The 72,089-nt window shown below is 36.0% G+C and overlaps 5 protein-coding genes across 7 annotated transcripts; 4 read left to right on the top strand and 1 right to left on the bottom strand.

The window, feature by feature from the left end:
* The first annotated feature begins 15,239 nt into the window (after positions 1-15,239).
* Positions 15,240-17,250, top strand: LOC137722458 (UDP-glucuronate 4-epimerase 6). The gene has a single exon (XM_068461463.1). It carries the CDS (start codon positions 15,467-15,469, stop codon positions 16,862-16,864), a length of 1,398 nt encoding a protein of 465 aa, XP_068317564.1. The 5' UTR covers positions 15,240-15,466; the 3' UTR covers positions 16,865-17,250.
* Positions 17,251-28,031: 10,781 nt separating this feature from the next.
* LOC137722452 (glycine-rich RNA-binding protein 4, mitochondrial-like) lies at positions 28,032-30,762 on the bottom strand. The gene is made up of 5 exons (XM_068461456.1): positions 30,625-30,762; positions 29,497-29,652; positions 29,337-29,405; positions 28,584-28,690; positions 28,032-28,418 (listed from the first exon to the last, which is right to left on the bottom strand). The coding sequence occupies exons 2-5, from the start codon at positions 29,615-29,617 to the stop codon at positions 28,314-28,316; spliced, it is 402 nt and encodes a 133-aa protein (XP_068317557.1). The 5' UTR covers positions 29,618-29,652; positions 30,625-30,762; the 3' UTR covers positions 28,032-28,313.
* A 13,974-nt stretch (positions 30,763-44,736) lies between these two features.
* On the top strand, positions 44,737-52,425 carry LOC137721865 (uncharacterized). 3 transcript variants are annotated; one of them, XM_068460892.1, is made up of 5 exons: positions 44,737-45,042; positions 45,293-45,900; positions 45,993-46,224; positions 49,879-50,950; positions 51,248-52,425. In XM_068460892.1, the coding sequence occupies exons 3-5, from the start codon at positions 46,147-46,149 to the stop codon at positions 51,733-51,735; spliced, it is 1,638 nt and encodes a 545-aa protein (XP_068316993.1). In that variant the 5' UTR covers positions 44,737-45,042; positions 45,293-45,900; positions 45,993-46,146; the 3' UTR covers positions 51,736-52,425. The 3 variants fall into 3 exon arrangements, with proteins under 3 accessions (XP_068316993.1, XP_068316994.1, XP_068316992.1); XM_068460893.1 differs by lacking the exon at positions 45,293-45,900; XM_068460891.1 differs by having other exon boundaries at positions 45,293-46,224.
* A 3,141-nt stretch (positions 52,426-55,566) lies between these two features.
* LOC137721864 (uncharacterized) lies at positions 55,567-61,914 on the top strand. The gene is made up of 3 exons (XM_068460890.1): positions 55,567-56,880; positions 59,539-60,577; positions 60,872-61,914. Exons 1-3 carry the CDS (start codon positions 56,803-56,805, stop codon positions 61,366-61,368), a joined length of 1,614 nt encoding a protein of 537 aa, XP_068316991.1. The 5' UTR covers positions 55,567-56,802; the 3' UTR covers positions 61,369-61,914.
* Positions 61,915-67,399: 5,485 nt separating this feature from the next.
* Positions 67,400-70,120, top strand: LOC137721655 (protein ECERIFERUM 26-like). The gene is made up of 2 exons (XM_068460676.1): positions 67,400-67,880; positions 68,976-70,120. Exons 1-2 carry the CDS (start codon positions 67,455-67,457, stop codon positions 69,864-69,866), a joined length of 1,317 nt encoding a protein of 438 aa, XP_068316777.1. The 5' UTR covers positions 67,400-67,454; the 3' UTR covers positions 69,867-70,120.
* The last annotated feature ends 1,969 nt before the right edge of the window (positions 70,121-72,089 follow it).

Below are 72,089 nucleotides of genomic sequence, written 5' to 3'. Positions count from 1 at the left end.
ATGCACTGAAACATGTATAGTAGATGAATTATTTTGCATGTTATGTGGGTCTGGTGGCCCCAGACTTTACCGTGTGAAGACCACTTTCCCATTTGAAAGGGACAGAAAGATGCAAGTGACAAGTCCACCGCAATGACTGCATGTGCGTAGGGCCTCTCGCGCTGAACAAATAATGGCCATGCATGCATGCCATGTGCTACCAACAGTAACATGTACTGAGTCGTAAAATGCAATGCACAATGACATCAAGAAAGCCCCAAAAGGGGGAGGGAAATATCAGACAAAATTTCTGCGTGTTATTCATACCGATAAAACAAGTCGTGTTGTTGTTTTCGTATCATATCTATTATCTTAAAGGATCATGTCACGTCAAATTCGTATAACGAATTCTTAACAAGTAATCCGATAACGACATAATTCGTTAATGGGTCGTGCCGTTTTGTATCGAGTTAACAAGTTATGCTGACATGTCTAATGTTTAGATCTGACAAATGATATCTTATTGGATTCTTAACGCGTGACTCGAGAACGACCCAACACGTAACAGATGACCTGATAACAACTTGACTTGTTAACAAATTGACCCGAAACCTGTTAATTTTATATAATTTCATATCAGGTTAAAGGATCGTGTAAGAAATCATGTTGGTTAATCAATCGATCAATCCTTTGATCTATATAAACATGGTACTACAATAGTTCTGAGGTTTTCTCAAATGAAGCTTTTCGTTTTTCTTGTTGCGAACCCATAAGGGATGACGATTGGTGATTATCCTGGTGATTAAGGTCTTATTCTCAAAATTTATTGCGCCTTGAGTTTAAACCCTCGCGCTCTGAGTTTAAACCTTCATTTCTATTAGAGTAATTAGTGTAGAATATCGCTTGTATTAAAGAAAAAATGACAACTCTTTTTCTAGGGTTTTATGTAGAAAAAAGCAGTGTATATATATATGAAATCTTTAGGGGAAAGGATCTTTATTTTTTATTTTTTTATATACAAATGGGGATTAGTTGTGGGGTTCACACAAATCAAACTTTAACGATCCAAACCGTCTATTTTTCAAGTTGCATCTCATAGATCATCCTTGCAAAATATTAGCTAAATCGGAAATGTTTAAGACATCTAATTAGGTTCAAAGAAATTAACGAATACTTTGTTATATAAGAAACGATGAAATTTTAAGTCAATATTATTCAAGGCATCTCATGATTTGTGTCGTTTATTGTTAGGTTCTCACAAAAAGAGAAGTCTGATCAAGTGATCTTGCATAGGAACCCTAGGGCATGGATAGAATCCTCATAAAAATACCACTAGGTCCTTGCAATGCTCTAACGCCCACATCGGATAAGGATTGAACGAATACTAGCTAAATTGGAACTGTTTAAGACATCTAATTAGGTTCAAAGAAATTAACGAATACTTTGTTATATAACAATGAAATTTTATCTTGATAATTAATAGGCAAAAGAGTTCGGATTGAATTGAATTTTTACAATGATGATTTATGAATCGAGACTTACAAAATAGACTGTTCAGATCTTTAAAATTCGATGTGAAGTGGACCCCACACCTAATCCCATTTTTTTCAAATAAGGGGATCCGTTGCATATATATATATATATATATATATATATATATGTATATATATATATATATGTATGTATGTATGTATACACACACACACATATATAAAGCTTACAAGGCGTTGTAAGTTTGAACGTTGCTTGCATTGTGAATTGATTCGTGTCATAACAAGATGATTGAGCATGAATTATTTTGTATAGTAAATTTAGTATATCTTCTCTTCTGGTTGGAGTATCTCATTTTTTAAGAGTTTTCTTTGATTGCAAGTTTCGCCTGTTCTGTTTTGTTAGCCAAAAAAAAATTTAAATAAACCCTCAATGAACTTCCTAGTTTTGTGTGTGTGTGGGGTAAATTAGTTTATTCAGAAATCATTTAGCAAGTCAATATTATTCAAGGCATCTCATGATTTGTGTCGTTTATTGTTAGGTTCTCACAAAAAGAGAAGTTTGATCAAGTGATCTTGCATAGGAACCCTAAGGCATGGATAGAATCCTCATAAAAATACCACTAGGTCCTTGCAATGCTCTAACGCCCACATCGGATAAGGATTGAACTGTTGACCTGACACCAATGAGACTTCCAAGCCACTAATATACTAGAAGTTTGCACTCCGATGAAACCCCTTCGACTTCTTGTTCTTCTTTGTCAACGCCTACTAAAATTCGTGCAAATGCAAAAATTGTGTACTTATCTAACTTCGATCGAATAAAACAGATCAGCTAACACATGATTTTCAACAAATCATGAAAATATTTACGATCATAATTAAATGGCAAAACAATTATCGGTCCGTTGAATCTTTTCATGGATAATATTACTGAGAACCTAAAATTGAACAGTTCATATCTTAGAATAAACTGAAGACATAATAATTAAAGCGAGGAGATATTCAGGGGAATAATATCATCTTACTGTATATCATTTGTTTATGAAATGTTTTCCATGTCCCAAAAGATCACCATTTTTATTTAATTTTTCCAAAATTTGAAAAAAAAACAATGTCCTGCAAGTTGTACTCTGGACAAAATAATTCACTTGTCGCAGACAGAATGGGGAAGAAGTTGTCGGCAGGCGGCATAGGTACCGATGTCAGCACTATATCTTCAACGTTAACGGCAAATAATGAATAACAACAAAGAAATGTAGGACCTTGGCAATGCTAGTTTTACTGTTTGCCCCCATAGAGAATCCAATAACTGTAAGTGATAAAACAAATTATTACAAGGTTAGAACGGTAGTGTAGACACCTCCGCAAAATGTGCCGTACGTACAAATCCGAGATACAACTTAAAGCTTTATAAGATAATCTCTTAAGCGAAAGATTTTCTCTTAAAACCAATACGTATAGTTTTAGTGACATCACCAATTCATTAAATACTTCACACGTATTAAAATATTATTTGAAACTATCCAAATAAATGTCTGTCATGTCGCTTTATCGTTGCATGAGACTATCCCTCTTTGTACGTCAACAGTAGTATATCAAATCTTGATCAACTGCCCAATGGATGAAGATTGGAGGTCTAGGAGACCAAGGTTAGTAATGGTAGTGGAGGAATAGAGAAAGTTTCTGTCTCATGGGTTTCTTAATTCTTTTGGTCGAAATGATCGTCCTGCAAGGCTGCAGCCCACATCTCCTCCCACGACTGTACTCGTGTTTTCCTGTGCTTAGTTTTAGGGTAAATTACACTTTCATATCTTAGATTTGAGATCTATTTCAATTCCTTATAACATCTTCAAAACATTTCACTTTCATACCTTAAGTGTTATTTTATTTCAAAATAATACATCCGTTACATTTTTCATTCATTGATCCGTTAAATGCTGACGTGGCTGCCAAATGTCTACCATGTGGCAAAAAAATAATTTTTTAATTTTTTTTAATAAACCTAAATCTTCTAAATATTAAAATTTAAATTTAAAAAAAAAAAAAAAAACAACTGAAACCTTATCCTCCTCATCCTCCTCTCTTCTCCTCGCAACCCCCAAACCCATCCCCCCCCCCCCCCCCCCGGGCATCTTCCCCTCTCTTCTCCCCCATCTTCATCTTCTTCCCTTGACCCACTACCTGCAACCCAAAAAGAAAAAAAAAACCCATATCCCGTCTTGCCATTGCCAGGTTCGTGAAATGGGTGTGGCTTTAAGGAGTGAGGGGGTGTGCAGAGAAGGGAAGAGGGTTGGTGCGAAGGTGGGTGCGAAGGGAGGGAAGGTTGTGGGTTGGGTGGGTGTGGAGGGAGGGAAGGTCGCGGGTTAGGGGGGTGCGTAGGGAGGGTCACAGGCAGGCGGGTGTTATTTTTTCTGGGTTTCTGGTTTTGGGGGCGGGGGGAGGGTGGTTATTGGGTTTCTAGGTTTTGGTTTGGGGGGTTGACGGGAGTGTTTATTTCAGCTTTTTTTTAATTATTATTTATATTTAGAAGATTTAGGTTAAAAAAAAAAAAAAAATTGCCACGTGGCATATATGTGGCAGTCACGTCAGCATTTAACGGATTAATAGATGGAAAATGTAACAGAGGTATTATTTTGAAATAAAATAGTACTTAAGGTATGAAAGTGAAATGTTTTGAAGATGTTGTAAGGAATTGAAATAGACCCCAAACCTGAGGTATGAAAGTGTAATTTACCCTTAGTTTTAAGTTTTGTTTGTAGCGTCTTGAGAGGGTTAGGTTTGTAATTTTGTGTTGTTTCGGTGATCTATTTGTATCGCTTATGCAATTTATGTAGTCTCGTCGTTGATGGCTTTATATCAAGGTACCGGTGTTTGGACTGTCTCATCTGCCATCTTTGTGACAGTCATACTCGGAACTTTTGTTTGTGGTGGTTTATTGTGGTAGCCGTATAGGGGTTTAAAATTATTTGTATCTTGTACATCTCCAAATCAAGAAATTGATCACTGGAGAAATTGTACTCATCTGGCACCTGTATTTGGTTGTTCTTATTAATGAAACACACTGTCGCTTCTATCTTTAAAAAAAAAAAAATAGTTTCATTAAGAAATATAAATATAATAAGGGACGGATCTGTAGTACCATTTCTTATACACACTTTTGTAGAGCACACTTTGTAATGTATTTCAAAGATCTGAACCGTTTATGTTTTAGGTCTTCCGTCAAAAATCATGCCTACCAAAAATCACTCAAATCTGAAACCATATAATAGTTGGATTAGGAGTTTAGGGTTTCTTTGTAGAATTGTATTCGTCCATTTTTTTCCTACAAATGAATATCTTAATAGTTTTGGATTTATCTAATTTTTTTGCAAGAATGATCTATAAATGACGTTCAAAAAGATAGACTGTTCGGATCAGCAAAATACATTACAAAGTGGGCTCTGCAAAAACATGTATCAAAATTTGTGTAAAAGAAGTGGTACCACGAGTCCGCATCAAGTATAATATAATTAACATAAATAACATATGATATAATATAATTAACATAAATAACAGATGATAATAGAAAAAGAATGCATGATAATTATTTTAGAATGCTTAACAATAATGCTCTTATTAATCTATCAACATATGCATCCTTCCTGCTATTCATTTTGTAGACACTAGAAAATAGTGATGCACTTCATTCTACATCTTTTGGATCAAATGAAAGTTTATTAAGAATGTATATAGTGCATACATATTAAATTAAACGTAATTAAGAGGCCACACGCAAAAAAGAAAGGAAAGAAAAAAAAAAACACCCTCACTTTATAACTACACAAACTTATCATGATTTAACGATACAATTCTTTAACCACAAAGGATTCATATTCAACCAACATGAATGAGAATACAACTAAACCTTGCACATTGTAGAGCTATCGTAAAAGACACCGCAAAAAAAGAACACACCATGCATCCTCTGATGATTTCTCAATCGGCCCGAAAGCACTAATATAATTCACCGCCTATAAACAAATTTTATCTTGTCATGAAAGTTAAAATATTATTCTTGGATGCTCCGATGCCTAAATTAGACTTTAATAGATAAATGTGTATTCAAAATACTGGGAGCATGTTGAAGGGGTGACAAAAGTCGTTTTTTCAATCAGTCAATTGAAAGCGGTGAAAGAAGGGGAAAGGGACTGAACATTGTGGAGACGGGTTGTTTTCCATGAACTGTCGGCAGACTGATGCTTTCAATCATAAGTGAGAAGCTTCCGTGCTTAAAATACTCCACTAGCTACTATAGGGTTCGGTCTCGTTTGGAAATATTTTTAAAAATGTTTTTAGAAAAAATGTTTATAAGTTTCAAAAGTACTTAAAGTGTTAATTGTACAAAGCATTTCAAGTGTTTTTTTTTAATATTCATTTACATTTTTATTAAAATTTGACTTTAAAAGTATTTTTACAAGAAAAACGTTTTCAGCAATTTTAGAAACAATTCCAAACGAGTCTTTCTTTTATATGAGACTTTTTTTTATACAATTCCTTTATATGATACTTAGCATGGTAATTACGGACATATATATATCATCAATTTAATCATCGGTAGTTTTCACTCAAATATGTAGCATATTTTCGACCTAAACAAAAAAATAAAAAAAATAGCTATTGGAAACATCTATCCCACATCGACCAGGAGGGAAAGAGAAAAGTTATTTAAATAGGAATTCGTTACCCGACATGTGTGGTTATGGAGAATACTCGACAATTAATCTGTTGTTACAAGTTATATGGATAGATATACCACGTTCGTCCTAAGTCGAATAGTTTCCATCCCTACCATAGAGGGCCTGATTCATTATATGCACAATATTTGAATAATCTATAAGAAATTTCATACGTGAAGGGTTTTTGTTTTCTATAAGCAGACTATGAGACTATACGAACAAGAATTGGATGGCACCTAGAGCCTTTGGTCGAAGGTTCCTTTCCCTAGACTTGAGGAGGAGCTTTAGAGAAGGCAACCACCCTTGCCCGAGAGTAAAAAGCATCAATAGTGAGTTCTCTAAAATGATAAGCATACACATTTTCATTTAATACACACTTTGTTTAGTATTAATTATTATCGGTTGTTTCTATTTAATTATTTTTAGGTTTTTATTACAAATGGTCCTTGAAATTGACCCTTACCATCAAGATGGTCCCTGAAATTAAAAATCAATCAATGTAGTCCCTGAAAATACTCAAATAGGTGTCGCAAATCAATGTGATCTTTCAGTTACAATTCTGTTAAAAATTCCACTAAGTGCTGATGCGGCACATAAATTGGCCCCACAAGATTTACGGGTTTTTATCACAAATGGTCCCTATAATTAACCCACACCATCAATATGGTTTCTGAAATTGAAAATAAATCAATGTAGTCATTGAAAATAGGCGTCGCAAATCAATATGATCCTTCCACCATAATTCTATATAAAAAAAATTGTTATGTGCTGATGTGGGTTTAATAATTAATTAAAAAAATTGTCTAAATACCTTTTTGCACATTTTTTTTCCTTATAGTAGGGCCTACTCTAAAGAGAGATCCCTTCCATAAATTCTCAAAGGCACAAGGCTTAACCAAGGCCTAAGTGGGGGTGTGAAAATAGTTTTCAACCAACATTAGACGCCCCTCGGTTATAACCTCATTATCTCAAGGTAGACCTTGCCGTTCTTTGCACCACCAGACCACAAGGGAAGCGTCGAACAAGCTCTCCAAGATTAAGATTGTGAAGATGTTGATCGCCTAAATGTTAACAGTAATGTCTCAGAAGTCGTTGCCAATGGGCCAAACCGTCATCAAAGGTGATATCGATCCAGGTTCAATTCGGTGAAGGATGTCAATGTGTAAAGATGGGTGTACTGCGATTTTTTTAAGAGAATAGAGAGCGAATGAGGTAGAGAAATGTGGACTGGGATCAGAGGTGATTGCAAGATTGGGTTTTTGGGTGGACAAATTTTTATTAACTATTAAATTATTAAGCCTATTTGTAATTTTTTTTAATTTAATTAGACTTGTGTGACCCATTTATGTGTCTGATTAGCACATAACAGAATTTTTGATAGAATTGTGACGGAATGACTACATTGATTTGAGACACTTACTTGCAGGACTACATTGATCAATTTTCAATTTCAGGGATCATTTTGATGTCGCGGGTCAATTTCAATGACCATTTATAAGAAAAAATGACTTATGGAGCCGATTTATGTGTCACATCAGCACTTAACAGAATTTTTAACAAAATTGTGATGGAATGACCACATTGATTTGTGTCATCTATTTTCAGGGACTACATTGATTAATTTTCAATTTCATGAATCATCTTAATGATAAAGGTCAATTTCAAAAATTATTTGTGATAAAAACCTTTTTTTTTATTTGATAGTCACAAATAAAAAAAACAGTATAAGTGATATATGTATATATATATTATTTAATTATTTTTATTTGATAATCATAAATAAAAAAAGAGTATAAATTATATATATATATATATGTATAGGATTGAGCCTGCGTCACAAATCAATTGAGAAGCCTCATGTAGAAGTTTTACCTTACCTATTAGGTCGATCTCTTGGAGGCGGAGCCGCGAAGTTCGGCCAATTCTTGCTAAATCAACAGACAGGACGATTGTATCATGGGTTCGATCTGGCAACGGTCAACAGCCGCCCAAAAGAAAAAAAAACCTCCTAGAAGTCCGAGGACCTTTAGTGGCTTATTATTTTGTATCTGTCGGTGATTGGAAGGGAAAAAAAAAAAAAAAAGATAAAAAACAATTAGGGACACTGAATTTCAGAGAGATGGGCTAAATATATTAGTGTTCTCAAGTTAACCACTTGTAGTACAAGAGGCGAGAAGCTTTATCGTAAAAGATCACGGTGTAAAAAAGAAATAAAATCATGTAATTATAAGTTGTAAATTGTTTTGTTAAGCTGATGATATAGAATTTTCAACACTAAACGAGAGCATATGTATAACAATATGCATACAATAACAGAGTTGGAATGTAAACTTACCATTTATGAGATTTAAATTGAAAATCTGTCACTTACAAATGAATAGCAATGTCGAGATAAACTTAAGAACGCGTAATCCATCAAACAAGCAAGACTAGCTTGTTTGTATATGCCTTCTCATTCCCAGCCCCATTCATTCAATTATTAATTGATCAAGGCAAGGCATGATAGCATCTTTTGCTGCAACATTTTCAAACTTGCAAAACTAAAACTCTGAACATCTTCCTGGAAAAGGTCGCAGTTGGGTCAGATGGTTTCAAATCCATGTGCAACATTTGCCGAAAACCTAATTAAAAAATGAAGAAACTCATCACTCATGAGGCATGGGGAGCCTACAAATAATGAATTTACCAAATCGGTTGCCAAGTACCATCCCATAAATTCAAGTCTCTGGTTTCCCATTATACCATAATTATTCCATGTCAAAATCTCCATCGCAATTAGTTAAATGTGTAATAAATATGCATTAGTCTCTCTAGTTAGCCATGTGTTAAAAAGAGACCTTCTTCTGCTCGATTTTTTGTAGTATGCATTAGAGTATAGTATGCACCGAAATATTTGGTCTCTCTTGCTAGTTCCATGTAGAATTTTCGGTTCTGCGTATTATTAAGGCCAAAGACTCTCCTAATCTCCAAGCTGTCCTACGAAACCTACCTTTCAAAGAGACGGACTTCTATTAGAGTTTTTAGGAATTCATACAGAACAATATCGCATGGGTCTTTGCTGCTGAATCCCTTCATGAGAAAGATCAAACTTAAAATTCTTAGGGCAAAGCGCACCTCACCCCGAGGTGTGTAGCTTGTTTGTTAAATGGGTGTTTGGATAGTTGTTCCCTAGTCCGGTTGTCTCACGATGTTCTAAACCCTGCTCACGTACCGCTTTAAGAGGCGAACAACCCAATCCTTGGAACATACTACAAGCCCATGTGGTGAAGAGCCAACATCAATGTGCCAAACCTTCCTGTCGATGTGAGCTCTTGGAGAAGATCAGTCTGTTATCCCTAGAGTAACTTAGTGACTACATTGGATATCTCATATACGATAGTTAGCAGTTCGCCCTGTCAATCCTCTGGGAAGAAATACATTGAAGCGCTTAGCTTGCAGATTAGACTCTAGGAGAACGAGTGAAATAGAAATCCCAAAACTTGCTTTTTTAGATAATGTATGTTTTAATAGACCGAAACATGTGTGTATCGAGACATTTGATCGTTAAATTCTAAACTATGGGACTCTTGACCGTTAAGTCCATCGTTCATTTACCTAATTTTTGTTATGGGGCAATCAAGTTTAGAACTCTTTGCCTCTGCCCTAGTCGTAAGGCCAGAGAACCTCCAAGGTGCCCTACGAAACTTCCCTTCCATCTTCCTTCCCGGCATGTGTTATTTAATAGAAAATGACACAATGAGGTCCCTAGGACGAACCTAACATCATCATGCCTTTGTAATTTTTTGAATAATTAATGTGATATTATCCAGCACATTGATTTTTTTTTCAGATTCTTTTTCGTCGACATATACTTTGACTTTGGGATGAAGATAGATCTCTGGTTTCCACCGGTCGATTGAGCAGGAGCTGGATCTTTTGAGCTGAGTGGGAAAAAACTGTGCGTTTTAGTGGTTGGTTTTGTCTCCAATGGCATTCGCTACAATTTGCCCTAAATGTCTTGGTTATTTACACAATTAACCACACCATTTTCTTTTCCTTCCAGAATTTTGGGTGTTAGATTTGTTGAACAAATTCAACATGCGATTTGGATTTTAACTGACTACGTTGAAATTACTTGATTTGTCAATTGTGAACAGGTTGTGTTTGCTTTGAAGTAGAATGACAATCATGAATGGTACATAAAGTGTTGTAAGCCAGCAATAGCAAATTAACAAATAAAGAGACTATTTGTTATGGGTACACACCAATGTGGTATCTTTTTTATGGGATGTTACTTGTATTCTCTTCTTGAGAATAACGTATTTGATTGTATAAATTTTGTAATCATAACTGTTTACTTTCTTAGTCTTCATTTGAAGATCACTCTTATAAAAAATCATTTCATCGGAGATCATTTAGTTATTCAAATGTATGGAACAAATTGATGGTGTAGGTACTAAGTAATATATTCATGATTAACTATCCATTTATGTGATGTGTTTGGACAATTAAACATCTCACATTTGAATGATTTTTGTAGGAGTGATCTTCCAATGAAGATTAATAAATTGAATAGTTCGATCATTGATTTTATTCGGTTAAGATACAGTATTCGCAAAAATAGAAACCTAGTAAGTTGTCAAGAAATTGAAGGGTTAAATACCTTTTTAATTTAAAAACACATAGTGACTAGGCAAAATCATATTTTTATACAAACGATAGTAAGGGACAAGAAAACCGAACCTAAGATTTTGATGTAAGAGTATTGTAACAATAAATGTTCTTATCCAGTTGAACTACAAATCACTTGCAACAAAGCAAAATCATCTGTTTGTAAGAATCAAATCAGCAAAACCAGATTTATGATTAAAAATTTTGCCAAAATTGAAACTAAGTGAAAATTTGCTCAAACCATAGGGACCAAAGAATTTTATTTAGCCCTGAATTTCATCATTTGCGATGAGGAAAGTTCCATGAGAGTCAATTATTCAGAGACAAATGTTTTAGTAGCGAAGAGATCGTAGGTTGAGGTTCAACACTCAACACAGCCAGCTGGTGCTAATGTACCACCTTACAGTTTTTTTTTTCAAAGTAGAGGTCGGGTTCGTTTGGATGTACTTTTAAAATAATTGAAAACACTTTTAGTGAAAATGTTTTTTACACCAATTCTTAGTAAAAATCTAAGTGGATTATGAAAAAGCACTTTTAAGTGCTTTCTGCAAGAAGCACATATCTGGTGCTTATTCCAAAAAACACTTAAATTTCTTTTGGAACTCAAAATCAATTTAACCAAAAACGCTTGCAGACATTTTAAAAGCACATTCAAACAAGCCCGTCATCTTCGCAAAATTGACATACGTTACTCTTTGTACATAATTTGTTTTGGTTTTTAGTGTTGATAACACCATTTCTCCGTACGTGGAAAATTATGAAAGGCTATAGGGTTCTTAAATAGATGAGTTTCTAGTGGTGGAGCCATCGTGAGGACAAAATTGTACTCGATGTGATAGATTTTGCGGTTTTTCATCGAATGTATCTTTTAGATTAGGTTTATTTATTTATTAGAGAATTAGTCTTAATTATGTTTTATGATTTTCTTTCAGCATTAAATTGCTTTGCTTCTCATTGTCACTTTTTGATTAATTGGTTAATTAGGGGCACATCTGTCTTTTTCAATTTAAATATGACACATAGATTAGCAAACTAAGACAATTTTAATTGCCAAAAAACTAATTAAGACCTAGACAAGAATTTAATTATAACTTTGAAGAGTACTTTAATTCCGACATGATAGCAATTAGCAAATTAGAAAAATTAAAGTTAAATCAGAGATTACTAGTGAAATTAGAGTCCTCAATCCAAGGTTGGAGACATCTTAATCTTGTCATCACATGATAATTAATGGCCTGCAATTTGATTGTGAGACATAAGATTCCTTCCTTAGAAAAGGGTCAATTTGATCATTAAATTTCTGAAAAAGAAATTCACAAACTCATTTTTCCTTATTATAATCACGCTGAGCCACATTAATTTTGACAACGAAACAAATTTGATATCATCCCCTTCAATATGTAATAAATATTGGAGTTAATCGTTTTAAAATCGGAAAATGATCGAGAGATTTTTCAGTGTGTCAGGAACACAACTTAATATACTAGGTGTTATAATAAAAGTTGTTGGATATTTGAAAGAGAAAATTTTTAACCACTTATATCATGACATTTAGTGTATCAAACGTGTTTTTGACATATTGAAAATTTTCTCTCAATCCTATGATCATGAAGTAATTAATTAATTTATTTCTTTCAATTAATTAGGAAAAGGGAAAAATGTATAAAAATGGGAATAGACATCCAGCTAACCAAGAAAAAGGCCATGATAAATGAGGCCACCGACTAGGATCCGTTTTAAGAAAAATGTTTGAAAACTTTGAGTTTTAACGATAAGGACAAAATAAAGGGTAAAATGAATAGTATCATGATTGACTTTTTAGTGTAAAAATGTGGTTTTTCGTTAAAATGAACAGTATACTGTGAGCTTTTCGTTAAAGCTTCCTAGTATAAATACAGCCCCAAGCGCATAGTTTTATTGTTAACAAATTAGTTTAACTGTAACTTGTGATTAAGTAAGTAAAATCGTATGTATGTACTATTCATGAACGACTTATTACTTATTTTTTTAATCTAGTGAGTTGTGTAAGACAAGTCAATCCTAGACAAATAAACGAGCGCCATGCGTAGGTCTAGGAATTTCTACGATCCATTAGCCTGACACAAAACGGCATCAAAATAAGAGGTTATGAGTCAACCTGTTAACGAGTCTGGTTGTTATCGGATCACCCGATAAGATAACGAACATGACACAAAAACGAAACTAACACGATTTTCAAGAATAAGCGATCAAAACCAAAGAAAAATTGTATACAAATCTAGAAAATGAGATTGTATAAGTTATAATGTTATACGCGTATACGTACAGAAAGAATGAAAGTTGCATGGTATACGTAGCTAAATGTTATGTCGGTAGCAAACGGTCAATTTTTCTTCTTCTTTGATTTCTCTCTTTTTTGCTGAGACATCCATGGGAGGAAACTGCATGGAAACTGTAGGATTACTTTGAAACCATTGACCTTAATTAAGAAAGAAATCAATAATTTTCATTTGTTTTTCTCAAATCAAATCAATAATTTATATAATGGAAACACATTCACGTGATTATTTTGTGACATTCTTCCATAATTAGTAATCCTTGGTCGTGGAAAATTTAATCAATTAAATGATTAACAAGAGTAAGGAGGTGCAGGAGGGATTCTAGTAGTTCCACAATTTCCAATTTAATTAGTTTAGGCTGAATTATCAAAGTGTAATATGAATTATCACAAAAATATCACGTTATCTCTTGTTTTTGTAACTGTATCACTTTGACCTTTGAACAATCATTTCATATTTTACGTTATCTTCGTTTGTCAGCTTCGTACTTTTGCTCCACAACATGGACATATATATCAATATTGTGGATGATATATTGACGGAATGTCAACCATACCGTCATCAAGTCTTAATGAATCAATCGACGGAGTTGAAAAATTGCGATAATGTAATATACAGAGTTAATCTAAGCATTGAAAAGCTAGAGAGCCAAAAACCCTAGCTGCAGAGAGAGAAGAAAACCTAGCCGCGATGGGGAGGGGGGTTCGGACCGGATTTTTTTACGTCCAACGCCCTTTCACGATTGAACACCCACCATCTCTTTCGTCTCGGTGAGATCTTTATCTTCTTGGTGTTGGTTTGTCTGGGTTTCTTGTCTTTCAGACGGATCAACAACTTCTCCACTTCGGATCCTACAAGCATTTGAGGCTCTAGAGTTATGACTAGTTTCTATCTAAATCGTATAATGTGCTGGACTATTGGACTTGACCTGAGCATTACGGAATCAAGTTTGGTTCTAATCCTGACGACCACAATGATTCAGTCTGCTTCGATGAGAGTTCAAACGCGAGCCATTAAAGGAAGAATCATGCTAAGTAAAGCTGTGTGATTTTTTTGTTTTGTTGTTTTATTCAACCCTCGTGTTTGTAATAATTCCACAAACTCAGCATGAGTTGTCTCGCCTCGTCGTAGGAGAATTTGGCAATCTCGATTTTGGCGAATAAGTTAGCCATGCTATATGCAAGTTTTGTAGTTGGACATACAATGGTGTTTTGGGATCATAAGATGAATTGAAGCTGTGATATCTTTTGACGCAGAGTCTATATATAATAAGAGATTCTTAATAAAATACTTCCAGTACTGTTCACTTTTAACGTTAAAAACATTTTTATCTTGAAAAGTCATTTTTAGTACTATTCACTTACACCTTTAGTTTGTCATTTTGATTAAAAACTCAAATTTTTAAGGATTTTTCGTTAGTTTTTCTATATAATTATGGCGTTTTCTTATACCACAATTGTCAGCACTAGATGTATTGACTATTATGAATCCTCCGACGTCTCTTTCGATTGTTTGCTGTATTTGGGTTTATTTCAAATCATGGTTTTGCAAGTAACCTCCTATTAGGGTCATGTCCTTCGTTTTGTATGGAATTAGTATTTTGCTCATTTTATAAATGATATATGTTTGTTTATCTTAAGAGAAAAGTAAAAACCAATGGACAAGGTGATACGATTAGAATATTATTATGATATAAAACCAAAAACCCTTAACTTATTCTCCCTTCTTCAAACTTAATTAAATACTGGGATAATGCTAATCAAATTTCTCAATCTCATCACGTTCAAAGACAAATCAGAGTGTTCAAACCTGGATGCGTGTGTGTGGACAACATGGTCTCGAGGGTATTTTTTTTCGTACAGACAAATATAGCTGGCATTTCCAAATTCAATAAATTTCCAAATTAAGTGGCATTTTAGTAATAATCACAATAACGAGGGCCCATCTCATTGTCAAATTATCCAGCTCCCCCTCACTTTCTATCTGTAAGCGAGTAATTAAGAATGAAAAAGAAAGTGGTCTCCAACCAACACCAACCCCTCCCTCCCTCTCTCTCTCTCTCTCTCTCTCTCTCTCTCTCTCTCTCTCTCTCTCATCATCTTTATATTAATCTCTCTGCACTCCTCACAAATTCAGGGCTCATTCACATTTCAGCTCCGAGTCCCTTCGTTTGTCTTTAGATCCGTCTCTTCTCTCCCGAAGCACAAAACCCTTTCTTTTGTTTTTACACAATTTGGGTAGTGGGTACATATATTTTCGTATATTGATTCATATATACTTTGGATTTTGGATTCTCTGTATATTTTGGTGTATGTTTTCGGCAATGGCTTCTCCTCCAGATACAAGCAAGACCATAAAGCTGGAGCGCTACAACAGCTACCTCCGCAGGGTCAACAGCACCAAGCTCCTCAACGCCTCCTCCAAGCTCCTTTTCCGCGCCACCCTCCTCGTCGCCCTTGTCCTCATCTTATTCTTCACCCTCAACTACCCTCCGCTCTCCGATCACGTCGGCGGTGGGGCCAACCACGTCCACACCACTCACAACTTTCTCTCCTCCGCTTTCTACGGTGGGGGAGTGGGAGGGACTGCTTGGGAAAAGCAGGTCCGCAAGTCTGCCACTCCTAGACGCCCCAACGGCATGTCGGTGCTGGTCACCGGCGCGGCCGGCTTTGTCGGGTCTCACTGCTCCCTTGCCTTAAAAAAGCGGGGCGATGGAGTTCTGGGACTCGACAACTTCAACTCCTACTACGACCCTTCGCTAAAGCGGTCGAGGCAGGCCCTGCTGAAGAAGCATGAGGTTTTCGTCGTGGAGGGGGACTTGAACGACGAGCCACTGCTGACGAAGCTGTTCGATGTGGTGCCGTTCACTCACATCCTGCACCTGGCGGCCCAAGCGGGCGTCCGGTACGCTATGCAGAACCCGCAGTCGTACGTGAGCTCCAACATTGCCGGGTTCGTCAATCTCCTCGAAGTGGCAAAAAGAGCAAATCCTCAGCCCTCCATTATCTGGGCCTCGTCCAGCTCGGTCTACGGGCTCAACACTGACAACCCGTTTTCCGAGCTACACAGGACTGACCAACCGGCCAGTCTCTACGCGGCAACAAAAAAAGCCGGTGAGGAAATCGCCCACACTTACAATCATATTTACGGGCTTTCCCTCACCGGCTTAAGATTTTTTACCGTGTACGGACCGTGGGGGAGACCCGACATGGCGTATTTCTTTTTCACCAAGGACATACTGCAGGGTAAACCGATCGACGTCTACAAAACAGTGGACGACAAGGAAGTAGCACGTGACTTCACGTACATTGACGACGTCGTAAAAGGGTGCCTGGGAGCGTTGGACACAGCCCAAAAAAGCACGGGAAGTGGGGGCAAAAAGAAAGGCCCCGCCCAGCTGCGAATTTACAACCTCGGCAACACGTCGCCGGTGCCGGTGGGGAAACTGGTGTCGATACTGGAAGGGCTTCTAAGCACGAAGGCGAAGAAGCACGTGATCAAGATGCCGAGAAACGGGGACGTGCCCTACACGCACGCCAATGTGACCCTGGCGTACAAGGACTTTGGGTACAAACCCACCACGGATTTGGCCAGCGGGCTGAGGAAGTTCGTCAAGTGGTACGTCAGTTATTACGGGATCGAGTCGAGGGTAAAAAAGGAAATGGACAGCGGTAAGAAGGGCAGTCAGCAAACCGACGAATCCGGTTGATTAAATCATCCTCGTCACTGATCACATGGCCTTTTGTCTAAATTTTTTGTTGAATTAAATTCCGTTTTTACTTTTTTTTTTGGGACTTTTTTTAAAAGTAATTTGGGTGTGTGTTCCTGGATGTAATTGGATCCAAAATGTTGCAACTGTTCTTGATGTATCATATATAATTTCATATAGAAGAAGAAGAAGATAAAAATGTTTAGGAAAAATATGGGGGAAGGTGTAGATCTGGAAACATGGGGGGAGGAGGTTTGTAATAATGTGTGGTGGGGTCTACTGGAAAGGTTGTAGATCTCAGCCATTGGATTTGGTATAAAGAAACTTGTGATTGTAACAAGAAACAATGACATCAAGAATCTTCTTTGCCTTTGCTTCTTCTTTTCTTTTCTTTTCTTTTTTTCTTAATTTTATTTGTTTATTTGTTTATTTGATTCAATTATTAACTTGTTTAACTATTCTCTTGCTTTTGTTGTTTCTTTGGTGGTCATCATGTATAATTTGGCTTTGGTTTCGTGGCCAGATTTTTTATTGTGTCTAGAACATGGCTACATAATCATATGTCATTATACAAGTTGAAGAATATTTGGAGAAAAACTTATCACTCTACTTGTTTAATAACATACAACGTACCGTCCCGTGATTCAGTCATATAGAAAATCTCTCAGTTCTGTGGGTCGCAAGTGGAGGGGAGGTCTTCATTAGTTTTGCTTTGGAGACGATCATCAATAATGAAAGAGGGTAGGGATGTCTCTCTACAGCACCTGTTGATTAATTTGGGAGACTTTGCAGCAAAAGAAAAATTTATCGTTACTCAAATGCAAAGGGACCTCTCTTTTTTTGACGTGAATCGAACAGTCTAGCTGATTCGACTATTAAAAATATGATTTTCACGTTCCCAAAAGAGGTCAAAAAGAAGAAAGAGGGCAATATATTCCCTAATCATGTTGATTATTGCATGTATAAAAGAAGAAACAAATTGGAAAGTAAGGGCATCTAAATTCTAATTAGGAAAAGGAATTTTGGGACATCTGAAATGAATTGCGGAAAGGTACCTGCTTGACGACAAAGTATAAAAGGCTTAAAAACAATGAAAAGAAAGCTACAAGTATTTATTCAACACTACCTTATTCATATGGTACAAATAGTTGTATTTCTATTGCGTAGTAATTTTGGCACTCCAGTTTGGCTACTTACACTTCCAATAGTAAACTTAAAAGTTTATTGTATTGGTTTAAAACAAGCTAAATTGAAAATGCCAAAATCACTATGGTTATAGTCAATATCATATAGTGCTAGTAAGCCTGACAAATGGGTCGTGTTTGTCGTTTTCTTATCATATCCGTTATCTTAACCAGTCATGTTGTGTCAAACCCATTAAGATTAACGGGTTCTTAACAAATGACCCAATAACGACCCAACACGTTAATGGGTCGTGTCGTTTCGAGTCCAGTTAACGAGTCATATAAGAAATTGTCACATCTAATGTCTAGATCTGACAAACGATATCTTATCGAGTTCTTAACGGGTGACCTAATAACAGCCTAACACGTTAACAGGTTACCCAATAACAATCCGAGTCACAAATTAGCTCAAAACCCTTCTTTTCTAATAATTTTGTGTTAAATTAACAAATAATGTAAGAAATTGCCAAACCTAAGTGCTAAGCACACTAGTGCACATGGTTAATTTAGTTGGTTTTTGACCAAGAAAAAAATTCACTGAAGTGGGTTTAAGATCTGTCGGTGAGAAATACTCAGCCACACAAGTTACACATGCTTATTCAACTCGTGTTCCCTGCATAACTAATTTCTTTTTTATTAAAAATCGGATATTCTAGATATTAGCCATGGCATCAATGTTTTTTTATTTATTTTTTTATTTTATCAATAATGATATTCTTACTATATTTTTGTACCATAATTGTATACCATTTTAGGTGGCACATCTGATGTGAACAGTAATATCATCTTAATTAATTAGCATTTAATTTCAAAATGTTAATAAATAATTAATAAAAAGATTGTTAATTAAATGATGATTGTGGTATACGAAGACTCTCATTCTACCACCTAAGATTTATTTAAGTGTTTTAATTAATAAAAAGATTGAAATTAAATGATATAGCTTATCCAATTCATCTGTCACCTAAAATGATAAAGAAAGATGATATAAAATTGTGGTAAGAATATCATTACTCTTTTTTTTTTTTTTTTTAAATTGAGTCTGAAATTTTATTTTGTTTTTTAGTTCTGCCCCATCCATGTGGCAGCATCAAAATTATTGAGTCGAAATGAAGACCTGTAAAGTAATTTCCTTTTTCTTTTTGCTTTTGATAAGAATATTATGTTGTTGTTGGCTTCTTGAGAAAGAGTTCTATCTACTAATTATTGGATTTGAATTCAAACATAAATTAACCTTAAAATATCCTACAAATCATGAAAATGTAATTAGGGTCTAATACCACAATTACATGAAATCACATATAATTACTTCGTTGATCGTTGTGTTTTAAAGTGCAAGTTAATGTCATTAACATCTTGATATTATTCACCAACACTGATTACGTATAAACGGACTCAATGACAAGGGTGAGTGCTTTGTAGAAGACTATAGGCGTTCAAAGTTGCTTCCTGCAGACTTCTAACTCTCCACATCGACTTCAATGGACGCTAGAAGTTTCAGGTCAGCCAATATTCATAAGGTTTTACGTTTTGGTCATTCAACCATCTCATGCCAACACTAATCCCTAAGTATTCTTAAAAGAAGATTTATATGAAACGGATTCACACTATAATATCCTACTCTAATAAAATAATATTGTGAGTAAGTTTTTATCAACATGATATTATATTGTTGAACAAAAATCACAGAGTAAATCCATTATATACAAAGTATTCATTTATTTAACAATAACTTACATGACACATGTAGCGGCCCATGATAATAATACAAGAATATATGTTAATTTTTTTTCTTTTATTTTTTTGTTATTAGTATGAGACGTCACGATAATAATCAACTCGTAATATATAAATTGTATATCTTTGACATGTGTTCATTTTAACGTAACAATCACCATATGATTGAGAATCGCAGAAGGTGGAACGAAAAGAAGCATTTGATAATTCCTTTGAGAGGAACAGTCAAGAACTTTTGCCCTGCACTTACTGACACCCCCGCCTGTCCTTTGACCGTTCATTCCAGGAGGTGCAGTACTTTTTGTTTCAACTTTTGTTTCTTTGGAGTATAACAGAGGTAAGACCAAACAATATATGTGAATCTTGTTTTATTAGAGAAATAAAACAAATAAAGTATGATAAATGTATTATAATTCCTTTTTTTTTGTCTTGATATTTGAAATCAATAAAAGTGGTATCTGAGTTTGTCCATCATCAAATAATGGACAAACTTAAGGACCACTGTTATCGATTTCAAATTGCATAGACTAAAGTAAGAAACTATGTCAATTTCAATGATCATTTTAGCTAAAAAACCTTAATATATAAGAGTAGCATTTTTATTTTACTTATGTTAGATAATTAATTGTACGAGAGACTGAGTGAGAAATATATTTTATGTTGGTAAGTACATTCTTGAGAATGCAACAAGTTTGCCAAGCAGGTTCATGGAAATGTGACATGTTACATTCAATTCGAAAACAAAATGACATTCCTAATGTATCCAGTCAAACCGCAATGAAATCCTTCAGTTTTCCGTCAATATCTATGGTTTTACTTCTTTCATATGATCTAAAGAACCATATTCTCCCTTTGAAAACGGTGGGATTAGTGAGGATAAGTTCTTTGAATCAACCTGCTCAGAATACTCCATCTCAATCCTCAAAGTTAGAAGACAACTTCCATATTCTTCCTCCAAATTAGAAGACAACTTACACATTCTGCCTCCAAACAAATATTGTTGTACATCGAATTGTTCGTTTTGCACTTCATTCTTGAGGTGATTGTACTTGATTAGATGAACCTCCTACTATAAGTTGTGATATTCTTGAGGACGATGCCTCTTTACCTTGTATTGTCTAGCCTTTGCCTGGCTTTGAATGAAACATATGCCACCTTTTATTAAAAAAAAAAATATATATATATTTGTAACTATTTGGCATAAAAAAAGGACAATATATATGTGACAACTAAACCCTTTGTAGAAGCCAAAAGAGGACGTATATTTCTACTCTTAACATCCATCAACCCTAACTCCACTTACTCTTAGTCTTGGCATCCATTAATCCCACACCACACCACACCACTATAATCAAGCTAGGGTTTGTTGACAGTAAATTTCTTCCTCTTACTATACATGAGCCATGACTCAATGAGCTTTTTTGACATAAGGCAGTTAGATCCAGTTCCAAAAACCTTATTTTTTAAGGATTGTTCGGACCCTTTCGGGTCAATGATTCTCAGTTATTTGACAGTTGAGGGTGTAAGCTAGTTGAATAAATATATATCACGAAACTTGGATTTCTTGGTACAGCTTAGCCTAAGTGAGACTGATGATTTCATCTAATTCTTTCCATCTCTCCAAATCGGTCAACACATGAATCGTTGGTTAATAAACCACAATGACCAAGTCAATGGGAATCCCAGCAATGGATCTGTAACCTAATTATAAGAGAATTATTCAACAAATGGGATGACTTTTGATTAATTAAATAATACCAACGACCGGATAATTGTATAGTTTATGAACAAACTAAATCATTAGAGCCTCAACACTTGCAAAAGATGTATAATAACCTTAGCTATGGATAAACTAATTTGACTTCGATAGTCAATAGAATTTTGGTTTAGAAGCATTAATATACAGATCTGATATGAATAAGACGATCTAATATCTTGATTATTCTAAAAGACTCAAAAATCATTATATATAATGGGACGGATTCGCGGCACTACTTTTTACAAAAGTTTTTGTGGGCTCATTTCGTAAATTATTTCACCGAACTGTCTATCTTTTGAAACTTTTCTCAAAGATTATGTCTGCCAAAAATCCAAATATAAAATCATATGACCATTGGATTAATGATTTAAGGTTAACATTAGTTGCTAGTTGTTAGTTGTTAAGGGGAAAAGGAATCGGTAAAGATGTAACCCGCATTCTGACACATATGCATGATTGCTTTTCTACCAATGCGAAAAACGTCATCTGCATTATATATAATACAACAAAACCTTTCTAAAGTAATACTTTATAAATAAAAATACATAATGGATTACTCGAAACACCAAATATTTAAATTGCTGAAACTGTGTCATCCATTCCAATCTGGTTTTGAGCCCGCAAGGTGTGGAGGAATCCATGGAATGTGTTCATGTACCCATGCGATGCGCTTATAATAATAGTCTCCCATAAGTAGCACCTGTTTGCCTCCGTTACTATGTACAGACATTTTGTCATTCTAATTTCTAATTTTTATTAAGGTTGAAGTTCAACTCCCCAAAAAGGTGATAAAAGGTTGAAGAAATGGTCGGTGGCATAAAATATAGAGGAATGCTTGGCTTAGGGTCTAGAACTCCGCACGTATGATTAAAATCGTTTATATTATTAATTACCTTATAAAAATTATTTAAGCAAAAAAAATCAATTAAAACTATAGTTGTTTAATCAATTGTTATAGTAAATAGATAGATAGTTTATAATATTTTAATTAAATTCGTCCATTTATTTTTATACAGTTTGAGACTAAAAACAATCTTATATTTTATTGGATTTTTACAAAAAAAATTTACAAAGTAATTTATAATATTAACGTTCGATCATAAGTACGAAATTTCGTACATCGGAGTGTTTTAAAGAAAAACTCCTCTTCATTGTTTGGAAAGTCTCCTTGGCTGCTGAACCACCATTGGCTTCTGGTCTTTTCGTTATCCCCTTCATTAGTTTAGTTTAGTTTTTTTTTTCCAAAATCTTTGTAATGATTTAACTGAGGAAGAAAGCCAGGTCACTTTCAAATAAAATTATTTGGATTTCTATCATTTTCAAGGTCAATGAATAGTGTAGATCTAGTTTTAGAATCTAAGGGAATTTTGTGATGAGAGAGATGAGGTTTAACATGTTGACTTCCCCGGTAAGTAAGACATTGCTTAATGCTTTTGCTAATTTGATTATGAGAAATGTTAATGCTATCATAATATTTTATAACGTTGGTATGAGAATTAACATTAACATGTGAGATGATAGAGATTTTATGGAGATATCCCATTTTAAGAGAGTCCCCCTTTCATTTCTCTTTGATTATATTTATTATTCAGTTTGAAATACTGAGCTTTAAGTTAATTATCATTTAAATCACCAAAGAAGTAGGGATATGTCAAAATTTCAGTGAGACGGGCTCTAAAATAGATATTATTCTAACTTGATCAACTTTTAGCGCACCGTGAGTAAAGTATTATCGTAAAAGATCTCAGTGTAATTAGAAATGAAACCTTGTAATTGACACTTTAAATTAATTTTTTGAATATATAAAATACAAAAATTTATCTGAAATTCTATATCTTTTTTTTTTTTTTTGAACAAACGATATTATCTACACTAAAAATGAAGGGGTGGGCTAGCCTCACAATGTGCTAACAATAATGTGGTTTAAATTCGCTTTTGGGGAGAATCGAATCTAAGACCTCTCACTTACAAGTGAAGAGGAATATCACTAAACCGTTGTACCAATTAAGTAACATCTAAAATTCTATATCTTAATCAGCAAATATTTCGTCAGCCATTGAAAAGCACAAGTCTGAAATACTAGCATGAGGTCTTGTTTATGCTTTCCTACCTATAATGGGTTTACTAGCATGCTTCATTTAAAAGTCAGAATATATCAGATGCCTTTAAACATTTTCAATGCCTCCCATTAGCAAGTTTTTATTTTTCTTTATTTTCACTCAAGATAGATGTCAACGTGTTTGGGTCATAAATAAAGGAAAGGGATACTCTCCGGATCTCTTCCTTCTAATCCATCAAATCTGCAGATTCGAATCATTGAAATTTGATCTAACGGCTAAAGTTATTATAACTTTTAAAATGGACCCCTGTTTGTAGTTGTTAGATCAAATTTCAATGGCCCGAATCTCCGAACTTGATGGATTAGGAGGAAATGATCCAAAAAGGATCCCTTTCCATAAATAAAAATAAGACCTACTATATGGCCAATCGAATTTTATTTAAGTGAAGGCGCACCGGCCCCACCAACAACAAAGCCCAACTCGAGTAGGCTCACTAAGGCTCGGGATGACCCCTACCCAGCACATGACAATCCCTTGGGGGTTTGGACTCATCCTCTCCTGAAGAGCCGTCTGGCACGTAAGCAACCAAGCTCGAAAATCTCACAACTCCGTAAAAGGACTAGGTGAATGCGTCACCATATACATTAAACGACAACATAGCATCTTATGAGGGCCAAAAAACGCAAAGAAGGCCACCATCCATGAAATGCAGTTATTGTCATTGTCAATGACCGATCTACTCTCACTCCAGAGTGGCGATAAGATCAAGAATGCTTCTCTGGACGCCTATAAATATAGAGGTAGCGATCTCCAAGCTCAGGACAAATTCAATCTCTACGATTACAAACTTCAAGTGATACTTTAATCAAACCCACCAAAGATCTTCAGCTCAACCCAAAACTCTCTTTAAAGCTTAAGTGGCGGCTTCACCTTGCTTGGGCTAGCGGTAAATCTTACAGATACATCATCTCACATGGAGAGGACCAAACCAATGGAGATGAGACGTTGGTGAACTCCGTTCTCAGATCAGTGTTTGTTTCGTATGTCCCACCTCTAGCGGGTGATGTCTCACTTAGTGAGTGATATAGTCTTGCTTAGCAATGATGTTTTTGCGGTCTCGCTTGTCTGTGATGATTTTTATAGTCTCACTTGCCAACAATGACATTGCATGTGCCTTAGTATAGGCTTGCTACGTCTGCGTCTTTGTGACGGATTTGTACCGGATTGCTTATGCTGGTACGGAGTTGCTTGTTCTTGTAAATTAGGAGTTTACTATTATGCTAATTCTGCAAATTATCTCTACATTTATGTATAGGTACTCATACGGCAACCCATATAACTATGTTATCGTGTGTTTGTGTTATTGTGTGTTAGTGAAAATTACTATCGCTTCTTGTAAAAGAAAATGTCTTGCCCATGTCACTTTTAGATTTAGCCAAAATGGGGCAAACGTTGTTCGATGAGTAATGTTAGGGAGATCAAATTTGTAGACAAAGTTGCAAACTAAATAATGTGTTACCAATAGGAAATAAGCACATTTATCAACAGTTAAGTTATAATCAAATCATCAACTATCATATCATTTTGTCTACAAATTTAATTTCTCCAACATTACTCTTGTTCGAGTTGTTGGCATTTGAATCAGCACAACGAGTAATTAAGCCTAACCAAACCAAAAGAAAAGGTTTTGGTCTTATACTAGTTCAATTCTCAATTTTGCTACCTAAAAACCAAATCGGACCAATTATATAATTTCTTTTGTTTACTTTTACACTTTTTTTTTCTTATAAAACATTCCAAAGAAATTGTAGAGCTACTTGCACATAATCCCTTATGTTCTTCTTTCTTGTCCTCTCTCCCCATCCAATTCTCTCTTCCCCTCTTCCTCACCTCTTTTTCCACCTCTTTCTCCTCTTCCAATCTCTCCCTTTTCCTGTCGTCATCCCTTGCACCTGTCTGCCCCTCTCAATGATTGGACCAAACTAAGCTAACATTCGGTTCAATTCTATATTCTGGGAATTAAAACAAACTTAAAAACCGTGTCCACCCCTATAAATGGGGAAGAAAAACCTAAACTAAGTGAGGTTCGACCTCTAAAAAAATCTAAAATAGTTCATGCCCAAGCATGGTATAAAAGTGGAGCATTGAGAATCAACCCATCATACTAGGGGTTGACTTGGGTTGGGTAAACCCAAATCCGTCCATACCCAACACGATTTCAAATCCAATTTGGCTAGTTAGAATGAAGCAACAACCCGCCCAAACAGAACTCAACCTCAACCTGATGATTGATTCAGTTGGATTGGGTTGATGTCTTACCCTCCCATGTCAACCCAAACTCAACTTGACCTTAATAAATCAATGATTCAACTTGATTGGGTTGATGTCTTACCATCCCATGTCAACTCAAACCGAACCCTATTTTATCCCAAATTTGCTCATGCAAATATTACCCATCCAACTTTATATTATATGAGTCAGATACAAGTTTTGAGATCGCTATACTTGAAGTTTGTTGTTAGGTTTCATTTGAACAATGAATAATAATGTTGTTTTTACGTTTCTTTTGGTTGAAACTTTGGCTTTCTCTTGTAATTTTATTTAACTTCCTCTTGTAATTTTATTTAACTTCACATGGTTGAAATTTAAAAATGATCTCCACTTCAAAAGTTGAAAAATCTTGCAATATAAGGTGTTAAAGATTGAACTCAATAAAATTGAGCAAACTCAAACCCAATCCAAGTATGCCCCAAACCGAACCCAAATCCAAATTGTGAATATTGCTTTAAGTTTGGGTTGACCATCTAACTCGTCCAAGTTGCACTCCTATATCATTCCACGTGGAGCTTTTTTGGCACAACCAACCAAAGATAAATACCACGTCAGAAAATCCTGGATTAAATCGTACTTATGTGTAGTCTTTGATTTTCGCATAATAATTCATTTTTGCAACGGTAATAAAAGAAAAGGTGCTATGTAAAATATGTAAATGCATTTGAAACAAAATCGTTACCGTCAAAACAAATACGAAATTATAAATTAATCTTCAAATCACCTCATAAAATTATCTTCAAATACTGTGAATACATCCCAATTGTCATTGATATGATCATACGAGGAAATGACCTGGTGAACGTGAATTTGGATCTTTTCTGGACCTTAGTATCCAGACCTAAGGACCAAAAATTGGATCTTTTCAGGACTTTAGTGTCCAGACCTAAGGACCAAAAAATTTGGAGTCTTAGTTTACGTGAAGGAGAAATCAGAGTACTTGTTTATACAAGACGGGTCAACAGAAAAAGTTAGTGATGATCGTCGAATTAAATTTAAGTGGTTTAGATTGTTTGATCCTTTAGTTCTGAATCTTGATAGAATCTCTATCCAATCAAAGCGGAATGACGTGGGATTTATAAGTCAAATTTGTGGGACTAAATCATGCACAGATTAGCATGAAAAATACATGAAAAGGGCAAAAAGTAAAGGAGAAAGGGAAAGCAGCTTTTGTTTGTTTCGACACAATTAACTGCATAATTGTGTGGGATTATGACCCTCTCCAACCACCATGTTATTCTTCTCACAACCACAAAAAAAAAAAAATATATATATATATATATATATATTAAAAGGGTCCAAGAAAATAAAGTGTTAAAACAAAGTAATTATACACCAGAATACATTGTACCAACAGAGGCTTTCTCTAGTGCACATTAAAAGGGTGCATTTAAATTACACATCTGAATAAGAACTGATAGATCATTTAACCGAACAAGATCTAACGACTCTTGTTAGATGTATAACTTAAGGAAGAGGATTCTCTCAGAATCCACATTGTGGGGGGATCTCCACATCATAGTCATTCATCGTATATCGTACGATCAATTTTCGTCAGATACTATTTGTATTTAATTTTAAATAAAAAAAATTAAAATGATTTCTAACTATACGATGCAAATCCACAACTTAAAATGTTTTAAAAATGATTACTAACGAGAGCTCAAAAGGAAACACAACTCACCTAGAAAATAACGATGCCCAACAGAAACACACACTAGTGAGGCCCAAAAAACAAGAAAAACAAACGCCTAAACAAAGAAACAACATTTAATGAAGGTCCATTCGTTGTTGTCTTGCCTCTTAGTATTTCTTTGCTACAAAACATTTCGCAAAGAACTAGCTAGTTTGGGTTCGAGTGTTTCATAACACCTCTAACCACAATTCATCCGCATTTAGTTTCTCGTCATAGAGAAATGAAAAGGAACAAACATAATGAATGGACACATCAAAAGAGGAAAACGAAAGTGAAAGTATGAACTAACGGATGCGTGTTACTCGAACACCCGACTTCTGTGGAAACACAGTAAGCACTGATCAACATTTGCAAATACCAAAGCCAACGTACGAACAAAGCATGCATCGCGATGAAAACATTGTTAGAGCTCAAACAAAGCGGTCGAAATCTTACTAAAATCCTTCACAGACATATGTTCAGCAACAATGCTGGATATCATGCAAAATGAAAAGCTTTACTGCCAATCTCCACAGCTGACTACATATGAAAACCATAAACAGCACAACTAGAATCCCAGAATTAAGCTAATAAATCCAAATGACAAAACAACGCCACTTCTAGAACTAAACATAGAAAAGCATATAGACGGGGCTTGTGGCTACAGCCTAAAAGCCACTTTCTTTGTTTACCGAGCAATTGTTCAATAGCCGCCACGGTAATCACCCCCTCCACCACCACCGTTAAATGGTCGAGGACCAGTTCGCTCAGTGGCATAACTGACACGAATGTTTCGCCCATGCAAATCCTGAAATTCAAACAAGTCCATAGTCGCACGAAGATCATTACAAGACAAAACTAACATCTTACAGGGGACCATATCCCTCAGAATCCACATATAGGACCCCAAAATTCGGGACGATTTATTTTTATGCAATTCATGCCCCCTCAATGATAAAATTCAAATTCTCACCTGGCCATCCATGGAAGAAAGTGCTGAACTGGCAGAATCATCACTGGCAAAGTTAACAAATCCAAAACCCCTAGACCTTCCAGTATCCCTGTCCGTGATAACTCTTGCTGCACATACAAAATTCAATTGTTAATTCCAGTACTTAGAGAAGGGAACAACAGATCAAAAGACGCCCAACTAAGCTTACAAGCACTCGAGGAAACTTCTTATGGTAGTAATATCGCAAAGAGAAGGACAGAAAAAAGTAAACAAACAAATATCAGCATCATATGGTGACAGTTTATTTTATTCAGTGCCAGACAGCCTATTCCCATTACTCAACATGCAGAAAATCAAAAACACTAAACTCGTTTTAGCGAACCAAAAGAATATAAAAGACAACCAGCAAAAGCAGAGGATCCAAGTATACATTGCAAAAGCAAAAAAAAAAAACCTCTTGATGGACATCATTATTAGAACTAACCATAAGCATCGTAGAATCAATAATAATAACAGGTGAAAACCAAGAGAGCCTCAATAAAATTTTGGTGTTATATATAAATAAAATAAAAAGAACTAAGATTCCTGATAAACAAACTTTCATTTGCCTAACCCTTTACTGTGAAGTAGCATAAAACAAAGGATAGAAAGAATAATGCTCTACCAAAACTAAATATAGTGACAATGAAGAAACCGAAAGTACATTATGTTATGGTGAAAATGGTGGCCTTTCAGTAAGCAGACAATAACTAACAAACCACTTTCGTAACTTACCCTCAGTCACATCACCAAAGCTTGAGAATGCCTCCTTAAGAGACTCATCATTAGTTCCAAATGAAAGGCCTAACAAGCAACAATTTAAATCAAAATGTCAATGATAAAGCTACTGTATCTGTAAGTTGACGTCATAAATCAACATTGTCAGATAATATACCTCCAACAAAAAGCTTGGAAGACATGCAGCGCACAGAATTAAGCATTGCTGTCACGGGTGCTTGTCCAGTCTGGGAAATGTTGTGCTTCAAGAGGCTCCCAATTTTGTTACAGAAAGCCATTTCGAAAGATCACAGTTTTCAGATAACACAAGAGCCTGTGCCAGAAATAATTTCCACTGTAACCATTAATCCAACAGAAGCAACAAAAATTCCATGCGTGGATTGTTAGATGCTGCAATAGTTACACATCGCAAATAAAAATAGTACATATGTGTGTGTGCCAAAGCAAACATGCAAAATTGTGTGAAACCATAACAAAAAGCTCGCTCAATACAACATATATTGACTATAAAAACAACACAACAGTAGCACAAAGGGTTGAATATGAATGCACATCCACTGACAAGAAGGGCGCATCAATAACCAGCAAATCTTACAAAACCAGGAAATGAATAACTGACTCAACCCAAAATCAAATCAATTCGACACTGAAAATTATTTTCACCACTACAGAAGCATCAAAATTTGGAAAAAAAAAAACACTACATGGTAAACAAAAGTATACTAACATATTAAGTGACCCTGGACATATTTCTTTAACAAGCACAAGACGGAGAATCAGAACAAAACCCATCAAGAAAACAAAGAAGGGTCTTACATTTCCACATGAACCACAAACACATTTGAAATATTTTGGGTCTCACAACCTTAGTCTCATTCTATAGAGAAAGTAATGAAAACAGTCTTTAGCCCCATAGTTTGACACACCTAACCATTTTTTATCCCTGTAAATTGTAAAAGGGTGGAAAGTGCAAGTGCTCTCTTTTCCACTTCTTCTAGTCTATTTGACTGAAAAACAAAACAGAGTCTAGGTTTCTACCATTTTCTTCAAGCAGATCGGTAGCTAAACACACAAAATAAACTACCCAAATCACAGAGTCCTACAACTTCCTGGTCATAGCATATACAACCCAAAACACAGAACAAAACACATACTCATATTCCCACAAAAACAATCAATAAAAAAGATGAGAAACAAAACAAATCATACAAACCATGAATTGATAAACTACGATAGCATACAGAGAGAGAGAGATAGAGAATTAGGGTTTAGGAATGGGGTTTACCTCAGAGAGAAATGGAGCGGCTAGGGTTTAAGCCGAAACTCAAAAGGCGGTGAGGTTTTGAGAACGAGTGAATAACCTGTGCATTTTATAGAGGAAGTTGGAGAGGTTTAGATCACTTGCGGTTGCGGGTGTTAAAGAAATGCGGCCCACCCCACTGAAATTTTGTTTCCTCTTTTTTGAACTTAGCGACTTCACCCAAAAAAAAAAAAAAAAAAGGAAGGCACACTACTCTGGATTTGGATCTCATCCAGATCTTATTTGGGAGGATCCTAGAGATTTAAATATTTTATTCGTTCATCGTTTATTGTGAGGTTAAATTTTTTATTTAAAATTAAACACAACTACGGGTGAAGTTAATAAAGGCTCATTGGAGCAAATGTCCCCACTCAAGTAATTTGTTTGTTTAGTTGCAGACTATAGTTATATAATATATATGTGTTATCTTTGAGGAAAATATATGTATCTAATATCCAATAAACGTTCATATTATTTATACGTCACGTCAAATATTATATGAGCAAAAGTAATCTTGTTTTGTCGTTTAAATCGAAAAACTCATCTCATGCCCATCATGTATTAACATTTTGGGAGATTTTGGATGCGGTCTCTAGCTACCAATGTTCTTTGACTGAAACCCTTGTGGTTTTTAGTTTTTTATCAAAGTCACTGACATTAATGTAATAATGTATTCTATGTAAGTTACTATATTTTTAAATTAAAAATGAAATTTATAGCTATTTATATTAATGAGATTTTAAATAAAACCAACAATTTATGGGATTAAAAATATTAAAGATAAATTATACTCTTCAATATATTATGTATATATACACATGGGTACGTTCATCAAACTAGCCAAAAAGTTATTGTACCAAAACATGGGTACATTTTCCAAACACAGAAACAAGAAACAAAGGATATTAGACTTAATAACATCATTAAACTTATTCTATTAAACTTGACATGGATACATTCTCAAATCAATGGAATAGAATGTACCCATATAAGTTTAAAAATGAATTAGAGAAAAGATTGAATGAATTTTATATAAAACAATGGGTACATTTTATATTTAAAAAATGGTACATTTTTCATATAACAAATTGGTATATTTAAGAATGGGTACATTTAAGATTAGAAAAAATTGAAAAATTATATGGATGGGTACATATAAAAGTTTCATGGGTAAACATTTATTCTAATTTTATTTTTTATATTTTGTAAATGTTTGAATTGAAACAATCAGGAGTTTAATAAGGGTGTGAGTATTAAAATCCTAAATCAATTACTAATTTTTATTTTTAAAGATTATGTATGTCACATTCTAGTCTCGACTCCACCGTAGCACGATATTATCCATTTTGGGCTCCAGCCACGCCCCCACAATTTTGTTTATGGAAACTCACACAAGAACTTCCTAATGGGTCACCCATCATGGGAATGCTCTCGTCCGAACTCGCTTAACTTCGGAGTTCCGATGGAACCCGAAGCCAGTGAGCTCCCAAAAGACCTCATGCTATAGGGAAGGGAGCACGTACATATAAGGTACATCACCCCCATTCGTTGGTCGATGTAGGATGTTAGAATCCACCCCTTAGGGGTCCAACGCCCTCGTCAATACACTTGCACCACACGGCAGAGTGGCTCTAATACCATTAAGTCACATCCCGATCTCGACTTCGCCATAGCACGATATTATTCACTTTGGGCCCCGGGTAAGCCCTCACGGTTTTGTTTCTGGAAACTCACATAAGAACTTCTCAGTATGTCACCCATCCTAGGAATGCTCTCGCCCGAACTCACTTAGCTTTAGAGTTCTGATGGAACTCGAAACCAATGAGCTCCCCAAAGACCTCGTGCTATAGGGAGGAGAACATGTACATATAAGGCACATCATCTCCCATCCGCTGGTCGATGTGGGATGTTACAATTTAGACATGTAGTTCATTAATACATTAATGCTAGGAACTTTGATCAAAATTTAAAAATTAATAAGGTCTCAATTAATGAACATAAAAAAATTAGGGACCGAATACTAATTTTTCTTAATATTTTTCTCATCACTTTGCCACTTTCCAATAATATATTGAAATTTTTGTAACATTGAAATTGTGATACATCATAATTTGAAATCCTTCCTATCATCATATTAGGTATAAGCTATACAATATTAAGGTTTTTTTAATTGTTTTTCAGGTTGTCCCCACTAGAAGAAATTTCTAGTTTTGTCCTGAATACAATAGTATCTAACAATTGTTGGCTGATGAGTTCATATTATACTATATATTTTACCCTAATCTTAGTTATAATTTATTGGTTATTTTGGTAGAATTTTGATACTTTGCTTTATATTTTCAATATAGGACATTCGACTTCTTCCGGAGAAAAACAGAATCAAATGGATGAATTTTGGAGTAACTCAAATTGGAGGACGTCCGTGTGTTCCTTAGCTTGTTCGTGTCAAAATTTCAGCAATTTCTACCAAACGGTTATTTTCTGGTGATTAAATAAAGAAGCAGTGCGCGTTGTTGAAAAGTAACGTTTTTGGGCTTAAATGCACTTTTTGGAGCCCAAGATGACCTTGGATGTGTTTGTGGCTTTCTGGAGAAGTGTTCAGAATAGTCTAATATTTAAATCCAGCTATTTTGGCCCAGTTTTGGAGCTGATATGAGTCCAAAACGTGGCTGTGCAGAATTTTGGATGAATTTACCAAGTCAATTTAGGATTATATTTCTTAATTTATTTCAATTCTATTATGTTTCCTAGTTTTTAGAAAACATTTTCTAGTAAGAATTTTATTTTGTAGTAGTATAAATAAAGTTTTTTAGCCATTAGGGTTTTTTAGAGAAAAAGGAAAGGGAGAACGAACGCACTACTTAGAGAGCTTTTGACGATTCAAGTTTATTTACAAAGTGTTTTCTATCCATGTTCTTAATAATATTTTTTTTTATGGTTGTTGATAATTAGTTTCGGTTGCTAAGGCGAGGCCACGAGCCTTAGTAAGAATATGTGGTTTCTTTTCAATTTACTTATGATGTTATGCATGCATGTTTTGAATTATTAATCATCGGTTTAAACTATCTAATTGTCTTGATGATTGGCCACCATTAGGATATTTAAAAAAAAAGTAATTTGATGCAATTTTGACAGAGGGATGTCCCTAAAATTGACTAAGGTTTCTTGTGTGACATCTCACATCACCCAGGGGAGTGGATCATTTAAGCCTTATATGCATATTCCATCTCTACATAGCACAAGGCCTTTTGGGAGCTCACTGGTTTCGGGTTCCATCAGAACTCCGAAGTTAAGCGAGTTTGCGCAAGAGCATTCCCAGGATGGGTGACTCATTGGGAAGTTCTCATGTGAGTTCCCATAAACAAAATCGTGAGGGTGTGGTCGGGGTCCAAAACGGACAATATCGTGCTACTATGGTAGAGCGGCCCCGGGATATGGTGGACCCCAGGTCGGGATGTGACAATTTGGTATCAGAGCCAATCCCTGGCCAGATGTGTGCTGACGAGGACGTTGGACCCCTAAGGGGGGTGGATTATGACATCCCACATCGCCCAAGGGAGTGGATCCCCTTATATGTATATTCTCATCTCTACCTAGCACGAGGCCTTTTAGGAGCTCATTGGCTTCGGGTTCCGTCGAAACTCCGAAGTTAAGCGAGTTTACGCGAGAGCAATCCCATGATAGGTGACCTACTAGGAAGTTCTCATGTGAGTTCCCAGAAACAAAATCGTGAGGGCGTGGTCGAGGCCTAAAGCGGGATGTGACATCTTGTGGTTAACATATATAACTTCTTAGGATGGACGACACGTCTTAAGGCTTATATGGTTTTTCAAAAGGTTTTCACAAAACTTAATGAGTTTTGCATGTTCACATTTGATCTGGACACCACAGACGGGTTACATATTAGATATACGTTCTATGTTGGAGGTTCCCAATAAGGCATGTTTTAAGAAAACCTAACCTTCAAATATGCATGTGTAAGTCATGAATAATTGGAACAACTATGTAGGATTGTTAAGGTGACGGCGGAACCCTAGTGCTTAAATTTATTTTCAAAACTATTTTCTTTTGTTTTATTTACTTTGCCAATTTATTTAATTGTTTTTAATTAAATTCGTTTTTAATATTTTAGGTCATAAAATCAACCTCTTCTAAACTTTGTTTTCAAATAATTAATTAAGATTTGGTTTTAACATAAATTATTCATTCAATCTCTGTGAAAAACGATCTTACTTCAGTTGCTATACTAAAATAACCTTGTACTCTTGCAAGTATTTTTAAGTGTTTTTATCCCTACTTTTGCAAGTAATAAAAATCCCTATTATTGACTGCACGATGTACGAGGAACAGATAGAATGTGAGGATCCGAAGAGGATCCTCATCCCACTACTTTTATCAACGTGAGTAAACTAGCGCATATGATTAATTGAGAGAGAATCACAACTAAATTCAGAACAATTAAAGAGATAAATGTTAACATCTAGGAATAGTCATACCTCGCAAGTGGCCCTTTAGAGCAACTCCAGCGTTGGAACCCTCTCCCTAGGCAATGCACTATTCAATCCACCTAATGAACAGTAACTGCCCTTAATGAACAGTGAATAGCCCTGGCAATAGAATTTGCATCTTCACCGTTACACTTCAATAGCCCTGGCAATAGGCAATAAAATATTAGTATTTTATTTATTTATAAAATAATACAAAATAATTTTAATTGTAATATCGGATAAGATTTTTAATCGTTCTCGTTGCGCCACGTGTCATTATCCGAAGTATTATTAAATAATACAAATTAATTTTATTTGTAATTTCGAATAAGATTTTTAATCGTTGTCGTTAGGCCACTTGTCACATCCCGGCCCGGGCGAGACCACTTCCCGGGCCCGACTCCACCACCGTAGCACGATATTGTCCGCTTTGGGCTTAACATTCCCTCACGGTTTTGTTTTTTTGGGAACTCACGAGCAACTTCCCAGTGGGTCACCCATCATGGGATTACTCTAGCCCCCTTCTCGCTTAACTTCGGAGTTCCTACGGAAATCGAAGCCAGTGAGCTCCCAAAAGGCCTCGTGCTAGGTAGAGATGAGAATATACATTTAAGGATCACTCCCCTGGGCGATGTGGGATGTCACAATCCACCCCCCTTAGGGGGCCCGACGTCCTCGTCGGCACACCACGGCCAGGGGTAGGCTCTGATACCAAATTGTCACATCCCGGCCCGGGCGAGACCACTTCCAGGGGCCCGACTCCACCACCGTAGTACGATATTGTCCGCTTTGGACTTACCATTCCCTCACGGTTTTGTTTTTTTGGGAACTCACGAGCAACTTCCCGGTGGGTCACCCATCATGGGATTGCTCTAGCCCCCTTCTCGCTTAACTTCGGAGTTCCTACGGAACCCGAAGCCAGTGAGCTCCCAAAAGGCCTCGTGCTAGGTAGAGATGGGAATATACATTTAATGATCACTCCCCTGGGCGATGTGGGATGTCACACCACTTGTCATAAAATCCGAAAAGACAATTATTGGGGATGGATTTCCGATAAATTTTTTAATCGTACTCGTTATGCCACGTGTCATTATCGGAAAATACAATTATTGGTGATGGATTGTTGTGTAAGGTAGATGATAATGAGAAGGTATTTATAGAAAAGTATTCGTTATGAAAGTAGTTGAGAAAATATGAAATTGTTGTGTAAGGTAGATGATAATGAGAAGGTATTTATAGAAAAGTAAAAACAATTTTTTTTACAATTTTTTTCAAAATTTTCAGATTTTTTTTGAATTTTTTTGAATTTTTTACAATTTTTTTTAAATTTTTATTCAATTAATTAATCTCTGCCGTTGGATATAAAAAAATTTGAATTCCAACACTCCAGATTGTGCCACGTGTTACAACGGTAACTTTTCTTAATTTTAAAACTATTTTTTCTTTTATTTTTTTATTTATAAAGCATTTTAATATCCACCGTTGATCTCAGATCGAACGGTGGATATTAAATCTGACTTTTTTTTATTTTTTTTTACCGTTGAGATCGAACGGTCCAAATTAAGTAACCGTTGAGATCTAACGGACCGTGGGAAGCCACGTGGCTTCCCAACGGTAACTGACAAACTTTTTTTTTTTCTTCTGATATTGTGTCGGCGACGCGCCCCCACGCGCGAGTGGGGTGCACGCGCCTGACACAAAAAAAATTTAATATTGCCTGACGTCAGCGCTGACGTCACATGGCCCTCGAGCTCTCGGGCTGGCAATCCCCCACAGGCCTGGAGCTCGGGCCTCCACCTTCGGTCGGGCTAGCCCACGCTGGAGCTGATCCCCTGGCCCTCGGACCCTTGTTCTGTCCACCTTCCCCCGAGCAAAAAGCCACGCTGGGCTTGCTCTTAGCATAGTGGTGGAAAGGTGTTGAGCCATTGCATGACGGTGTGAGTTCAAATCCCGTTGATTGCTAATCAAACATCTAATTTAACAAAATATATTGTTTGAAAAAAAATAAATAAAGGAATAGTCATATCTCATAAATAAACACCATTAATATTACAGCTCTCCCTAATTTTATTGTATTTTAATTTTCATATGTGTGAAATTACCAAAAAGATGAAAACAATGTTATCAAATGGCCCATAAAAAATTGAAACATAAAATCTCAGAAATTATAAGAAGCCACATTCATCAATTAATCATTAATTTAGCATTAGATTGGGATAAAATTTTACATTCGACTCACTAATGATGATATATAAATTTGTGACGAAATCAATACCTAATCGTAACTAACCTAATTAGACTAAAATAATTTCTTTATAAATATATAACCGTCAAAAAGTATTTTTTTAAATATCCAGTCAATTTCATTTATCAAAACAAGAGACCAACAAAATTCCAGTCTTTATGGTGGGACACCATTTTTGGACAAAGTTTCACGCTTTGTGGAGCAACCTAGCTCATCCCACATGCATATTTGGCACCCCTATTCAATGTTTTCACAAGGATTAGGGGCATCTACCTCATCATCCCTCTCAATTCTCATTTGGCCACATCTTTAAAAGCTACATTATTATCTTCTCTAAATTCCAAATGCAATACCATTCCTTATGTGGTAACACAATTACTTTACCCCTCTTGCTCACATGATCAATACTTTATTACCTTATCTCTTAAATCATAAGAAAGATTTTTTCAGTGTGTCTAGAACATGATTCGGTACATCAAGTGTCATAATAATTGGTTGGATACATAAAAAAAAAATTTCAACCACTTGTATTTTGACACTTGATGTATCAGACTGTATTTTGGCACACTAAAAATTTCTCAAATCTTAGAGAGATATCTGAATTCCTGTATACATACCTAACTAATGACTTTCAACCACTTGTATATCGAGACTTGATGTACCGGGTTAGAATTTCGGCGCACTAAAAAAAATCTCAAAATTTTCTCCCAAAAAAAATCTCAAATTTATGAGAGAGATCTGAATTCTGGCACACATACCTACCTAATTAGGGATGAGCAAAATACCCATGGGTTTGGGTAACCGTGGTTATCTGCCCATTTAAAGTTCACAGTTACATTATGGATAACCGTTTAAACGAACAAACGGTTATGGGTATAACCGTTTATCCGTGAAATTTAAATGGAAGGTTATGGGTATTACCTGCGGTTATAACGGGTACCTATCGGTTATGTGTATTACCTGTTGTTATAACGAGTATCCATTTACCCATTTAATTTAATATATGTACAATTTAAAAATAAAAATTAAAAATTAAAAAAAAAAAAAAAAAAAAACCTAAATTTTCAATCTCTCCACCAGACTCAGAATCTCAAACGCCCCGCCCCCGCTCATCTCTCCCTCCTTTTCGTGCTTCGTCCGTGGTTGTAAGCTTTTATGCCAAACCATGTTAATCTCTTGTGGTCTAATTTTGATATTGTTTGTATCGTTTTCGCCTATGATGGTAATATTTGGTACTTTTGTTACAATTTGCTTCCGTTTACGCATAAAAGTACAACAAATCAAATGCAGGAAAGAACACAAATGAGTCAGTTTCATTGTCCTTTCTACTTTTAGTAGTCTAACTTGTAGCACTCGCATTCATCTCCTTAGTTGCTGGTTTAGGTACTCACTGTATATTGCATGATGTGGTTTTGCATTGGATCGGATCTTATTGGCGATAATGGTAATGCAGAAGAGTATGTATACATACATAAATTCACATACGATCTTGTAATATCTGATCTTTAAACTTTGTAATTACTTGAAAATAATGTTATAAATACGAAGTCCTAATCGGAGCAAGTCTTGATGCATGCTAAAATGTACCTATAACGGTGTTTAATTGTCAAAAAATGAAAATTATGACAAATTTTTCTTTTGTAATTTTCAAGTTGTTAAAAAAAAAATATGTAGACCGGTAGAAAAAGGGGTAAATAGGTAAAAAAAATGATAAATGGGTTCAAAAATGGGTAAATGGGTAAATGGTTATGGTTAAATGGGTAAACGGTTATGGTTAAATGGGTACACGGTTATAAGTATGGGTATAACTGTTTATGCAATTACCCAACAGGTAAATGGTTATGCTGGTATGAACATAAACAGTTATGAATAAATAACCGCGGTTACTCACCATAACCGTTGTCAATCCCTAAACCTAATGACAGAGGTCTCCAATCCAATAAACTATCATCTTTTACCCACCTAGTCCGACAAAGTTAATGATCAAAATTTAAGGATGACTATGTTGGGGTTGTGTAGCTAGATATAAATCATGCATATGGATATACTTACTACCGCATTGAAATAAAATTACGATATCAATATAGATAGTTGACTATTCAAGCATGTATGCCTTTTGAAATAAAATTCCAAACTTAAATTCACTATGAGTACTACCCGCCTCATAGGGAGTGTTTGGTACGTAGACAAGACAAAATGGGATGAGATGGAATAAAGGTACCGTGCTGCGTTTGGTATGCGCATGCTGGAATGTGACAGTTGTTCGTTTCACGTTAAATAGGCGCGAGGCATAATGAAACAAAAAAATAAAATACCAATTTACTCATGTTCTTTCTCTCCATGACGGCCATTCTAAAAACCCCGAAATCTATGGCTCGACACTTCTTCATTGTTTCTCCACATTTCATCGATTTTCCCCAACAAAATTGACACCAAAAAATGCACAAAGATTACTATAGAAGCTAAAACAAAAAAATCAACATTCCAAGATATTCAAATCATGAAATTGAACAATATTTTCTCAATTCATACACAAAAATCCAAAGCATTACACACACAATAGACAACACGCGTGCTTTCTCCAAAAGTAATCATAAAAATCTAAATTGGAAGAATGACTTATATAAAATAAATTAATTGTCACGTGTCGTCTTCTTCAATAATGCATGGTTATGTTCAAATTTTGTTGTTCATAACAACAAATTATTGAACTAAAACCCTCCTGCAAACGAAACACGACCTAATTCCCTCTTTAGGCATATACCACCTGCTCAAGCAAGTGAAAAGGTTAGTTGGCATGCAACATTTTTTGGCTTTGAAGCACGGGCTCTTTGCAAGACATCCATTTTATTGCAAGTGGGCGTGGCGTGGCGTGAATACATAGACAACCCGGGCAGGGAGGTGTTATTTTTTATTGTGCCAGAAACACAATATTGGTACAATAAACGTCATAATACAATTAGGATATTGAAAATAATTGTAATCTCTTATATTATAATACTTAATGTGTTAGACCGTCTTAGCTGCACATTAAAAATTTTCTCGACACACTAACCTTTTATATTATATCACTTATTATACTGAACTGTGTTCGTTTCACATATATTCCTGGCAAGGAGAGTCTTTTTCAATTAAATAGGAAAGGGATCCCTTCCTCCTAATCCACCAAATTAAGAAATTTGTGCCATTAAAAATTGATCAAATGACTGAAGTTATTAAAAATTTTAAATTAAACCCCTATTTGTAGTTGTTGGATCAAATTTCAATGATATAAATTTCATAATTTTGTAGATTATGAGGAAGGAACCGGAGATGATCCATTTCCAATTAAACAAGCTGTGGAAGCACCTCCTTTTGCAGCCATGGAATTTATAATGGTTTATGGTTTTGGAGGGAAGTGGTAGATCGACACGTGTATGGACAGATAGAAGGTGTGATAGGTTAGGGTGGTGCCACGTGGAGATGCAGCAGCAATAGGAGTTCAGATCTGCCGTAGAGAGAGAGAGATGGGGAGGGAACCAGGGGCATGTGCTTGCTCAGTTGCTCCCTTAGTAAAATACCCAAATCCTCCTTTATGCGGCCGCGGTCTTCCTGTCCACACCCTCTCTCCATAGCGCGTGCTGCGTACGCACACCGATGACAACAAATATTCTAATATTCTCCACATAAAATAAAAAAAACACTAATAAAAATGATTTGAAAACTTTGAATTTTAATGATAAGGATAAAATAAAAAGTAAAGTGAATAGTACTAGGATTAACTTTTTAATGTAAAAATATGATTTTTCGTTAAAGTAAATAGTATAAAAAACTTTTCATTAAAGTTCTATGAAATAAAAGATTAAATTAAAAAGCATTAGCCTATTTAGACTCCAAATTAGACCCCAGAGATTATGAAATTCATATAACATGGATTATGTTGTTTGTGTTAGGTTTATACTTATAATTTCATTTTTTAAAGAATCATGCGTAACATACGTGAAAAAACTAGTTTTCAGTGAAATTTATATATCTGATCATATTGAACTAATGTTAGTACCTAAATGTTGGTATTAAAATGTATTATATTGAATTAATGTATTTAAATGTTAGTACCAAAATGTATGTATTGAAATATATGCACCGAAATGTATTAATATTAAATTAATATACCTAAATGTATGTATCGAAATGTATGCACCAATATATTAGTACTGAAATGTATTATATTGAATTAATGTACCTAATGTTTGTATCGAAATGTATGTACGGAAATATGTATACCTAAACATATGTACCGAAATGTATTATAATGAATTTAATGTATGTCACATCCCGGCCCAGGGCAGATCACTTCCCGGGCCCGCTCCACCACCGTAGCACGATATTGTCTGCTTTGGGTTTACCATTCCCTCACGGTTTTGTTTTTGGGAACTCACGAGCAACTTCCCAGCGGGTCACCCATCATGGGATTGCTCTAGCCCTCTTCTCGCTTAACTTCGGAGTTCCTACGGAACCCGAAGCCAGTGAGCTCCCAAAAGGCCTCGTGCTAGGTAGGGATGGGAATATACATATAAGGATCACTCCCCTGGATGATGTGGGATGTCACAATGTACCTAAATAAAGAAGACAAAATACATCAAAATATATTGTATAACAAAAATTAATTTATCTAAATGTTTACAACAAAATATATTATGATAAATGAAATAAAAATAAAAATTATAATGAAATAAAAATTAATATATTAAAAATTAGGAAGAAAAAGAGAAATAATTAAAAAATCAAAATATAATTAAAAAATAAGGTTATTAATGTATCAAGGGACTAAAATTAGATTTTGATCTTACTCATGGTTTTAATCTAAAAGTCATATTTACCAAGGATTAAAATGAAGTTTTCTATATTTTTTACTACTAGAGCTATAAGTCCTTTCATTGAGGCAAAGTAAATATTTGTAACTACTATAGGTTAAAGATAGGATTAAAAACAAGAATATATGTGGTAAAGCAGGAGTGGCCCCATTGAAAATAAGATGAGAGATATCAGTTAAGATGATTTGGACACATGAACCGAAGATTTACAAATGCTCCGGTTAAAATATGTGACTACAAAAGGGAGGCTTAGGGCAAAAAGGATAGACGAATACCTAGGAAGACTTTGAAATAGACTATAAAAAAAATATAGAGTACTTAAAGCTGACGAAAGACTTTGAGCAAAACCGAGCGCGATAACTCTCTAGAATTCTTACATCCGACCCACTTAATGGAATATGTATCTTTTAAAAATTGTTGTCACATTTCTCTTGCAAAGGTCTGGTGTGTAAGAAATCACAACCATCTGGAAGGGGCTTTTTCCCTTGTGGGGAAAGAGAAGAACCCTAAAGGTAGTTTTATTCTTTACTCATTCCATACTGGGCAGGAAATCGTTTGATAACACTTCTTTGAAGCTCACTGAATCGTAAAATTAATGCCTTTTAGTTTCTCGGATTTATATATTTTGCTTCTTGTCAAGTGTAACATGTTTCTATTATTGATTTATGTATCCATAAGTTATTTATCTCACAGTTGAGTTTTCATGAATGGTATGGCCTTTCTCCTCTATCTTCTCATGGATTGTTGCTTATCTACTTTTCGTCTTGGCACTTCCGTTAAGAAGTGTCTTATTATTGAGGTTATTTATGGGTCTTTCTTCGTGAATATTTTAATTTTGTGTTGGTGTGTTATTGGATCCTCTGGGTCTACTTTGTTAAAACCAGTATCTTCATTGAAGATGTTGTGCAAAAATTCATGATGTTATGGACACTAGCTGGTTTGTTGTCGGTTTTTCTTTGGAGTCAGTGTTGCTCGTTGTCAAAGTGTGTTCTCATGTCCATTATATTCAAGGTTTTGTGTGTAGATGTTTTCATCAATAATGAAGTATCTCTGGTTTTGGAGTGTCATCTCAATTCTTAGAGTTTGTGTGTGAATCATTCAAGATTTGGATGTATTCTTTTACTTATTCTCTCGGGCTTGTCTAGCCCCCAAATGCAATTGTACAATAACAATTAGTTTGTCCAAGTTGGTCTTTTATTTTATGTTAGAGTTTGTTTGGAGACACCTTGAATGCTATCTCGAATGTCCGTTTTGATATTTGCATCTTTTCTTAAATTTATAATAAAAACTATCGTTTCGTCTAGAAAAAAGAGAGTAAAGCTTGCCTATTTTAAATATGTTTACTTACTCATAAAAGGAAGTCATGAATTGGAGTAAGAAGAAAAAACGTGTATTCTCATTAATTTTTTTTTTAACGAACGGTATTATCTACATTAAGAAAGAGGGGAGTGAGCTTAGCCTCACAATGAGCTAGCAATAATGTGGTTCAAATTCACTTTTGACGAGAATTGAACTTAAGACATCTCACTTACAAGTGAAGTGGAATAACTAGTCTCATAGTTGATTTAGTTCTTGATTTTGTTTTTTAAATAATACATAATCCATATCATTAAGAGCATTTCCAAAGGTGATGTCAAATATAATATGTCAAAATTTTATTTGATGGCTGATGTGGTAAATTGAATACAAGTGCTAAATTATCTTCTTTTCCAATGGATGTGTCAAATATTTATTTTATTATTTTATTGAGCCTAGAGTTACATTAACTATTAAAAAAATAATCAAAATTAATTGTAGTTTTTATTCTATTGGTTGTTAATGAGACCCATGTATTAAAAAATTCAATTAAATATATTTGACTTTTTCTTTGTTTGATGTCAAAAAAGGTAGCTAGAAAATAAGGAGTTAAGTGACTCACATGCCACATCATATATGACATATCCATTGGAAAACACTTAAATATCTTTTAATTCTATTTGGTATATTTGACATCTTATTTGAAGGGTCTAAACATGTTATTAGTGTTGGGATTGTTCCACAAACCAAGCCAAATTCCAAGTTTGGAAAGAAAGCATCCAACTGAAGTACAACTCAATATGATTTAAACTTCAAAAATTCAAACCAAGACAAGCACCTTATCACGCAACTTAACTTGGCATTGGCTTTTGACTTTTTTTTTTTAATTTTTATTTTAAGTGATATTATTTATTCTAAAGAAGAGATGATGAGTCTAGTTTCACAAAAGCCCACCACAGGGTAGTAATAATGTGATTTTAACTCATATTTGACGAGAATCGAATTTAACCTCACACTTACAAGTGAAAATTAATACGATTTAATACCATTAAATCGTAGTACTAAATGACACCATTAGCCAAAGATTTGGAACCCAAACACTGCATCGAGAGCGTGGGACTTGATTTGGATGGATCATACTCTTTCTCTCTAAACCATGTGTTGCGTAGCGTTGGTCTCACCAATTTATGTGCTTCAATCCCCTTTACTGCTCTCCTTTTCTCTCTCTCCCTTCGCAATTCTCAACTCTCGCGTGTAACTTCCGAGCACAAAACAGAGAGCGCCCTCTCTCTCTCCTTTCTCTCCCTAAAAATACCAAAAATCATACGAACAATACAGAGGCTCAGACTCGGACGCCACCCATAATATACAAGCACTACAAGACTCTGAGAGCAAAACACAGAAGAAATCTGCTACCTTTATCATCATCTATCCCATTCTTCTGCTTCTTGTTGTATCACTTATCTTTAGAGAGAGAGATCCTCCTCTATCATTCTGCATTGCCCACTTTGCAGTGGACGAGGTAATCTCACCAGTTATTTATCAAATACCCATAATTCAGATTTCGCAGATTTTCTCATTGAAGCTTTGAATCCACTATCTTTTGCCCTTTTGATCGATATCCACGAAATAAAAATTGAAATTTTAAAGTGGGTCGATTCTCTTTTCTTTTTTCTTTTTGAAGTTTTGAATTTTTGCCCTTAATTTTTTTTTTGAGGAGTGGGATTAGGGTTTTTGATAGTTGGTGTTTCCTTTCTTGGTGGATTTTCTAGGGTTTTTGTTGGATCGCAACTGGGTACTGCTCCAATTCTGCAGTTTTTGACAAATTAGGGTTTGATCAGTGCAAGGAACTGAGTAGTATTGGGATCATCGTGGCCCTGCATCGAATGAGCATAAGCTCTGATCTTTCGGGGAATGGAATTGTGTATTTGGCAGTGCTGGGGTGAGTACATGAACTCAGAGATTGCATAGAATTATGGAAAGTGTTGTTTTTCTGAGCATGGAAGAAGATTGCACATATTGATTTCGGTACAGGAGTGATCATAGACTTGCCGAATCGTTATTTTGAGGAAAAGGGCTTCTGGGTTTTTGCTGCTTTTACATGCTTGATCTTCAGCTGGGAATCAATCTTGTTTTGTTATTTGGTAATAAGGAGTAGCTGATGATACTGTATTGGCCCATAAGGCAACACAGACAATTAGGTTGCGGTGGACTGTTTTTTGTTTCTCAAAAAACCATTCGGGTTAACTTAGTTTGAACAAAATTCTTGGTAGACAAGCTTTTGGATTAGTTAGTTCATGGTTTTTGTTGGATTTTAGTTCATATTTGTGTTGCAGTTGTTTCTATTGAGGTGGTCCTGTGCTGAGCCTTGATTTTTCCAGTGAGTTTGGTGTGATATCTCATTTACCTTCCTGCACATCTATGTGGAAAGGATTAAAGGACTGGTTGAAGTGACTGAGAAGCTAATGGCAGGTTTTTGATGCTGGGAATGAATGCGGGGACATGGTGCATGGACAGGAGCATAGTTGCTGGTTCGTTCCCTTTCTGGAACAGTGCTGCTGGAAACTAATTCAGGAGTTTTCTTCTTTGGAAGATACTGGTTTTTGGTACTGTCAGGCTTTATGCAATGTCGCGCTGCTTTCCATTTCCTCCACCTGGATATGAAAAAAAGGCTAGGACAGATGATGTGGACTTGCTGAACAAGGTTAAAATTCTTTCCTTTTATTTTTACATTAATATCTTTTAATTCGTATAGATAATAGAATTCATTGTGGTCATGATTTATCAAAAAGATAAAAAAGGTAAAATGAAATAATCATTCGTTAGGCACATACAATTGAGTTCCAGCAGTTAACTAGTATGGCTTACTCATCGATACGCAAACAAAATAAGCATCGTCATGACTGAAGATTGTCTATTTCAATAATGCTGTAGTTTAGGAACAAATATAATTAGAAAATATGAAGTAAAGATATAAGTGCCAGTTTGATCCAGTAATTGCTGGGCAAAACTGGTCATTTTGTCCTGATTTCTAATCAATTACATTTGCTGGATGCTTTTCTCGCCTGCATGTTGAAGTCCAGTAAAAATAATCTTCATCATTTGCCAGTTAGCGACTATTAGGTTGATTTTTTTTTTTGTACCCAATTCATGTTCGAGTCCTGCTCTTACTAAGGATTTATGGTTACCCACCTTTGGATTTGATATCAGGGGCAGAGAATAATTGGTGCTGCTTTTCATGTTTAATTCTAAAGCTTCGATATCAAATCTAAGGGTTAGTGACCATGCATTCCTTCGTCACCTGGTGACCAGGAGAACATTTTCTATTCGTGTTCAGTGGGGCCATGTTGAATCAGCAATAGATTACATTACTCTCTAAGTTGGATCAGTACTCCGAGGCCTTTTTCTTTTCTAGTGCTAGGACTATCAGATTGCAACTCTATCTTGATGGTATGTTTTGATGCATAAACCGAGGTTATACTGAACAATGGGGGTCTCGCTTTATTTAAGGAGTCCAATACAAATCACCAGCTAGTCAAACATAGTCACGTCATATTCGTCCAGTCCCCAGTTTCATCTTATAGGCCTGAATTATTTCTCAAAGTGGAGCCAATACTTGTGACATTATTCAGAGGAGGCCTAGTCTGGCCCAGCATTGATGCATCGTGTGCAAAAAAACCTGAAAGTATAGAACTTCCATTCCTCGACGTATGATTTCATTAAAGCTTGGCACACAAACTTTTTTTGGGAGTGTGATTTGGTGATACCAAACTTATGAATGTGTTTTTGAGAAGTCATAGGGTTCTGAAAATATTAGGGGTACGAATCTGAACGAAGGTGAAATGGTGGAATTTCTCTACTTGCTGCATTTTATTGAGTTTTAGTAGGGGCAAGAAGGCCAGAGTTATATAGGGGTGTTTGGTTCTTGCTGTGATTTGTGTGGTTTGGACGGAAATAAAGGGCTTTTGAAGGTATGGTGGAGTAGGGGCTGAGGAGCTATGGGATAACGGGCCAGTTTTGGAATGCTCTTTGGGCGTCTGTCTCTAATGAATTTGACTTATTCCTTTCTTTACTAACTTGGCGAGGAGTCTATGATGTTGTAGGCCTGCTAATTTTTTCAGATTTTAGGAGGGTTTTGTTTCCCTCATGCATTTCTGTTTTCCTTTAGTGGTGTTGTTTTATTGTCTTTGTTGCAATAAAATTGTTTTTTTTTTTTGGCAAAAAGAAAAATCTGGGGCGAGGAAACACAGAGATTCTGGGATAGAATTTGTTTTGGGAATCAACAGGCTCAAATTTCCTGGATTTTCGGAGAATGTTTTTTGTCCTTATTCATGTGGAGTGGAATTCACAAATATTTTAAGTTCTCTCTCTCTCTCTCTCTCTCTGTCTAGCTTAGATTTTTTTGCTATAATTATACTCAGGTTACTATTGTACGTTGTTTCTGTATGCTATTATGTAGCTGGTTGGTCGGGGTTTTTACACGATATTTTCGATCCTGGGCATATCAATAAAATCTTTCCATTTCTCTTAAAAGTAAAACCAAGGAGAGAAAAGAAGAACATGAAGAAGCAGCACAAGAATGTTTTCCACAAAGAACTCTAGGATATGTCACATTAGCATTAGTGTTCGTTTTTGAATCTGGGCATCTGATGTTGGCCAAGTAAGTTCCAAAGCAGGGAAATATGGAATGGCTAGATATGCGTATGTTATTTGATAATATGCTACCATTTTTTTCTATTTGAGTTTGTATTTTCTAAGATTGAAGACCAGTTTTGGATAAAACAATGGTTCCTGTAATTGTTTGGCTAGCACAATCTTCTGGTGCTGAAATTTGTATGCCGTTTTAAAGCCTTCGCAGAGATGGGGAGAATGGTTGTTGACAGAATTTTAGAGTACAAATTGGCAACTGGACAATTTGAATTATAGCAGACAGAGAGTTATTTGTAAGGATGCCAGTTGGGTCCGGCTATAATTACTTTGAATTGTTGCTCTGAGCTTATCGTGTCAACCTAAGCCTAAATGTCTTTTGGAGAAAGAAACGACATTTTATTACTTAAGCCTTTTACAACTTTGGTATATGATTGAGGGTCACCATTTGACATTATGCTAGCCTGCCATTGCTGGTGGTCATTTCCATTGGTTCCGGGATTTTCTTTTAAACCAAAATTTGGAATGATGTGTATTTTTATTATTCTTTTTTACTTTGTGATTTGGGCTTTTATCATATTGTACATTCTTCCTCTTTTTCTGTTATCTCATTCCGTATTTGCTTGTCATGATCTCTTCATCCTCCTTTCTTTGTCCCGTGAAGTTTGGATTGCTGATTTTTTTTATATGGTAGGATATGATTGATGACTGGGAGATTGGAGAGTATGGATAATTGTTAACTGTATTTTGTTTTGGACACCGCGTAGGAAGTTGGCTATGAACCAAGGAAGTTTCCTTGTATTGCTTGTCCTTTATCTTGGTGATAACGGTTTTTTGATGATCAGTCTTTTGTTGTTGGTTTGTATTTAAAACGTTCTTTTTCCTTTTTGGTTGTTTTTCCTGTTTTGCTTGTCTTGAACTTTGGTTTTTTGGTGGATTGCCTTTGTATGTTCTGCACCATCTTATAAGCCTTAAGTTCTTACTTTGTACTTTACTGTCTGTCTGGCTAGTTCTTTCTTCTCCTATTTAAGTTCTGAAATTTTATTTATGAGGAAACAATCTTGTGGTGGTTCTCACGTTGCAACAATTTGGTGGGTGGCAGTTGTTGGCGTAGTACAATTTTGTGGTACTGATGCAGTAGAGTGACACTGCTTTGTAAATGTCATTTAATTGTAATTTCTATTACCTAAAGAATGGTCTGTTTTTTTTTTTTTTTTTTTTTGCCCCCTTCCGGTTATGTATAAAACAAATTTTTTTTTTCTTCAAGCGAGTGATGGTAGGTTTGGAGATGTCACTTTTCGTGTACTATTCACAGAATGTTTTATTTCTTGAAAAACTATGCATTTGATAGCTTAAGAGCCAAAACTATCTGAAAACTGCGAACGTTTGTTATCCTTTGTTCTTTTCTGGTTTTTTGGGATCTTTTGAAAAGGAATGCAATTATCTTTACGGGTATGGGGGTACATTTGGAAGGTGGACATATCGGTAGACATCAGTATTATATTGTTCAATGACTGAAAGAATTCACTGAGGTTTAGATTTGGTTGTATTTTGTGGCATTTCTTGCAAGGCAGTCCTTATTAACTATTTAATCAGTATGGATTCTTGAAACCTCCTTATTTATTTAGTTATTTATCTATTAAAAAAGTATATATGTTTATCTAGATTATATATCCTTACCTGTTATTCTTTAACTTTTCAACAATTACAGGAGAAACACAGAGAAAAGAAACCTAAAAAGGAAAAAAAGGACAAAGAGAAGAGAGAGAGTACAGACAAAAGTGATGGAAAGCATCGGGAAAAGAAGGACAAGAAGGAAAAAAAGAGAGACAAAAAGAAGGATAAGGAGAAAGATAGGGACCTGGTTAAAGACAAAATTAGTACTTCAGATGAGAAGAGAGTTCCAGGAAAAACAGAGGGTCATGGCGAAGAGAGATGCATTCAGAAAGAGTACAAGGGCAACTGTTTTGACAAGAGCTATGCAGGGCAAATTGGAGGTCATCAGGCAGAGAAACTCACTCAGTACCGTCATCTGGCTGAGCAAAACCAGAATTCTGTATTGGTGGAGTTGGGTAGGAGGAGTAAAGATGAGGCCAGGGCAACTGGTAACTATCTCGCTGAGAAGATTACTGAATCAGACCGAAAGAGGGATGACATTTTGGCCGAAATTAAGGAAAAGAACAAGGACAGGAGAGTTGATGACAGAAGGACAGATGGGCAAGGTGTCAGGGGTGCAGCACAGGTTAGTGGGAACACGATGGTTCAGAATCTTGTTGGTATGGTTGAACCTAAAGTTGAAGGACTTTCCAGACCATTGGCAAGCAACGTGGACAGAAAGATTGACGGAAAAGAAAAGGCCAAAGAGAAGGAAGGTGATGATAAACGAGGTGAAAAACGCAAGGACAAAGATAGAGAGAAGAAAAAACAAGGGAAAGACAAGGACAAAGATAAACAGAAGAAAAAGGAAACGAAAGCAAAAGAGAAAACTGAATCTAAGAATGGAGAGCCAGATAAAGAGAAGAAAAAGGAAGCGAAAGCAAAAGAGAAAACTGAATCTAAGAATGGAGAGCCAGATAAAGAGAAGAAAAAGGAAGAGAAAACAAAGGAGAAAAATGAAACTAAGAATGCAGAGCTGGATAAATTAAGAAAGAGCGATAAAGAGGATCACATAGATTCCCATAGTGTCGTAACCTCCCAACTTCCGAAGGACAGCAACAAAAGTGCTGGCAGTGATGGAAATCCGAAGAAAAGAAAGGACATACAGACGAATGGAGTTGTGCATGGTGAGTTCTTTTTTATGACGCTAAGTATCATCGATGGAGCCCAATCATGCTATATGTAGTTGTCTAACACAAGTTGGGCCTCTTTTTGCGTACAACTAAGGGAGGTTGTAGGTGCACTTTTTTGAACTAAAATTGGATTCTGCTATCCTCTGTTTCCTTTGATTCTGAATATTAATGTTTTTCAGTTTGGTATCAGTCAATTGGCAGTGCTCTTGAATCAATTTTGTCATGCAGGTTCAAACTTTGGTAATTTTAATTTTTTGCCGACTAATGATGCCTCCTTTTCTGATCTTACAGCCATTGATATTAGGCCCAGTAAACTGTCGAGGCCTTCCTCTTCCTCTCATTCATTGCTTGTAAATGGAAGAACACTGGAACCTTCCCAAACTTCCATCCCATATGTGTCAGATAGGCTGGGTGCAGCAAATAACATTAAGGTGGACGTTAAGGACTGCAAGATAAATGGCATTGTTGAAGCTCCGTCATTGGCTGTCTCCACTGCAAAGCTGACATCTACAGCTACACAGGCTGTTCCTGTTGCTGAAGCATGCATGAGACCACCCCATCCGGATTCCAGATATCTAAGCCATGTTTATATGGTTCCGAAATTGGACAAAGTGCCTAATCATGACGATCAAGATTGGTTGTTTGGGTGCAGTGATGCCCAATCAAAGAGACCCCAGGTGGAATCTTCACGGGTTGCCGAGACACCTGAGGTATGGTCAGAGGTTCTACGGATAGAATCAGCTGATGTTCATGCTCTGCCGTATGTCATTCCATATTGAACAACTCAAATGGGCATGTTTCAACTCGCAACTCTGGTTTGGGCAATCCGTTGATAGTTGATAGGACCACACTAGATCGAAGCTACAAAGGCGTCTGGGCACCTTTGACGGTTCTGGGTTTTCTAGCTGCATTAATGTGATTACAGTGTTGCAGTGGTCATGACTCAACACGTCTCAAACACAAATGTCACACTCAACACATCGCGGGACACACACAACACGTCAAGGCATGCTCCGGGACGGGGCTGGCAATTTGGATTCAAGGGGCGGTTTTCCCCAACAGCTAATTCATTCAAAACGGAAAGTTTCATAAACGTGACGAAGCGTAAGGGGTTGCGTAGAAAGGGAGATAGATACATATAAGGCTTGTGCATTTTTTGTTGTCATTTGGTTAGGAGCTGAGAAGCTCATCCTAATTGAGCATTTAAGGGAAAACTAGATGTGGTATTATTTGCAACTCCACCACAATTTTGATTTGTAACATAGAACAGCTCCTATTTACATAAGTTGTAAGATAGAAGAAGGAAAGGGGAAAGTAGTTGCATAATTCGTTTGGCCTCTCATTATTGTTCTTCCCCCATTCAGTGTTTCCATATTTTTGTATTGGTTTCATGTTTTTGGTGGAGGGTGGAGATTGTGATTAATAACTCGCATAATGGGTTGGCCATAAATTACAATTGTACTCGTTATTCAAGAAAAACGAATTAAGACCTTATACTTACAAGAGTCAAAATGACCGATTGTGATCAATGACCGAAAAGTTTGCTTAAGTTATTTGAGTCATTGACAACCACTTTTCAGCGTGCCGAGAAAACGGTCTGATACACCAAGTGAAAGCAAATTTCAACCAATTGTGTAATGACATTTGGCATAATAGGCTGTGTTCGCGGAACACCAAAATATTTCTCCAAATAGAGAGCAATATTACTAGATTATAGTATTAGTGGTGGTTCTTAATTTCACTTTAGAGAGTTTATAACATGAGCATTTTTGCTCATCACCATAAACTATAGTGTATGCTCACCATACACCTAGTCAATTGACAAATATGCTTCCACTTAACTTTGGTTAACTTTTTTTTTTTTTAAATTGAAAAAGTAACATTTAATGTGAGAGTTAACTAGAGTTACGTGAAATGACACGTGTCAATTGATTAGCTAGTAGTGATACTTTCCTGATATAGGTTCTTATGGGAGTGTCTTCCAAATTACCATTCTTCCTCTGATTTTTGAGAGATTTGGGCCATTTTGTTTGAAGATCATTGCTTCATGGTCACAGAGTTGTTATGTTTGGCAGAGATGAAACAATATTGCGTTGATGAAGCCAATTCATTTGATGTCTTACCGCTTAATCTGAGGAAGTCACTGATTGCACATACCCCTTACCTCAAGGAAGTCACTTCCCTGGTGGCCAACAATCTCACAAGTTCTTTGAAATTGTTTGAGAGTGCATGCCGTATTGAGCCACATATTCAGAAGCATGGTGCTGCTGCTAGAGAGTAAAGCATTCGTGATTAAGAGTTTGAAAATGGGAGTGCATGAAAATGGAGTTACACTGTGTCAAACGCTTCATTAATTTAGTCCAGCTTAGTCCCTGAAGTTAGTCCAGTCCGAGATAGTCCGATGTAACAAGCGCACCACAATAGTATTCTTGTGCAACATATTAGTAAGAAGCCAGCTTCTAGCTCCTGTTGTGGTTTCCATCCTTAAAGAGGCTATGAATGGTTGTTAGGGGTGGGCAACGTTTATGACGGACGGGTAACTACATTTATTTCCCCATAACCGTTTAAGCCCTTAATCGTATAACCGTTTACCTGTTGGGTAATTGTATAAACGGTTATACCCATACCCATAATCATTTATAAACGGTTATACTCATACCCATAATCGTTTATGAACGGTTAACCATATCGATAATCGCATACCTATTTTATCATAACCGCATACCCGTTTTTACCCGTTTACCATTTTTTACTCATTTACCTTTTTTTTTACCCGTTTACACATTTTTTACCCATTTATAAGTAAATTAGCATGCATTTCCATATTTTACGAATCAACCTTTGTAGAAAGAGGTAGCAACATATTTTTTTATTGATATACTCGTCTGGCTGGTTCATCACCACACTCACATATACCGTCTGAATATTGGATCCTTAGATTTTTGGTTATTGAAACCAAATTTTCTTTCTTCTTCCATCGATACTCATAAGAGTTTCATCTCAATGATTAGTTTGGAGCATTGTTTTCTAACACAGAAATATGATAATGTCAACTTCAAAAAGGGCATATTTGGAACTTGAGCAAGACATAAACGAGCTTCACTAAAGTGCTTCGACTTTTCCAAATAATGGAGGCCCCATTTTCCCACCCAGATTTGTTAGAAGAAGGTTGGGGCAATCATATAAGAAATTCATCAGGCAAAACTAGTGCAAAATTTCCACTAGCATTAATAGTAAATGAACAGTTAACCACGGTTAAACATACCGGTGAGTATTTACTCATCCCTAATGGTTGCCCAACTTCGGTGGCTGACATGACTCCAGGGTTGCTTCTAAAAGATGTTGCTTATGGTGCTGCTGCATATGTTTATTACGAGCTCAAAAATTACCTGAGCTTTGAAGATTGGTTTAATAACGCATTATTCCTCGTGCTCTCAAATGATTATCCAAATATGCGTCTCATCCATCTGAAAGTTGCACTAATATTGGGACAATGAGTTTCTAAGATTAAAGATGGAGTAATGTTAGAGAGATTAAATTTATAAACTAAATAATGTGTCACCAATAGAAATAAGTACGTTTATCAACGTTTAAGTAATAAACTAATTATCAAAGCTAATTTATTTAGCTTTGATCAGATTGCTACAGGGCAAAGACTATGATGATTACAAGGCCAAGTTTCTATAATTTCCTTTTTAAGTCTCGAGGACAAGGCAAATTTTCAAGGGGGGAATACTGTTTGAACCCAAATATGACTCAATTGCCTTAATCGGTGATTTAGAGAGTTAATTGAAAGTTTTATGCTTTAGTTTTGTTATTAAGCATTATTAAAGAGAGCATTTTTGCTTGCCATCACAAACTAGGAGTGGGCATGGGTTGGTTTGGGACAGTTTTGGGCCAAAACTGATACCAAACCAACGAGCTGGTTTAAAACCGATCAAGTCGTTTAAGCGAAAGTGGCAGGTTAATTTGAGTTGGTTCTCTGTTTGTGTGAAAACGAAAATATATAATAAATTTCTCTTTCAAAAGCTACAGAATGTAACACCAATACGAATGATTGCTCAAAGGAAAGCACAAATGAAGCAACCCAAGGAGAGCACCAAAGCAATCTCCAAATGGTGCCCCTTGTTCTTCTCCACAGGGACTCTTAAATTAATTAGATTTTGTTTTCATGTGGTGGAAATACGGTAGCTCATAAATAAAATTAAATATATGCAGGTCGGTTCGGTTAACCGTATTTTAAGAATTTTGGGAATTGATTAAGGTCGGTGCGGTTCAGTTTAACTACCGAAAATTAAAATTAAAATTAAAAAAAAAAAAAAAAAAAAACCAAACTATCAGGACGTTTCGGGTGGTTAAGTAGATTTTTTTTTTCTTTTTTCAAATGACCAGCCTTACCATAAACTATAATGTATGCTCATCATACATCTAATCAGTTGAGGCATACGTGTTAATTGATTAGGTGTAAGATGAGCATACACCATAGTTTATGGTGCCCAGCAAAAATGCTCCCACTGTCAAATATGCCAGCTGGCATTTTAAGGTGTGGAGTCCGTATAAAAGGAGGGCAGCTCCCGGAAAACAGAACAGATCAAATTTACAGAATAGAAATCAATACAAAAATATATTGGAGCTCTGCCTCCTTCTTCCTTCCTTCCCCCTCGTCCATGTGTAAGAGTTAAGGTTGAGCTAGGGTTAAGATTTGGGTTCTATCAGAGAAAGACAGAGAGAGATCTCCTCTTTCATTCTGCATTGCCCACTTTGTAGTGGACGAGGTAATCTCACCAGTTATTTATCAAATACCCAGAATTCAGATTTTGCAGATTTTCTTTAAACCTTTGAATCCACTCGCTTTTGCCCTTTTGATCGATATTCCCGAAAATAAAATTGAAATTGTAAAGTGGGTCGATTCTCTTTTCTTTTTTCTTTTTCTTCAAGTTTTGAATTTTTGCCCTTGATTTTTTGTTTGAGGAGTGGGATTAGGGTTTTTGGTAGTTGGTGTTTCCTTTCTTGGTGGGTTTTCTAGGGTTTTGTTGGATCGCAACTGGGTACTGCTCCAATTCTGCAGTTTTGGACTAATTAGGGCAAGGAACTGAGTAGTATTGGGATCATCGCGGCCCTGCATCTAATGAGCATAAGCTCCGATCTTTCGGGGAATGGAATTGTGGATTTGGCAGTGCTGGGTGAGTACATGAACTCTGAGATTGCATCGAATTATGGAAAGTGTTGTTTTTCTGAGCATGGAAGAAGATTGCACATATTGAATTGGGTACAGGAGTGATCAGAGACTTGCCGAATCGTTATTTTGGAGCAAAGGGCTTCTGGGTTTTTGCAGCTTTTACACGCTTGATCTTCAGCTGGGAATCAATTTCGTTTTGGTATTTGGTAGTAAGGGGTAGCTGATATATTGGATATATTGTATCGGCCCATAAGGCAACACAGACGATTAGGTTGTGGTGGACTGTTTTTTGTTTCTCAAAAAGCCATTCTGGTTAGCTTAGTTTGAACAACATTCTTGGCAGAAAAGCTTTTGGAGTAGTTAGTTCAGATTTGTGTTTTAGTTGTTTACATTGAAGTCATGCTTGTGCTGAGCCTTGATTTTTCAAGTGAATTTGGTGTGATATCTCATTGACGTGCCTGCACATCTGTGTAAAAAGGATTAAAGAACTGGTTGAAGTGACTGAGAAGCTAATGACGGATTTTTGATGCTGGGAATGAATGCGGGGACATGGTGCATGGACAGGAGCATAGTTGCTGGTTCGTTCCCCTTCTGGAACAGTGCTACTGGAAACTAATTTTTTCTTCATTGGAAGATACTGGTTTTTGGTACCGTCGGGCTTTATGCAATGTCGCGCTGCTTTCCATTTCCTCCACCTGGATATGAAAAAAAGACTAGGACAGATGATGTGGACTTGCTGAAAAAGGTTTAAATTCTTTCCTTTTATTGTTTCATTAATATCTTTTATTTCATATGACATTCATTACGGACATGATTTATCAAAAAGATAAAAATGGTAAAACGAAATAATCATTCATTAGGCACATACAAGTGAGTTCCAGCAATTAACTACTATGGCTTACTCATCGATACACAAACAAAATAAGTATCGTCGTGACTGAAGTCCAGTAAAAATAATCATAGTCATTTTGCCAGTTAGCGACTATTAGGTTGATTTTTTTTTTTTTTTGTACCCAATTCATGTTCGAGTCCCGCTCTTACTAAGGATTTATATGTTACCCACCTTTGGATTTGATATCAGCGGCAGAGAGTAAATGGTGGTGCTTTACATGTTTTAATCTCAAGCTTCGAGATCAAATCTAGGGGTTAGTGACCGTGAATTCCTTCGTCACCTGGTGACCAGGAGAACATTTTCTATTCATGTTCAGTGGGGCCATGTTGAATCAGCAATAGTTTACGTTACTCTCTAAGTTGGATCAGTACTCCGAGGTCTTTTTCTTTTCTAGTGCTAGGAGTATCAGATTCCAATTATATCTTGATGATATGTTTTGATGCATAAACTGAGCTTATACTGAGCAATGGGTCTCGCATAGTTTAAGGATTCCAATACAAATCATCAGCTAGTTAAACATACTGTCATGTCATATTCGTCCAGTCCCCAATTTCATCTTCATCTTATAGGCCTGAATTATTTGTCAAAGTGGAGCCAATACTTGTGATATTATTCAAAGGATGCCTAGTCTAGCCCAGCATTGATGCATCATGTGCAAAAGGAACCTAGAAGTATAGATTATCTATTCCTCGTTGTATGCTTTCATTAAAGCTTGGCACACAAACTGTTTGGAGCTAGTGTGTATTTGGTGATATCTAAATTGTGCAGCGTGTGTTTTTGAGAAGTAATAGGGTTCTGAAAATATTAGGGGTACGAATCTGAACGAAGGTGAATTGGAGGAATTTCTCTCCTTGCTGCCTTTTATTGAGTTTTAGTAGGAGCAAGAAGGCAAGAGTTATAAGGGGGTGTTTGGTTCATGCTGTGATTTGTGTGGTCTGGACTGAAAGAAATAAAGAGCTTTTGGAGGCTATGGTGGTGTGGGGGCTGAGGAGCTATGGGATAAGGTCCAGTTTTGGTCTGCTCTCTAGGCGTCTGTCTCTAATGAATTTAGACTTATTCCTTTCTCTACTAATTTGGCGGGGAGTCCATGATGTTGTAGGCCTGCTAATTTTTCAGATTTTAGGAGGGGTTTGTTTCCCTCACGCGTTTCTATTTCCTTTAGTGGTCCTCTTGACTGCATTTTATTTTGTTGTTTTATAGTTTTTGTTGCAATAAAATTATTTCTTTTCTTGGAAAAAGAAACATTTAGGGTGAGGAAACAGAGAGATTCTGGGATTGAATTTGTTTTGGGAATCAACAGGTTCAAATTTCCTGGATTTTCGGGGAGAATGTCTTTTGTCGTTTTTTCTTTTTTACTTTGTGATTTGGGCTTTTATCATGTTGTACAATCTTCCTTTCTTTTCCGTTTTCTCATTCCCTATTTGCTTGTCTTGATCTCTTCATCCTCCTTTCTTTGTCCCCGGAAGTTTGGATTGCTAATTTTTTTTATATGGTAGGATATGATTGATGACTGGGAAACTGGAGAGTATGGATAATTGTTATCTGTATTCTGCTTTGGACACCGCATTGGAAGTTAGCTATGAACCAAAGAAGTTTCCTTGTATTGCTTCTCCTTTATCTTGGTGATAACGGCTTTTTGATGATCAGTCTTTTATTGTTGGTTTGTATTTAAAATGTTCTAATTTTCTTTTTTGGTTGTTTTTCCTGTTTTGCTTGTCTTGAACTTTGGTTTGGATTGCCTTTGTATATCTTATTTCTGCACCATCTTATAAGCCTGAAGTTCTTACTTTGTACTTGACTGTCTGTCTTGCTAGTATTCTCTTCTCCTATTTAAGTTCTGAAATATTATTTGTGAGGAAACAATCTTATGGTGGTTTTCACGTTGCAATGATTTGGTGCGTGGTGGTTGTTGGCACAGTACAATTTTGCGCTTCCGATGCACTAGTGACACTGCTTTGTACATGTCATTTAATTGTAATTTCTATTACCTAAAAAATGTTTTTTTTTTCTTTTACTTTCCCTTTCCGGTTATGTATAAAACGAGTCTTCTTTTTGTTTTTTTTTGTTTTTTTTTTTTTTTTTTTTCAAGCGAGTGATGGTAGGGCTATTTCACATTTCGTGTACTATTCACTGAATGTTTTATTTCTTTAGTTTAAGTGCGAAAACTATTTGAAAACTGTGAGCATTTGTTATCCTTTGTTCTTTTCTGGTTTTTGGGATCTTTTGAAAAGGAAAGCAAGGATCTTTACCGGTATGGGGTAAATTTGGACGGTCGACATTATCAGTAGACATCAGTAGTATATTGTCCAAAGACTGAAAGAATTCACTCAGGTTTAGATTTGGTTGTTTTCTGTGGCATTTCTCGCAAGTCAGTCCTTATTATGTGTTTAATCAGTATGGATTCCTGAAACCTCCTTATTTATTTATTTATATCTATTAAATCAGTAGATGTGTTTACCTTGATTATATATCCTTACCAGTTATTCTTTTATAACTTGTCAATAATTACAGGAGAAGCACAGAGAAAAGAAGCATAAAAAGGAAAAGAAGGACAAAGAGAAGAGGGAGAGTAAAGATAAAAGTGAAGGAAAGCATCGGGAAAAGAAAGACAAGAAGGAAAAAAAGAGAGACAAAAAGAAGGATAAGGAGAAAGATAGGGACCCGGTTAAGGACAAAACAAGTACTGCAGACGAGAAGAGAGTTCCAGGAAAGACCGAGGGTCATGGTGAAGAGAGATACATTCAGAAAGAGTACAAGGGCAACTGTTTTGACAAGAGATCTGCAGGGCAAATTGGATGTCATCAGGCAGAGAAACTCAGTCAGTACTGTCATCTGGCTGAGCAAAACCAGAATTCTGTATTGGTGGAGTTGGGTAGGAGTAAAGATGAGGCCAGGGCAATCGGTAACCATCTGGTTGGGAAGATTACTGAATCAGACCGAAAGAAGGATGAGGGGATGGTCAGATTGCTGGCCGAGGGTACTGACATTTTGGCTGAAGTTAAGGAAAAGAACAAGGACAGGAGAGTTGATGACAGAAGGACAGATGGGCAAGAAGTCAGGGGTGCAGCACAGATTAGTGGGAACACGATGGTTCAGAACCTTATTGGTGTGGTTGAACCTAAAGTTGAAGGACTTTCCAGACCATTGGCAAGCAACATGGATAGAGACATTGATGGAAAAGAAAAGGCCAAAGAGAAGGAAGGTGACGATAAACGAGGAGAAAAACGCAAGGAAAAAGATAGAGAGAAGAAAAAACAAGGGAGAGACAAGGACAAAGATAAAGAGAAGAAAAAGGAAGCGAAAGCAAAGGAGAAAAATGAATCTAAGAATGCAGAGCCAGACAAAGAGAAGAAAAAGGAAGAGAAAGCAAAGGAGAAAAATGAAACTAAGAATGCTGAGCCTGATAAATTAAGAAAGAGCGATAAAGAGGATCACATAGATTCCCGTAGTGTCAAAACCTCCCAACTTTCTAAGGACAGCAACAAAAGTGCTGGTGCTGATGGAAATCTGAAGAAAAGAAGGGACATACAGATGAATGGAGTTGTGCATGGTGAGTTCTTTTTTATGATGCTAAGTATCGTCGTTGGATCCCAATCATGCTATGTAGTTGTCTAACACAAGTTGGCCTCTTTTTGCCTACAACCGAGGGAGGTTGTAGGCGCACTTTTTGGAACTAAAGCTGGATTCTGCTATCCTCTGCTACCTTTGATTCCGAATATTGTTGTTTTCCAGTTTGGTATCAGTCAATTGGCAGTGCTCTTGAATCAATTTTGTCAAGCAGGTTCAAGATTTGGTAATTTTTATTCTTAGCTGACTAATGATGCTTCCTTTTCTCATCTTACAGCCAATGATATTAGGCCCAGTAAACTGTCGAGACCCTCCTCTTCCTCTCGTTCATTGCCTGTAAATGGGAGAACACTGGAATCTTGCCAAACTTCCATCCCTTCCATCCCATATGTTTCAGATAGGCTGGGTGCTGCAAATAACGTTAAGGTGGACGTTAAGGACAGCAAGATAAATGGCATTGTTGAAGCTCCGTCATTGGCTGTCTCCACTGCAAAGCCGACATCTACAGCTACACAGGTTGTTCCTGTTGCTGAAGCATGCATGAGACCACCCCATCCGGATTCCAGATATCTAAGCCATGTTTATTTGGTTCCAAAGTTGGACGAAGTGCCTGATCATGACGATCAAGATTGGTTGTTTGGGTGCAGTGATGCCCAATCAAAGAAACCCAAGGTGGTATCTCCAGGGTTCGAGGAGACACCTGAGGTATGGTCAGAGGTTCTGCGGATAGAGTCCGTTGATGTTCATGCCCTGCCGTATGTCATTCCATATTAAACAACTCAAAAGGGCACACTTCACCTCGTACCTGTGGTGTGGGCAAACCCTTGATAGGACCACACTAGAACAAAAGCTACAAAGGCGTCTGGGCACTTTCGACAGTTTTTGAGTTTTTAAGCTGCATTCATGTGATCAGCATTGTTGCAGTGACCATGACTCAACACGTCTCAAACACGAATGTCGTCACACGTCACGGGGACACACTCAACACGTAATGGCGTGCTCGGGGACCGGGCTCACTATTTGGATTCAACGGGTGGTTTTCCCCAACGGCTAATTCATTCAAACGGAAAGTTTCATAAACGCGACCAAGTGAAATGGTTTGTGTAGAAAGGGAGATAGATATATATCCAAGGCTTGTGCGTTTTTTGTTGTCATTTGGTTAGGAGCTGAGAAGCTCATCCTAATTGAGCATTTGAGAAAACTAGATGTGGTATATTTGCAACCCCACCTCAATTTTGATTTGTAACATAGAACAGCTATTTTCATAAATTGTATGATAAAAGAAGGAAGGGGGAAAGTAGCTGCATAATTCGTTTGGCCTCTCATTACTGTTCTTCCCCATTCAGAGTTTCCATATTTCATATTTGTATTGATTTCATGTTTTTGGTGGAGGGTGGAGACTCGGATTAATAGGTCACATAATGGGTTAGCTATAAATTACAATGGTACTGACTATCTAAGGAAAACGAATTAAGACCTTATACTTGCAAGAGTTAAAAATGACTGATCGTGATCAGTGTCTAAGAAGTTTGCTGAAGTCGTTTGAGTCTTTCACACACTTTTCAGTGTGGCAAGAAAACGGTCTGGTACTAGTGTTTAAAATTTCTTTGACACAGTCTATATGTCATTAGAAATATCCAAAGAATCAAAGAAATATATGGAAATGGGGAGTGAAATCTAAACTTCAACTCATATCGGAGAAACTTTTAAATTTAGACTAAAATCAACATATATCGTTGACATTTCTAAGACCATCTCCAACCCTTAGGCTAAAAGCCAAATTTTTTAGCTCGAAAAGTTTAGCTTTTAGCCTAGAAACAGCTTTTCTGCTCCAACCCTTCTGGTCTAAATTTTTAACTTGAAATTATTAAAGAATGAACTTAGGCTAATTTTTTTTCTTAAATTTACTTTAAAAAAAAAAAAATATGTAGACTATTGTAAATTAATTTTATGAACATTTTAATCTAAAAATATTTAAATTCCGATAAATATTGAAAAATCATTAAATCAATACATGAAACTCATGAAACACTATGGAAGAATATGAAAATCATTGAAATACTCAAACAAATCTCAATAGTAGTAGTCTTTGCAAGTCGGCAGTACTCGGTTGAGTCTGCAGAGCACCCATTAGCTAGCATTCGAAATGCAGATGAGGATTGTCCGAGGTGGGCAACCGATGCGGACCAACAATGGGAAGATTATTGAAGTCTTCCCCATTTTTAGGTGAATTTTGAGTTAAATAATTTTTTAATTATTTTAGCCATTGTATTTAAATTTGGGCCGTTAAATTTTTTTTTTTTACCGTTAGATTTGATTATATTCGATTTTAACCGTTGGATTCAATGTATTTTAAAATTATATTTAAAAAAAAAAAACAAAAATTGAATTTGGACCATTAGATCAACCAACGGTCCAAAAAGGCCAGCCATTGGATGATAAAAAGAACCATTGGGCGCATAATGGTGGTCGACACAAGCCCTGATAGCGGGTCCCACCCTATCGAGCGCTGAAGGGCTCAGCCTGCGTGGGGTGAGTGGGGCGCGTGATCGGGCCAAGAGTGGGCTAGGAAAGGGAGAGTCCACGTGTTTTTGGGCTATTTCTTGGGGGTCTCTGGCCTTGGTTTGGCATTTGGCTTCTGTTCTGTTGGGTTGGGTTGGGTTTGGGGAGGAGGGGGGGGGGGAATAAGTAGGGAAATTTGGCAAATAGCCCAGGATTGGGTTTGGACTAACACATTTGTTAAATATTGATGAAACTCATGAAGAGCTACTTATGTCAATACCAAGCTGGGTGGTGTTGGAGCTGTGATATGGGATTGGTGGGGGGTTTTTTTGGCGGTTGGGGTGTGGCAATATCCAGGCATCACATATGTGCCGCTCTTGAAGCTGTTTGTTGTGAGTCACATCATCCAACTAACCCATCAGCATGGTCTTGATTAGGTCGTGGTGGGGAGTGATTTCACGAAGGCCACTACAAACACGCAATAGGACCATTTCAGACTCGTCAGCAATAGGTTTGATTGCGGATGATGTTTTGCAGGTGGCATCCTCCTCCTCTATTTTGAATTTTATTCATGTTTCTCGTTTATGTAATGTGGTTGCCCATCGTCTTGCAAAGTTTGCTTTAACTAGTAGGAATAATTTAATTTGGATTGAGAAGCCTACTACTTTCATTCAGAATGTCATTCTCCAAGACATATATAGCTCTTTATGAGTTGATTTGAATCAATACAACGCTTTTCTTTAAAAAAAAAAAAATTTAATTTCAGAAAAGGTACACGTGAATAAAGTAAGTGACCCTAATTAATTTCCTTAGATTCCCTGAAAAATCAGTGGAGCAGTGAGAAGCAATTCGGTGCCATAAAGGCGACGGAAGAGGGAGGAGGCAGGAATGGGAGAAACAAAAGAACCTAAAATCAGGGTCAGATTAATTTCAATTTTTATTATTATTAAGGAATTGTTTTTAATTGACGTGGTGAGTCAGATAATTTGCCATATCCTATGGTACAAATATTTGTATATCTATTCTATTAAAAGAAGAGTCATTGTCAAATTTTTTCTCCATATTTTTTTTTCTTTCAATTTTGTCCTTATTTTTCGATTAAACTATTGACATGAGAAGGGTAAAACAGTAATTTTGTACCTTTTGACAAAATGACAATCATATCCCTATTTTTCCTATTTTACCCTCACTTTTGATACATAATATTTACATAAGGAAGACAAAACAATAATTATGTAATATTAAGAGAAATTGTTCACACACACAAAATGTGCTGTTTGCTAGTTTAAGTGATAAAAATAATATGACCAATCATGCATATGCTTGTTTCCTATCCAATTGAATTTTTTTTTTTATTAAAGGTAATATTCACCAATTTCTTCAGAACTTGCAAGGCATTGGTAATTTATTTATATTTTATCCAATTATCCACTGAACTTATATAGTTAGCTAAGTTTCTCATACTTTTAGATTTTGGAATTGTCCATCAAACATTCTTCCATCTTAGTCAAGTGTTGTCTATGTGAAAAACTTCTGAAGGCAAACAAGTCATTTTGTCCCTCGTTAAAGAGTTATGGAAGGGAGGAAAAGTAGAAATGGTTGCAGGTTTAGGTGTTAGTGAGGTAAAAAGAATATCGAGTTTCAGAGTGTAAAGTAACGATTGTAAATTAGTTCACGAGTCATTCCAAATAAGCCTCAAAAAAATAATAACTAAATGCTCATAGTTTTAATTTTATTTTATTTATCCAAAATGGTCATTGAGATTGGTATGACTCACCATTTTGATTACTGACAATGGAAATTGATAGAAGTAGCCCATATGTTTGTCCATTGTAAATCATTTAGATCATTCCGCAAAAACATTATCAATATTCTTGTCAAATTGTCACATGAACGACTAGGGCTGGTTCGCTATGGGATCCCAAATTCCAAACCAAATATTTTTTTCCAGGACAGGGTTTCGGAAACCAAACACAACATAAATTTCAGTATTCCCAAATTTTGGAATTCCTTTTTTCAGGATTTCGATATGGTTCAGGATTCATCGACCTCTCACCTTCCCTGCCAACCCACACGGCCAAACCTCATCCCAGATTCGTCAACCTCCCCACTCTTATCTCCATCCTTCTCATTCTTGGGCTTGTCTTTGCTGCATTCGGGAGTTAGAGGGCTTTGCGAAGTGCATCGAACAAAATCAGGTACCGATCTTCGTCTATGTGTGAGCTTTTCCATATCTTGCCGAATGAAATCGCCATCAGAGGGCTACTCTGCTTTGCAACGATGGATCTGATGTCTTGGAAGATTGATTGGGTTCCTTAGACGAAGGCTGCAATGGGTATGTTGTTTTGGGAATAGTAGGCTACAGGTGTGGCTGCTTTTGAAGATTGAGAAATCATTTGGAGGCCTTGGGCTTGCTTCTGCATTTGAGGGAGTCGGTGGAGAGAGAGAGAGGGTCGCTGTCTGTTGGAGTGCGAAGACAGTGATGTTATCAAGAAATAATTAAGGAAATGAATGGTTAGTGAAGATGGCAGACAAAGAAAGAATAAAAAAAAGGAAAATGTAGTGAAGAAAGATGGTTATCGGCCAAAGGAACGGCTTGGTTGATTAAGTAATATTATATAGCATATGGGCACACATAAAGTGTGTGAATTTTTGTATTTTTGAAATAGAATAAGAGAGGAAGAGAGTGATAGAGTAAGAGAATGCGGGAGTGGGATTTTTTTTTTTAAATTTTTAAAATTTTTAAAATTAGAGATATGTTAGGATTACATGTAGGTGAGGTTTTGAAGAAAAAAAAAAAGGAAAATTTGGTTGTGTGAAATTACATTTCTACCCCATATTTCTTATTCATATTCTGTTTTAATTAAAAGGTTAAACTGATAATTTCATAGGGTTTTGGTTGACAATGAGTGTTTTATTAATTAGTAGAGAGATATATATATATATATATATATATATATATATATATATATATATATAGGGGATATGATCAAGGGAAAAATATTTTTACAAACATTTTTACACTTCTTTGTAGCCTTTGGATTTTATAACATCTCAGGGTTCTTATTTATTCATTAAATGACTTGGATACTTATGTGGATTTTAACTAATATTAAAATACAAATAAAATTGAAAAAGCATAAAATTAGGAAGAAAAGTAAAACTAAAATTAAAAGGGGAAAAAACCGTAGCTATAATCGTGAAAATGAGAAAGGAGGTCTATAATCGTGAAAATTGAAAGTGTAAAAATGTTTGTTAAAATATTTGTCCCTTGAATGTTTGTTAAAAATGTTATACACACACACACACACACACACACACACACATACATACATACATACATACATACATACATACATATACATATATATATATATATATATATATATATATATATATATATCAGTTTGGGATTCCCGAACAAAGGAAAATGTGAGACCAATTCCCGTACCGAACGGTTCAGGATTGGTACCAAATTTTTCAGGATTTTCTTTTGTCAAACCAACCCCTCTACTTAACAAGGATATTGTCAGATTTTTCATATCATGGACCAACTCAGGAACGACTTGTATCGATTTTCAGTTAGGGACCAAAGTGAGTACTTATATCAATCTTAAAGACCATTTTGGATAAAAAGTCATTTTTCATAAAAAAAAGGAATTTGGATTTCACCTTGTAAACATCATATTATATTGCAAATGTAAGATATTAGACTTTAATGTGATTGCATTACACTAACAATGTTTAAATTAAATAATATTGATCCCTTTTTCTTATTAAAAGATATCAGAGACTAATCCATTTAAAAAAAAGTGGTCCTTATTAAGAAAATATTCAAAATGGAACAAGTTCATTTTAGAACACTACTTGACTGTTGCAAGTTCAACAACAGCTCCTACTTCTACTCAATCACAAATGAATACATGTCTAAATAATTGAAATTATAAACACAGACTGAATACATGTCCATCTATAATTGAATAGAAGCAAGAGCCGCTGCTGAACTTGTAGCAGCCAAGTAATGTTCTTTTTGTACAGTGATATCAGAGGTTTGTGATCATAACTTAGAACAAGGACTTGATAATGGAATAAGAAGCATTACCCTTTAAATATAGCTTTTTTATTACACGAAAATGCAACTATTTTTCCCCTTCTAGGTTTGGGCCGATGAAATTTCGATGAAATTTAATGAAGGCCGAGTGCTTAACTGTTCTTCTTGACCAACCAATTGACATTTATCTGCAATAAAGGTCAAAGAACTTTCTCAACCACTCACCTTCACATATGTATTTACAAACTACACAATAATCTTAAGCACCAACCTAAACACTCAAACACCCTCTCATTTCTCTACCATCATGGTCTTAGCCAGTCCAAAAAACTTGGTCTATGGCATCAAGCTTTCATCAGTCGGGCCAGCCAGGGTTACCGGTTCGGACGTGGTTCATAACCCGAGTGGCATGGACTTGGCTATGAAGCTTCACTACCTTAGAGGAGTCTACTTCTTTGATAGCCAGGCGGCTCAAGGCCTGACCACTAACCGCATAAAGGAAGCTATGTTCACATGGTTATGTGTCAGCTACCGAGCATGCGGCCGGTTTCGGAGATCCGAATCCGGCCGGCCCTATCTGCAGTGTAACGATTGCGGTGTGAGGTATCTTGAAGCGCAGTGTGATAAAACCATCGATGAATGGCTTGGGTTGGACTGGTCTCTTCAGAAGCTGCTTGCTTCTAACCAAATCATTGGCCCTGAACTATTCTTCTCTCCAGTTGTTCTCTTCCAGGTAAATTATTTATTATTTTTATATCAAAGAGCATCCAGACCTTTTTCCCAAAAAAAAAAAAAAAAAAAAATGAATATCCAGACCTTAAAAAGTTGGCAGTAATTTGTTACAAGTTGAGAAAAAAAGTTACTTCCTTTTTTCTATATGATTATTGTGATTGTATTATTATTCGTGCTATTTTTAGCTTAACATCGAACTCGTTACAAATTCTGCGAAAAAAAGAATAAACTTTCGGCCCTTTAACCTGATGGACAAGATATAATAAGTTATAACTTAACATCAAACTCCGTACAAATTTATATTAATCATGATCAAACTTAAAATCTCTTCTAACCAAGTAAAATACCAAAAGACACGCTGAACCAACTGGTCATGTTCCCAATGTAATAGTCATTAATATTGGGCAATAAATTTGATTGATTGGTTTAAGATGACTTGCCAATAGGCAGTTTAATTTGGTATCGAATTTCTCACTTTCTAATAAATAAGAATATCACCAGACCGTAATACTGAATGACAATATGCATACTCTCAAAAGCTAAAGGACCACCCAACCTTTTGGTATTTTTAGGCAAGATTCTAAAATGCGCTAGTCAGGCAGGGGCTGAGACCAGCGCTTAGGTAGTTAGGTGGGGTCTAAGCAAGTAAATTTTATCATATATCGTATAATTAAGTGTCTTTTATGCTTAAAAATACATAATTGTATTGAGACACATAAATTGCAATAAAATGATACATAGATTATAAAGTATTAGAACATATTAAAAATATGAGGAACAAGTGATAATGAGTGTATGACCAATTATTCAACAAGTCTCTTATATTTTATTGAAAAAAATAAAATGCAAAATGAAAGTTGTCGATTTTCTGTCTAAGTGAGAGTCACGATCTAAGTGGATGCCTAAGCGGGTCTAAGCAGGTTAGGCGGGTGCCTAGGCAGGTTAGGCGGATGCCTAAGCCAGGCTAGCCGCCTTTTTTTGATATTCAAACGTCTAAGGATTAATCGGAACGATAACCAGCCATCTAGAGCCTAAGCGCCGCTAGGTGGAAATTTTAAAAACAGTATTTTTAGGTATAGTGCTTTATTTTCTGCAGGTTACTCATTTCAAATGTGGAGGAATATCATTAGGCCTCAGCTGGTCCCATGTCCTCGGAGATGCATTTGCAGCATCAGATTTCATCAACGGCTTAGGGCAAGTCATGTCTGATCTGGAGCCCAGCAGGCTACCAAATTATGCACAACCGAACACAAATGTTCAACAAAAACTTGCAAAAAATCCATCACCACAACCACTCTCCATCAGACACGTGGACTCGGTTGGTGACTATTGGATAAGTCCCGATAACTGCAAGATGGAAACATTCTCGTTCCCTCTAACTGCCACGCAGCTAAACAACTTGCAAGTCAAGATATTAGGTCCAATTCAAAGTGACCAAATTCCAATTTTTGAACTTATTTGTGCCCTAATTTGGAAATGCATAGCCACAGTTAGAGAAGGGCCACAACCAAAATTGGTGACAATTTGCAAAAATGACACAAATAAGAGAACAGAAGGTGAATGCAGCAACGGTCAGACAATAAGCACAGTTGAGGCAGATTTTAGGGTTTCGGATATGGATCCAAAAGAACTAGCAAACTTGCTAGCCAAGCAAGCCGGCCAGAACGAGAAAACACGAATTGAAGAGGCCATAGAGAATGAGAATGGAGTAGCTGATTTTGTTATGTATGGAGCCAACTTGACGTTTGTGAACTGGGAAGATGTCGATTTTTATGGGTTGGAAGTGAAGGGACATAAGCCGGTTTGCGTGCATTATAACATACAAGGTGTTGGTGATGAAGGAGCAGTTTTGTTGCTGCCTGCTGGGGCTAAAGAGTTTGGTGATGGAGGAAGAGTGGTGAGTGTTATTCTGCCAGAGAAAGAAGTGTTTGGGGTCAAATCTGAGTTGAGGAAAAATGATCTGCTGTTTGGTAATGAGCTTGAATGAGTTAGGGCATGGGTGGTAGTTAGGGTTTGGCATGGGCGGTAGTTAGGGTTTGGGGTGCAAATGATTGAACTCTAAGGCTTGCCATATGTTTGAGGGTTTGAATCAGAGTAGCCAACCGCTTAAAAAGTTGAGAAAATATGTAAGAAAAATAATTGAGCTCTAGGGCTCCTGTTGTTTATTTTCAATAACGACTCTTTATTTGGGCAATTTTTTATTCCGAACACCGTGGCATTATGTTTTCATCTCACTTATATTGTAACGTGTGTTTTAATTTTTTATTAATATATTTTATTAGTGAAAAATATCAACCATGTCGTTTACTTATAATATAATGTACACCGTAATAACTATTTTGAGATGTTAAACTCTCACATATTACTTTTTATTATAGCTTTGAGACCTTCATTAAATTATAACTGAGGAATAATGTGACATGAAAATTATGTCCTACCTACCTTAGGAAGTATCCCAAGAGTCTTTTTAAATTAACCATTGATGAGGTTTGAATTCACACTATTATGTAAGAGCTCAATTTTACCACTGTGGTAAATGATCACTTGCCTAAAAGTACTTTGTTAATTTTATGCTTTGTGATCATCAAACTGTACAACTTTATCCAATCGAAAACCTAGACACAAACACACCTTCAAATTACAATTCCTGAGCCCTAGAAGACCCTCCTAATAAATAAATAAATAAATAGAATGAAAAAAAACCCCACACTCTTCAGCATAAGCAAAAGCAGCTAGAGATGAGCAGCACTATTCTCTGTCGACGTCTCTACAACAGTGATGAATTTCCTGTTGACCTAGCAAGTTTGAATTTATAAAATGGGTACACGATGAGATTGATTTGTGATGGACCTAAGATATAGTTTGAGGAATAATTTATGCACACTTTTTTTGCACGTAACACACATCTCTTCGTTGTAGTTTTAAGATGAGTAAATTAAGTAGTGATATGTTGAAATATCCCACATCGTCCATATCATTAAGAAAAGAAGAGTTTAAATATCCTAACTCCACTCCAACTAATACCAAGATCTTTTAAAATAAAACCACACACTTGACGGATTGTGCGGTGTTGTTGGAAGTGGGCCATCGGCCCGTTTCTCTGATAATTCTACATGGTATCATAGCTAGGGAGCGGGCCCATACTGCCACGTGATGGGTGGGTCCCCTTGGCCCTGCGCAATGCTGGAGGGTCCCTTGGCCTCACGTGTAAGGTGAGTCCCCTTGGCTCCACACTATGTACAATGTACCCTCATTTCCATAGTAAATAGACATGTTAATCAACACTTAAGTACTAATCCAATCATCAACATCCACATTATTTGATTTCCCTAGCAATACCTTATAAAGATGCTAGGTAGACCGAAATTTTAAACCAAATGATGTGTCACCAATAGAAAATAAGCACGTTAAAATAGTTAAGTAATAATTAATCCAATCATCAACAACCACACCATTTGGTTTACAAAATTTAGTTTAAAAATTTGGTCTCCTTAGATTTCCCTTATATTAAACTATGGAAAATGGGGATTCGAACACGGGATCTCGAATGCAAGGGCGAATGCTCTTAACCAACTAAGCTACAAGCAACTTGCATGCTTACAAAGAGAGTTCAAATTCATATATATCATTATGAGTAATGCTAGGTCGACCAACTTTTTAGACCAAATTTACAAATTATATGATGTGTCATCAATAAGGAATAAATACGTTAATCAACATTTAAGTTATAATCCAATCATTAACAACCATGTTTTATAGTTTACAAAATTTAGTTTAAGAAGTTGGTCTTCCTAGCATTATCATATTGTTATAGAAGGGTCATGAGAGCTACATCGATGAATGAATAACTATTCAATAATGAAATAAAAATAAATATATGCGATATAAACTATAATACATTTTGGTCAATAACAAGTTAATGACATTAAATTCTGATGTGTGACATGTCGATGGTGGTATTAATATAAATAAAAAGAGACGGAAAAAAAAAACTAAAATATGCGATCGAATATATACCCACGTCGGAACACCCTTCAAATAATTCAATTTATCATTTTCTGAGTTCTGAGAGAGCGCAGTTGGGTTCGAAAGGTCTGAAACCAAGGTGACCCACTGTCAGTGATGAGGAGGATAGCAACCTGCATGGCCAAATAAGCCCTAAATATACGAAGAAATAAATTAGCTAGATTGTTCTTTTTATTATTCTGGA

Source organism: Pyrus communis, chromosome 17, assembly GCF_963583255.1.
Source record: "Pyrus communis chromosome 17, drPyrComm1.1, whole genome shotgun sequence".
NCBI classification, from domain to species: Eukaryota; Viridiplantae; Streptophyta; class Magnoliopsida; order Rosales; family Rosaceae; genus Pyrus; species Pyrus communis.
Note: the sequence above shows the minus strand (reverse complement) of the source record. Positions and strands in the feature narration are given on the sequence as shown.

Coding starts and splice junctions, on each gene's coding strand:
- LOC137721655 (XM_068460676.1), top strand. CDS start 67,455: ATGGTCTTAGCCAGTCCAAAAAACTTGGTCTATGGCATCAAGCTTTCA. Junction 67,881..68,975: donor CTCCAGTTGTTCTCTTCCAG/GTAAATTATTTA, acceptor TATTTTCTGCAG/GTTACTCATTTCAAATGTGG.
- LOC137721865 (XM_068460893.1), top strand. CDS start 46,147: ATGTCGCGCTGCTTTCCATTTCCTCCACCTGGATATGAAAAAAAGGCT. Junction 46,225..49,878: donor ATGTGGACTTGCTGAACAAG/GTTAAAATTCTT, acceptor CAACAATTACAG/GAGAAACACAGAGAAAAGAA. Junction 50,951..51,247: donor GACGAATGGAGTTGTGCATG/GTGAGTTCTTTT, acceptor CTGATCTTACAG/CCATTGATATTAGGCCCAGT.
- LOC137722452 (XM_068461456.1), bottom strand. CDS start 29,617: ATGGCTTTCTGTAACAAAATTGGGAGCCTCTTGAAGCACAACATTTCC. Junction 29,406..29,496: donor TTCCAAGCTTTTTGTTGGAG/GTATATTATCTG, acceptor GTTGCTTGTTAG/GCCTTTCATTTGGAACTAAT. Junction 28,419..28,583: donor TTTCTTCCATGGATGGCCAG/GTGAGAATTTGA, acceptor TTTGAATTTCAG/GATTTGCATGGGCGAAACAT.
- LOC137722458 (XM_068461463.1), top strand. CDS start 15,467: ATGTTTTCGGCAATGGCTTCTCCTCCAGATACAAGCAAGACCATAAAG.
- LOC137721864 (XM_068460890.1), top strand. CDS start 56,803: ATGTCGCGCTGCTTTCCATTTCCTCCACCTGGATATGAAAAAAAGACT. Junction 56,881..59,538: donor ATGTGGACTTGCTGAAAAAG/GTTTAAATTCTT, acceptor CAATAATTACAG/GAGAAGCACAGAGAAAAGAA. Junction 60,578..60,871: donor GATGAATGGAGTTGTGCATG/GTGAGTTCTTTT, acceptor CTCATCTTACAG/CCAATGATATTAGGCCCAGT.